The sequence below is a fragment of the Crotalus tigris genome, unplaced genomic scaffold (assembly GCF_016545835.1).
Source record: "Crotalus tigris isolate CLP2741 ecotype Arizona unplaced genomic scaffold, ASM1654583v1 scf7180000021316.82365, whole genome shotgun sequence".
Lineage (NCBI taxonomy): Eukaryota > Metazoa > Chordata > Lepidosauria > Squamata > Viperidae > Crotalus > Crotalus tigris.
This window is the reverse complement of record NW_024098450.1, coordinates 1-71,219: the sequence shown is the minus strand read 5'-3', so window position 1 is coordinate 71,219 and position 71,219 is coordinate 1. Positions and strand designations below refer to the sequence as shown.

Sequence of the window (71,219 nt, the reverse complement as noted above, 5' to 3'; positions counted from 1 at the left end):
TAGTTTAATGAAGAGAAGGACGAGGGGTGACAGGATAGCAGTGTTCCAGTATCTCAGGGGCTGCCACAAAGTAGAGGGAGTCAAGCTATTCTCCAAAGCACCTGAAGGCAGGAGAAGAAGCAATGGATGGAAACTAATCCAGGAGAGAAGCAAACTAGAAATAAGGAGAAATTTCCTGACAGTTAGAACAATTAATCAGTGGAACAACCTGCCTCCAGAAGTTGTGAATGCTCCAACACTGGAGGTTTTTAAGAAGAGATTGGACAAGCATTTGTCTAGGGTTTCCTGCCTGAGCAGGAACACTTAAAAAGTGTTGGAGCATTCAGAACTTCTAGAGGCAAGTTGTTCCATTGGTTAATTGTTCTCAGTGTTATGAAATTCCTCCTTAGTTCTAGGTTGTTCTCTCCTTAATTAGTTTCCATCCACTGGAATGATGGATGATTTGTGTGGGTGAACGAGCCCTCTTGATGTGGAGCCCCCGTGGGACAGCTGCCCCATGTGCTGTGGCTTTTGGGGGGGACAGGTAGGAATGAAAGAGGGGGAAACTGCGCTGGTTTTAACTTTTATTGTTCTTTTAACCTTTATTGTTCTTTTCTATTCCAATTTCTTCATCCAGGAAGCTTTATATAAAATTCACGGGTTGAGGTTTTTAAACTTTGTGTCCAAAGTCCAGAAGTATCTACCTTAAATCATAATGGATATGGCCTACATCAGAAGAAACAAGTGTGCAATCAGACAATTTTATATATGGGAATAAACTAGTGAAATCAGAGGAAAAGGGGAATACAACAAAGAAACAAAATAATATCAGAACAGCCTGGCCTTCGTATAGCCAGTCCGTGTCCTCAGAGGGGGCTTGTTGGGAGATCGTTATGATGGGTGATGTTGTCACCAAAAATGAAATATTGTTGGTTTTTAGATGCAGTTTGTTACCTAGTGACTTCTTGAAGGCATTGACCAGACCGATCTAATGCAATATGTATTATTGCAAGAATGTGTTGGAGACACATTTACCCAAACACATTGATGTTCACTGTCAATACACCCCGTTCCCTTGGACAAGTCAACCCCCAGTACATTTTGTGTACATAATCATTTAAGTATGCTGGTGGATTACGGGTTCTTTTGGAGCGCCCCAAAACTGTTTGGGGCTCCCGATGAACTTGCCATTTAGCCATACCCAGTAGACCCGTGCCGCTAAGTCTGTCCGCACCAGGTAGACGGGTCCGGCTGCATTCGGCCAAACCGAATAAACTTGTACCGCTGTTTCCGCTTGCGTCACTTGCCGGCAAACATAGTTCGCTTTCTGCGTTGATTCTGCATCAACTCGTACAGTCTCTGTGGGTCTGGCCTATTTGGGAATGTCCACTTCCCTATGCAAGTCTGTAGTTCTCTCGTCCTCTGCACGAAGACTCTGCCTTGCCAGCCGCTGCCGCAACTGATCAATGTGGCGTTGGACCACACGACTGTCACACAAGGCCACCTCGTAGGATAGTGGCCCTGACACCTTTGTCACAATAGCAACCACCCAAGGTGCTCCCTTCCCATAGTTTTTTAACCCCAAAACAGGCTCACCCAAACATAAATTCCTTGGAGGCTTCGGTTGTGACGTTTCTGCAGCTGCTCTGTCAGGATGGAGACGGTCCAACTTTGTCATTAGTCGACGACCCCATCTCAGCTCGGCTGGGCTGTGACCTGTAGTGGTACTCGGCGTTTAAAACTGGTGAAAACTGGTCATACGTCCCTTTTTCCAATGCCGTTGTAACTTCAAACGGCCACTAAATGAACTGTTGTAAGTCCAGAAGTACCTGCATAACTGTCCACGGAGATTCCCACTCATCCAGGTCCTCCTTATCTCAAAGGTGCTTTTTCACCAGGCAACTGGACTTTCTTCTTTTTCTGTTTTTCTTTGAAGAATTGTCAGAATCCAATTATATTTCATCTTTAATTATCAAATATAGAAACTCCCAATTCTGCCTTCTCTGGATTCTGCCATAAGAGGGAGAGAAGGGGGAGAACAAAGGGGCTTTATGGCTCTCACTTCCTTCAGTATACTCCTAAGAAGTTGAATGTGTTTATTGCAACATCAAAGAGAGACTTTGAATGTAACTAGCATCAAAGAACCTTACCATGACAAAGAGAGCTATTTACCTTTCATGTAGTTTATCTGAAGTCTCCATACAGACGGAAGAAAGGAGCAAAGGGGTGGAATTGTGATGCCTGAAACTATCACTGGAAGGGGGGTGATTGGGTGGGACTGCTGGGGAACCCCTTAAAACCTTGAATGGGAGAGCTTGGACTCCAAGTACTGTCTAGCACGCCTGCAACCACTTCTTCTTAATAAAGGATTCCTGTTGGAAGAATTATTCCAAGAGTTCTGTCTTCTTAAGATGCAAAGTGGGGTGGGTCCTTACATTAGACAGGACTTGCAAAATTAATCCACCTGGAAGGGAGACCCTTGCCGGGGATTTTGCAAAAATTTACCATGTCAGACAATGGAGCAAGAGAGGGGGAAAACTCCCTGGAAAGAGAGCCGCTGACCCAGTTGGAACCTTGCCAGATGTTGGGATCTGAGAGGTCAGATTCCTCAGAAGAAGAAGTGGTGGAGACACAGGACCACAAGCCTCACTGGTCAATGGGCATTGGAAAGAAAAGTGAGTGGGGAAAGGAATCAAGAAAGGTGACCCTGAGACGGGGGACCAAGCAACCAGAATGGAAGCAGGAGATGGAGAAATCCCTGCACGCAAGTGAAGAGGGAGGAAGCTGGGCACCGTACTCAGACTGGATCCTAGAGAAAGCTATTGACCTGATGAAGAGAACTCTCAGCTCCCTAGGAGAGGAGAATCCTGAGCCCTACGGCCGCCCCAGCTCCTGGAACCGCAAAGGAAGAAACACCGAGGGGAACGTGGAACCTGCAACCCCGGGGACAGCTACTGATCCAGTAGCCCCCACCCCCTACCGGACCACAGATGGCAACCTGGACGGAAGACATTACCACCAACAACGGAGGCACCGATCCATTCCAAGACGTCCACCGTTGGAGGTGAAATTCAAAGGGGAGCCAACACGCTTGGGGTTTTTCCTAACCCAAGTCCTCAGCTACATGGAGGAATACGGGCAGGACATTCCCAGCGACAAAGCCCGCATCCGGATCGTGCAATCTGCCCTAGATGGACCGGCTGCAGATTGGGTGGTGAACTTGCATGACTCCAATGCCCCAGAACTCAGTAACTTCAACTGTTTCATGTCCTCTTTGAGAAGACGATTTGAAGACCCCCTGGCTGATCGCAAAGCCCGTGAAAGGATAAAAACGATGAGGCAAGGCAAACGCCCGGTGGCTGAATATACACAAGAATTCCGGGCCATTGCCAGCAAACTGAATTGGCCAGAAGACATCCTCCTTAGCCATTTCAAAGACGGACTAAACTATGATCTATATGATGCTTGCCTGCCCCGAGGGGACCCACACCGACTTGAGGAATGATACGTCTTGGCAGAGGAAGCAGAGATCGACATATTGAAGAGGCACCGCCGAGGAAAACAATGGAGCCGCCCCCCGCCTGAGCTGACACACGAACCGGTGAAATCATCGGCTACAGCCAAGAAGCAAATGGGGTGTTTCAAGTGCGGAAGAGAAGGGCATCGAGCTGTAGAATGCCGCTCAAAGGCCCCCCAGCACAACCCAGACAGATCCCCAATCAACAAATCCGGAAAGTCTTCAGCTAAGCCAAAAGAAACGGCCATGAGAATGATGGAAATTGCAGAACCCCCCACTTCTGCTCACCAAGGGGAAAGAACTCCAGCCTACACCACAGGGCCGGTGGATGCCTCAGATGACAGCTCGGAGGGCGAACCCCTGGTAAGTGGATGCATCACACCCATCTTCAAAACAGTGACTATATTAATCCCCCCCATGCCCGAAGCTGTGAAGGTGAAAGCCTTAATAGACTCTGGCTGCACCCGCTGCCTCATTAGCCCAACACTAGTGGGGAATCTGGGCATCCCATCCAGGAGACTGGAACAACCAATCTCATTTGGCCAGTTAGATGGATCCATAGCAGGGGGGGTGCCAGCTACCCTAGCCACTCTACCAATACACCTCTCCCTGGGCAAACATGAAGAGGACATAACGTTTGTGGTGACCCCAGGTATGGAATGCCCAATGATTCTAGGGATGGAATGGTTGAAAAAATGGAACCCCTGGGTAAATTGGAGGACGACAGAAATCAAATTCCCGAAGGGGGACCCTATGGACTTAAAACCCCAAGGGAGGCTACCAGAATCAAGAATAGAAAAAGCATCCATAGGAGAGGAAAAAAGATTAACAGAAATACCAGAGGAATATAGAGACCTTGCTGAAGTCTTCAGTGAGGAGAGGGCGAATGAGCTTCCCCCCCACCGACCCACAGACTGTACCATTGAATTCAAGCCTGGGGCAAAACTCCCGAAGCCCAGATTATACTCCATGAGCCCAAAGGAGAAGGAGGAAATGGAAAGATTATAAAAAAAAACCTGGAGAGAGGTTTCATTGAGCCAGCCAAGCCTAAAGTGGCTGCCCCGGTCCTTTTTAGAGAGAAGAAGGATGGCTCTTTACGCTTATGCGTGGATTATAGGGCCCTGAATACAATCAGTGAAAGCAACCTATACCCGCTGCCCCTCATGAAAGACATGCTGTCACACCTATCGAAAGGGAAAATTTTTTCTAAACTAGACCTAAGGGAAGCTTACTATCGCGTGAGAATTAAGGAAGGGGACGAATGGAAGACTGCATTTAACTGCCCCATGGGGTGCTATCAATTCAAAGTCTTGCCATTTGGATTACAAGGGGGCCCTGCAGTCTTTATGCAATTAATCAATGACGTTCTAAGGGAGCACCTGTTTAAGGGGGTCCTTGTTTACTTGGACGACATTCTTATCTTCACTGAAACAAAAGAGGAACACGTCAACCTTGTCAGAGCGGTTTTAAAGAAGCTGCGAGCCGCCCACCTATATGCCAAACTCTCAAAATGCGAATTCCACCAGGAAAGGATAGACTACCTAGGTTATCGCATATCCCCCCAAGGGCATTGAAATGGACCCAGAGAAAGTCAAAGCAGTATTAGATTGGGCACCACCCCGCACAAGAAAGCAACTACAAAGTTTCCTGGGCTTTGCAAACTTTTACCGCCAATTCATCCCCTCATTTGCCCAGATAGCCTTGCCCCTCACTAACTTACTAAAAACGAAGGGAGCATCCTCAGTAAAACCTAGCCAGCCACTAACATGGACAATGGAGTGCCAAGCAGCGTTTGAGAGACTAAAGAGACTTTTTTCTGCCGAACCAGTACTAAGGCACCCAGACATGGACAAGCCCTTCGTAATACAGGCAGATGCAAGTGATGTGGCAGTGGGGGCTGTGCTATTACAAGAAAATGATGATGCAGTATTGCAAGCCTGTGCATATACATCCAAGAAACTCACAGAAAGAGAACAGCGCTGGCCCGTATGGGAGAAGGAGGCTTATGGGATACGTTGGCCATTACTCACATGGCAACAGTTCCTGGAAGGCAACAAAATCCCCTTCCAGGTGTGGACTGATCACAAAAATTTGGAAGCCCTGAAAACGTCCAGGAAACTCAATCCTGAACAAGCCCGCTGGTCCCAGCATTTTTTTTATTGAAAATTTTTTATTTTTTAAACATATAATCATTTATAAAAATACAATAAAATTTTAAAGTAGAAAAAAAAAACCTTACCCTCCCTCCCACCCCCAACCCCCCTCCCTTCACTTCCCAGAGCAGAATACAGGGTTAATAATAAAAAAATATATAATAATTAAGAAAAAAGAAAAAAAGAAAAGAAAAAAAGAGAAAAAAAATCATAATTAACCTTTAACTCCATAACCTATAAAACAATTCTCTATAATATTCAAAATTCATTCATAAAATAAATGAAACTTTTTAATTCCATACTTTTTCTGAATATAATCTATCCACCTTCCCCATACAATAATATATCTTTCTTGTGTATGATCCTTTAAATAAGCAGATTTTTTTGCCATTTCTGCAAAACTAGATACTTTAAATATCCATTCTTCTAAAGTAGGCAAGGAATCTTTCTTCCAATATAAACCTACTAGTAACCTTGCTGCAGTTAATAAATTCAACATCAAAGTAGTTTCTTTTTCATTTAAGTCAACAAAAATACCAAGTAAAAATAGTTGAGGAGTAAACTTTATCTTTTTTCTAAAAATCTTTTGAATGTTCCACCAAATCATAATCCAAAAAGCCTTTAATTTTTTACAATTCCACCAAATATGAAAGTATGTCGCATCATTATTGCCACATCTCCAACATTTGGGCTGTATATTGGAATACATACAAGATAATTTTTTAGGATCTAAGTGCCATCTATAGAACATTTTATAAAAATTTTCTCTCAAATTTTGAGCTTGTGTGAATTTAACATTTCTTATCCAAATTGTCTCCCATAAATCCAATGAGATCGGCTCCTGTATATTCTGAGCCCATTTAATCATACAGTCTTTAACCAATTCTGTTTCCGAATCTAACTCTAATAAAACATTGTATATTCTTTTTATATGAGCCGGACTTTGGTTTTTAATCTGAATAACCAATTGTCTATCTTCTAGTGTTATTCCCTCTTTCTTGTCTACAGTCCATCTATCCATTATTTGTAAATATTGAAACCATGACTGTAGAATATTTTGCTGCCTTAGTACATCTAGGGATTTCAAATGCCAATTCGAACCAGAGCAAATTAACAATTCTTTATACGAGATTTTGTCAAAATTTGTCCCCTTAGAACGCGGTTCTCAACCTATGGGTCGCGACCCCATTTGGGGTCGATCGACCATTTCACGGGGGTCGCCAAACCCCGCTGTCTGCCATTTTTTTTCCCTTTTCTAACTGTTCTACTTCCTTATTTGGCTATATAGAAAGTGCCATTCCTGCCTCCCTCCTCCTTGCGCATGCACAGCTTTTTTCTATTTAAAGTTAGGAAGTTTCGGTTTCAGAGCACGTGGAGGAAAGCAATACAGAGGACAAGCGAGAGAGAACAAGCAGCGGAAAGCAAGAGAGAAAACAACTAAGAACAGTAAGTTTCCTCTCTGGCCTGCCGCTGAGCTTCCTCTGCTTGGCAGAGGAATATATGTACTGTATTTTCCGGCGTATACGGGTACTCTCTAATTATTTCAGTGGAGTTTAAGTTTGTAGTTCGTTTTGTTAAAGTTAAATAAATGAATCAAAAATTCTTGCATACTTATCTCTCTAAGCGTCAAGGATCGCAAAGCAACATGAGCCCCAAATTACTTTTGTGCATCAATTTCTCACTATTTCCCATTGTGTCAAGGCAAGGTTTTTTTTTTTTTTTGCATCGTACCGTAGAAATCCCCTCATTTTCCCTGCTGCCCAGCCGCTTCTCTCTTTGTTCCGGCCTCTCCCCTCGTCGCCTGCTGCGCTCTCCAGACTACTGTTTTGGGCTCGTCTCGCCACCACCCCCTCCCTCACTTCTGAGTGCCACCTCCGCCTCCGGAGCCGACCCTCCCCTCTGCCCGCTGCCCTGGTCAAGTCCCTTCGCGCGCTCCACTCACCACTCGCTTCTGTCCATTCAGGGCTGTTTGCACTCTGCTCCTCGTAGCCACCGATGCCACCTCCTCGCCATGTCCCAGCGCGGCGCTCCTGCTGGCGCACGCTCCACTCCCCGCTCGGCTTTAGGCGCCCTCCATTCACGAGGCGCACGCCAAACGCACCACAAGGATCGAGTCTCTCTCGGGGATGGAGGGCACTTAAAGTCGAGCGTGGAGTGGAGCGTGCGCCAGCAGGAGCGCTGCGCTGGGACATGGCGAGGAGGTGGCGGCGGTGGCCACAAGGAGCAGAGCGCAAACAGTGCTGAATGGAGAGAAGTGTTTCTCTCCATTCAGCGCTGTTTGCGCTCTGCTCCTCGTAGCCGCCGCCGCCTCCTCGCCATGTCCCAGCGCGGCGCTCCTGCTGGCGCACGCTCCACTCCCCGCTCGGCTTTAGGCGCCCTTCATCCCCGAGGCGCACGCCAAAGGCACCACAAGGATCAAGTCTCTCGAGCTCAACCTACCAGCAGGAGCCCCGCGCTGGGACATGGTGAGGCAGCGGCGGCTATGAGGAGCAGAGCGCAAACAGCGCTGAATGGAGAGAAACACTTCTCTCCATTCAGCGCTGTTTGTGCTCTGCTCCTAGCCGCCGATGTCGCCTCCTCGCCATGTCCCAGCGCGGCGCTCCTGCTGGTAGGTCGAGCTCGAGAGACTCGATCCTTGTGGTGCGTTTGGCATGCGCCTCGGGGATGGAGGGCGCCTAAAGCCGGCCACGGAGTGAGGAAAGTGGGGTCGGGATGATCTGGAAGCTGAGGCAGGCAGGAGCCATGGAAGTGCAGTCGGTATCTGAGCCGTCGGTGGCAGCGGCGACGGGGGCAGTGGCCCCCGGCACTAGTGCTCTCCCTTTGGAACCAGCAAAGGATACGGACCGCCAGCTGCGTCTTCGCCTCTGTATCCTCAACCGAGCAGGATTACGTGGGCACCCTGCGCTTCCTGCAGTCGGTAAACATCGGGGCTCCGGAGGGTATGCCTGGACCCTAGAAAGGGGAGGGGGTCACTGGGGTGGGCGAAAGATTGCGTCAAGGAAGAGGAAGGGCAGCTGTGCATCTGCTGCGGCGATGGGACCCGTGGCGGCCACTTGGCGGCCACGCCCACTCGGTAGCCACGCCCACTCGGTGGCCACACCCATTCAGTGGCCACGCCCACTCGGTGGCCACACCCACTCGGTGGCCACACCCCTGGGGTCACCACAACATGGGGAGCTGTATTATGGGGTCACGGCATTAGAAAGGTTGAGAACCACTGCCTTAGAAGTTCCCTCAATTGCATGTCTGGGAATCCCCCAGATAGGTATTTTATAATTTAATCTATAATAATACTTCTTCCAAACACGATGTAAGGCATTCCTCAAAATATGAGATTTAAAAGTCCAATCAACTTTCTTATTAAAAATTAAATATGCATGCCAACCATATATTAAATCCCAACCTTCCAAAAAAAGAATATCCATATTTGTTAAATTAAGCCAATCACTTAACCAAGTTAGGGCGGCTGCATCATAATATAATTTCAAATTAGGTGCTGGTCCCAGCATTTTCACCAGTTCCAATTGAAGCTCAAACATTTACCAGGAAGAAAGAACTTCCTGGCAGATGCACTATCTCGCATGCCCCAATATAACAGTGCACGAACCACAGACTCTAGACCAATAATGGCACAGTCACAACTGGCAGCACCAGTAACCACAAGAACCCAAGCCAAATTAAAACCACAACTGGACAGCCAAACTGGAATTGAATTCAGAAAAAGTTTGGAAACAGATGAATGGTTCCAGAAAAACAAAAATGTGTGCACAATGAGAGACGGGTTGCCTTGGGTAGGGGAAAAGTTATATATACCAACAACTCAAAGAGTCACTTTCATGCACCTTTGCCATGACACAAAATCAGCAGGGCATTTTGGATTTGTAAAAACTTTACATTTAATTAAACGGCAATTTTGGTGGCCATCCATGAAAAAGGACATTGAAAGTTATATAGCCAGTTGTCCAAAATGTGCCACGGCAAAGAGGTTGCAAGGGAAAGTGCCAGGACTATTGCAAACAGTGGCAAGTCCCTCAGCCCCCTGGAGAGAAATAGCCATGGATTTTATAGTGGAATTGCCAGAAAGCAATGGGAATACTGTGGTCTGGACGGTCACGGACTTGTTTTCCAAACAGGTGCACTTTATCCCTTGCCAAAAGATTCCCACTGCAAAAGCCTTAGCAAAACTTTTCATCCAACACATTTACAGATTGCATGGGGCACCCCAACGCATCATCTCTGACAGGGGGGTGCAATTTACGTCTGCATTTTGGAAGGAATTTTTATCCCTCTTAGGAACCACTCAGGGACTGACATCTAGCCACCACCCTCAGGGAAATGGGGGGGCTGAAAAAATGAACTCCGTACTTAAGCAATATTTAAGATGTTTTCTTAGTTTCCAGCAGACCGAGTGGGCGGACTTACTCCCTTTTGCAGAAGTTGCCTACAATAATGCAGTCCACTCCAGCACAGGTTACACTCCTTTTCAAATAGCCACCGGTCAAAGTTTCAACCCCATGCCAGAATTAACCCCAAACGAACCAACGATCCCTTCGCTGAAAGAATGGATGGAAAAACTACAAAACACCTGGCCAATAGTCAGAAAAGCACTAGATGAAGCTAGGCAGGCATACAAAACACAAGCCGATAAAAAAAGGGTTGAGCCTACACCATTCATTATAGGAGAAATGGTGTACTTATCTACAAAATACCTAAAGTCCCTACAGCCCTGTAAAAAACTTGGACCAAAATATATAGGACCTTTTCCAATTAAAAGGATCATAAATCCAGTAACAGTAGAATTAGAATTACCCAAAAACCTCAGGCAAATACACCCAATTTTTCATTGCAGCTTGCTGAAAAGAGAGCATCAGTCACCTCTACGGCCAAAAATCCCCCCACCACCACCTCCACTCATGGTGGAGGGTGAACAACACTTCGAAATAAAGGAAATCCTTGATTCTAGGAGATATCATGGAGCAACTCAGTACCTAGTTGCCTGGAAACACCTCCCTCCCTCACAAAACAAGTGGGTCCATAAACGTCATGTCAGAGCCCCGAAGCTATTGAAGAAGTTTCACACAGAGTATCCTAACAAGCCTGACTAAATTTTATACTTGTGTTTTCTTTCAGGTGGATCTCTCTTATTTTTAAGAGGGGCCGGATGTCAGAATCCAATTATATTTCATCTTTAATTATCAAATATAACAACTCCCAATTCTGCCTTCTCTGGATTCTGCCATAAGAGGGAGAGAAGGGGGAGAACAAAGGGGCTTTATGGCCCTCACTTCCTTCAGTACACTTCAAAGAGCTGAATGCTGAATGTGTGTTTATTGTAACCTCAAAGCGTTAGCACCAAAGGACCTTATCATAACAAAGAAGGGTATTTGCCTTTCATGTAGTTATCTGAAGTCTCCATCCAGACGGAAGAAAGAAGAAAGGGGGTGGAATTGTGATACTTGAAACTATCACTGGAAGGGGGGTTGATTGGATAGGACTACTGGGGAACCCCTTAAAACCTTGAATGGGAGAGCTTGAACCCCAAGTCCTGTCTAGCATGCCTGCAACCATTTCTTCTTAATAAAGGATTCCTGTTGGAAGAATTATTCCAAGAGTTCTGTCTTCTTAAGATGCAAAGTGGGGTGGGTCCTTACACGTTTCGCTTCTCATCCCAGAAGCTTCTTCGGCTCTGACTGAAGGGGAACGGAAGGGTTTCATTGATTCTTGACGTCCAGGAGAGATTTTTGTCTTGTTGTGTAAGACTGAAGATGGTGACCCTGAAGACACAGATAAGCTTCCAGGTAGCTTGAACGACTCGCAGAAAAAATGCAAACGACCAGCTGCCTGCAAGGAAGAGAAGTCCTTTCATTGCCCACCATCCAGTCAGAGCTGAAGAAGCTTCTTGGCTGAGAAGCGAAACGTCTTCAAAGGAAAAAACAAAGAAGCAAAAAAGTCCCGTTGCCTCGTGAAAAAGCATCTTTGGGATAACGACCTGTATATTTCTTTTCTTGGATTAAAGCTGTTAGTTTGGCCATCACCGCAAGCTCCATCAGTTCTCTAATCCATTGGAGCTTTTTCACCTCTGGACTGACAGTCTCTTCTGAAAGGGGGAAAGAATCCGATTGATCTAAATCTATTTTTTTCCACCTCTGCAGAAGTGCAAGAGAGATATGGAGGGCGCTGACTGAAGACCCGTTTTTAAAAAGAAAAATTCTGAGACCCCTGCAGAAAAGGCTCCAGGATGAAGACCCCGTTTCGGAAAAAAATGGCATGTGAAACAGCCAATCGACCATGCCAATTGCGGTAAACCATCAGCCAGCAACTCTGTTTTCCTTTCGTCTAGCCGTGGGGCAGGGCTGGTGGAAGGGGGAAGGGCTGAGCAGAAGGGTCACCTCCACTGGCCTCCCCCTCAGAATTGTTGAGAGGCACAGAGCAGGCTTGCCCTGGTCCGAGGGAGGCAGTGGGCAAAGTGGGGGACGGAAATTGGAACAGAACTTATGATAAGGCACCCAACAAAAGATCCCTCTGAAAGTTGAAGCATCTGTGGGCTTCCTTGCCAGAAGCAGAGCAACTTTGGTATCCATCCATTCAGTTGCTCATTCATCCATCCATCCACCCATCCATCCATCCATTGTTTCATTTATTCATTAATCCACCAATCCATCCATTCATTGGTCCATTCATCCATCCATCCATCCATCCAGTGATTCATTCATCCATCTATTCATTCTTTTATCCATCCATACATTCATTGCTTCATTTGTTCATTAATTCACCATCCATCCATTCATTGGTTCATCCATCCATCCATTGGTTCATTCATCCATCTATTTATCCATCAATTCATCCATCCATCCATCAATTCATTCATCCATCCATACATCCATTGTTTCATTTATTCATTAATCCATCCATCCATCGGTCCATCCATCCATCCATTCATTGGTTCATCTATCCATCCATCCATCCATTGGTCCATTCATTCATTCATTCAGCCATCCACCCACCCTCCCACCTACCCACCCACCCATCCATCCATCCATCCATCCATTCATTGGTTCATTCATTCAGCCAGCCAGCCTTTCATTATTTATCCATCCATCCATCCATCCATCTATTGGTTCATTTATCCATCCATTCCATCCATCCGTCCATTTGTTCATTTATTCAACCATTCATTTATTCATTCATTGAGAAAACCTATATGGTTGCCCAACTCACTCATGGTGATTCTGGGTGACTTACAGAAATAACTAAGAAAAGTTTGATTTAAGAAAATACATGATAGAAACCAGCAAAGCCAAACACCTGAACGTTGTGTCTCGTTTCAAATACTTTTAGTCTGTGTTTTTATTCATGTGTTTATATTGTTTTATTCCGTTGTTCTAAACTGCCCTGTGTCAATTAGCTGAGATGGCTGGTATAGAAATTAATTAAGACAAAGAGAAGAAAATATTGGTAGCTCAGGGTAGATGTGAGGTCCTTGGTGCTCTCTGAGCTTGATGGTTTTCTTGGAGACGTTTCATTACCCTAACTAGGTAACATCAGCAGGGCTAGAAGGGAATGGGGTTTATGGAGTGGAGAAGAAGAGGAAGAGGACGGGTGAAGGGGACTAAGAGGTCCTTGGTGTCTATGAGCTTTCTTGCAGACGTTTCATTACCCAACTGGGTTACATCATCAGTGCTGGAAGAGGGAGGTTCTAAGCTTAACTCTTCTAGCACTGATGATGTTACCTAGCTGGGCCATGAAACATCTGCAACAAAAGAATACGCTCAGACAGCACCAAGAACCCACAAATAAATAAATAAATAACATAAAAGGTGGGGAGTCCAGAGCCCACTTAGGAATGAAAACAAAAAGAGGGACTTCAGATGAGCAATCTCTTTGTCCCCCCTTCTGTCTCACTTGTGCTACTTGTCGTCTCCTTTTTGTTCTGCATCTACACCCCACTGTCCTCTCAAAGTAGAATCTAGTAGAATTTTGCACCGTGTCTCAGACCTGGACATTCCAGGCTCAGTTTTCAGGGACCTGAGATTTTTTTCTCCTGGTTTGCCTACATCAAAGGAATTCCACTTTGGGACTTTGTAATCTAAGTCAGGGTTCCCATGGTTTCTGGGTTGACGGCCCGAAGGGGGAGGGGGGAAAGGGGTGGTTTTCTGGAAGGGCAGGCACATGTGCACGTGAGTGAGCGTGCAAGAGCAGCCTGTGCTGACGGAAGTGGGGCTGAGAGCACCCGTGATGTTCGCGTGAGTGAGGCTCTGAGCGCCTGCAAAGCTTGTGTGAGGCCCCACATGCCCACAATGCTCATGCAAGTGGGGCCCCAAGTGCCTACAACATTCATGTGAGTGGGGCCTGAGAGCCCATGACACTTGCATGAGTGAAGCTGTACACGCGTGCATCAGCCAGCCACTCACACAACCCAGTTCTGAATAGGCCACGGACCAGGAGTGGCCCGTGGCCCGTAGGTTGGGGGCCCCTGATCTAAGTAACCTGGTGGGCCCCCAGTGACTCTCCTTTCCTCCCGTGTCTAGGCCGCCAATGCTCTCGGCTTCCTCTCTCCTTACCTGAGGCAGCAGAAGCCGTGGGAAAAAAGTCCCCCCACCTCCTAAGGTCACTGATCACCCAGATCTACTTCCTGCTCGGAGGGAGCAAGTGGGGACTGGGAGAACCAGGCACCTCCCCTGGGAACTCGGGACAAGTCAGCCCTTGAGGTAAGGAATCTCCTGGGCCCAATCCGGATCCTTCCTCCATCTCTACAAACCTCAGCAGATGCCTACAGGTTTTTCCCCGAGTCGATTTCTGTTGCTAAGTGAGACAGTCTTTAAGTGGACTTTGCCCCATTGTACAACCTTCCTGGCCACAGTTGTTCAGTGAATCGTTGCCTTTGTTAAGTTAGTGACACCGTTGTTAAGGAAATCTTTGCTGGCCAGAAAGGCGCAAAAGGGGATCGCCTGACTCTGAGACGGTCATAAATCCGAGTCAGTTGCAGAGCCTCTGAATTCCGGTCAGGTGACCAGAGGGAGGCTACAATGGCCGTCAGGGTGGAAAATGGCCAGACGTCCCTTTTTTCAGCAGGGCTGGACTGTAACCTGCAACGGTCACAAAAAGGAACGGTTGTAAGTCTCAATAAATGAGTTCAGCCACAGCCATACCCAGATTGGCCATAAATACTGACCCTGCAAGCCATCGTGGCTTGGTCCAACCATGGTTTTACTGCAAACTTTTTGATCAGAGTAGGTGGAAGCCCACATCATCATCATACCGTATGCTGCAATCCTGGCTAGCCATAAGACTCAATGCTGGTCAGTTGGGTGATATTGGGGCCGGTGTGCCCAAGCACACTCAGAGCCTACTTTTACCCCAAGTTCATCTTAGCCTGCGCAAACCACGATCTCTAACCTACAGACTGTTTTGCAGATTTTCTCATTGCCTGCCTTTCACCAGCAAGGCAGTCCCTGTTGTGTAGCGACACACTCTTTGGAAGAATGTGCAGCCTTTCCAACCTCTTTATTTTGTGGCTGCCGCTACCTCTTTTTGGGCCAGGTGTTTGTGGCTTCTGTTGTTGTTGTTTATTTCTCCTGGAGTTAAGAATGCTTCTTTGTGAGGCAATCCAAGGAAACCTGGAATTAAGCAAACCACCTTGACCTCTAATAACCCTTTGTTAATGCTAGGCTGCATTAACAGAGGGAGAGAATCAAGATCGCATGAAGTATTAATACCACTTTACAAGGCCTTGGTAAGGCCGCACTTGGAATACTGCATCCAGTTTTGGTCACCACGATGTAAAAAAGAGCTTGAGACTCTAGAACAGTGGTTCTCAACCTGTGGGTCGGGACCCCATTTGGGGTTGAACGACCATTTCACGGGGGTCACCAAACAACGCAGTCTGCCACTTTACAAGGTTCTCTTCAATAGAGTCTAATTCTATTGGCTTTCAAAAGCCTATAGGAATTGTCCAGGCTGTCTCTGCCCTGCTGAGCCTGCCAAAAGTCCCATTCTGCAAATGGTGCTGCACCAGTTGAGTAGTCCTCGACTTACGATCAGTTGAGTAGTCCTCGACTTACGACCGGTTGGGGGTCGCAGCATTAAAAAGGTTGAGAACCACTGCTCTAGAAAGAGTAAAGAGAGGAGCAACAAAGATAATCAGGGGACTGTAGGCTAAAACATATAAGGAACGGTTGCTGGAATTGGGTATGTCTAGTTTAAGGAAGAGAAGGACAGGAGGGGACAATATCTCAGGGGCTGCCCCAAAGAAGAGGGAGTCAAGCTATTCTCCAAAGTGCCTGAAGGCAGGACAAGAAGCAATGGATGAAAACTCATTCAGGAGAGAAGCAACCTGGAACTAAGGAGAAACTTCCTGACAGTGAGAACAATTAACCAGTGGAACAACCTGCCTCCAGAAGCGGTGAATGCTCCAACACTGGAAGTTTTCAAGAAGAGACTGGACAGCCATTTGTCCGACATGGTATAGGGTTTCCTGCCTGAGCAGGGGGTTGGACTCGATGACCTCCAAGGTCCCTTCCCTTGTTGTTGTTGTTATAACTTTATTACTGGAGGGGGAAAGAAAAAGTGGGGGAGGGGCTGATTTTTGTTGTTGTTTGTTTTGTGTTATGTTTTGTGCTTGTTGCGCAAGCTGCAAAATGAAACCTGACCATATCCTGAACACCAGCGGGAGACGGATTGGTGTGGATGCCAGCCTGGGCTTTGCAGGGCAGGGGGGATCGGCTGGACGGTTGGCCCTGATTCTCCTTCCTGTGTCTGATTCAGCTCGGCTGTGCGAGCTCTGAAAAGCCTGATCCTCTGCACCGGCCATCTGGAGGAGGACAAGGCTGTGGGGAAGAAGGGCTGCTGGAAGATGCTGGTGAGCCCTGACGCCATTTCCCACCTGGTCGGGTAAGGAATTCAAAGTCAAAAGAGCTTGGCTCTACGTGGCTGTGTGGGGAGGAGAGAGGGGGGAGAGGGGAGAGGGAGGCTGAGAGAGAGGGAGAGGGATAGAGACAGAAGGAGAGAGAGAGAAAGAGGGAAAGGGGAGGGTGGGAGGGGGAGAGGGAGGGGGAGAGAGAAAAAAGGGAGAGGGAGGCAAGGGGAGAGGGAGAGAGGGAGAAGAAGGGGAAAGGAAGAAATAGGGAGGGGGAGAAGGAAACAGGGAGGGAGAGGGAGGCAAGGGGGAGAGGAAGAGGGGGAGAGGAGGCAAGGGAAGAGAGGGGGAGAGGAAGAGGGAATAAGGAGAGAGGGGAGATGGGGAGAGGGAGACAGAGGGAGAGAGAAAGAGCGAGAGGGAAGGGGAGAGAAAAAGGGAGAGGGAGGGGGGAGAAAGGGGGGAGAGAGGAAGAGAGAGAAGGGGATCAAAGGGGGGGGGGTCAGACAGCCACTAACTTTTGCAGTGATTTGCATTCGTTTGTCTAAACGTTGCAAGATCCAGACTTCTGTAGCCCATTCCATATCCACAGGCATTTTAAATAACCGCATGCTTGTTTTTATCCACATTATATATCCACCTGGTTATTTTTAACTTGGTTTGGATTTGTGTTTTGAGATTTTCTTTATTTAGGAACTGTTGTTAAACACCCGTGGAGGGTGGGCAGCCATAGAAATTCTCTAAATTGAGTAATTTGTTCAATCACTTTATCGATGATTCAGATAATGATTTCTCTGCCTTGGTGATTCTTCTCACTAACCAGCAGATCTTGTCTGATCTCTCCGTACTTGATCTTTTAGGACCTTGTTCACGTTCTCTACAGCACAACTCAAGCTGATGTTTAGACAGACCAACACATACCTATGTCATTCTGATATAAAGGTGAAGACCATCGGGATGGCTTTCTTCTCAGAGGTGAGCAGATGTTGTGGTGCACCTCAACATTCTGGAGGTCAAGGAAAGTGGCCCAGGGTTCAAGAGAACTTTTATTGTTAGAAACCAGATGTTATGGATGCTCCATCACTGGAGGTTTTGAAGAAGAGACTGGACAGCTATTTGTCTCAGATGGTAGTCCATGCGTTGAATTAGCAGGTCAGTCCCAGAATTTGGAATGTTGTGTTGTGCAGGCTCTGAGGTTTTGCTTGATAAAAAATACAGGAAACCAGAAATTGCCTTTAAGCTTTACGTTTTTATTCAGCTGAACAAAGATGGGCTCCTTTAAAAGAGAGAAGCTGTAAAGACCCACCCCACTTTGCATCTTAAGAAGACAGAACTCTTGGAATAATTCTTCCAACAGGCATCCTTTATTAAGAGAAAATGGTTGCAGGCGTTCTAGACAGGACTTGGGGTCCAAGCTCTCCCATTCAAGGTTTTAAGGGGTTCCCCAGTAGCCCCACCCAATCACCCCCTACTTCCAGCAACAGTCTCAGGCATTACACTCCCACCCCCTGTTTCTTACTGCCGGCTGGATGGAGATTTCAGAGAAAACTACATGAAAGGTAATAGTCCTTTTTGTAATGATTAGGCCTTTTGGTGCTATCCACATTCAGTTCCTTTGAAGTGTACCGAAGGAAGTGAGGGCCATAAAGCCCCTTTGTTCACCCCCTTCCCTTCATCGTATGACAGAATCCCGAGAAGGCAGAAATGGGGTTTTTTATAGTTGATAATTAGAAATGAAATATAATTGGATTCTGACATCCTGCCCCCTCAAATATACGACAGATCCACCTGAAAGAAAACAAAACAGGTATAAAAGTTAGTCAGGTTTGTTAGGATACTCTGTGTGAAACTTCTTTAATAGCTTCGGGGCTCTGACATGACGTTTATGGACCCACTAGTTTTGTGAGGCAGGGAGGTGTTTCCAGTCAACTAGGTACTGAGTCGCTCCATGATATCTCCTAGAGTGTAGGATTTCCTTTATTTCAAAGTGTTGTTTGCCCTCCACCATGATTGGAGGTAGTGGGGGGGGGATTTTTGGCCGTAAAGGTGACTGACACTCTCTTTTCAGCAAGCTGCAATGAAAAATTGGGTGCATTTGCCTGAGATTTTTTGGTAATTCTAATTCTACTGTTACTGGGTTTATGATTGTTTTAATTAGAAAAGGCCCTATATATTTTGGTCCAGGTTTTTTACAGGGTTGTAGGGACTTTAGGTATTTTGTAGTTAAGTACACCATTTCACCTATAATGAATGGTGTAGGCTCAATCCTTTTTTTATCGGCTTGTGCTTTGTATGCCTGCCTAGCTTCATCTAGTGCTTTTCTAAGTATTGGCCAGGTGTTTTGTAGTTTTTCCATCCATTCTTTCAGTGAAGGGATCGTTGGTTCATTTTTGGTTAATTCTGGCATGGGGTTGAAACTTTGACCATTGGCTATTTGAAAAGGAGTGTAACCTGTGCTGGAGTGGACTGCATTATTGTAGGCAACCTCTGCAAAAGGGAGTAAGTCCGCCCACACAGTCTGCTGGAAACTAAGAAAACATCTTAAATATTGCTTAAGTACGGAGTTCATTTTTTCAGCGGCCCCATTTCCTTGTGGGTGGTTGCTAGATGTCAGTCCCTGAGTGGTTCCTAAGTGGGATAAAAATTCCTTCCAAAATGCAGACGTAAATTGCACCCCCCTGTCAGAGATGATGTGTTGGGGTGCCCCATGCAATCTGTAAATGTGCTGGATGAAAAGTTTTGCTAAGGCTTTTGCAGTGGGAATCTTTTGGCAAGGGATAAAGTGCACCTGTTTGGAAAACAAGTCCGTGACTGTCCAGACAACAGTATTCCCATTGATTTCTGGCAATTCCACTATAAAATCCATGGCTATTTCTCTCCAGGGGGCTGAGGGATTTGCCACTGTTTGTAATAGTCCTGGCGATTTCTCTTGCAACATCTTTGCAGTCGCACATTTTGGGCAACTGCCTACATAACTTTCTATGTTCTTTCTTATTGATGGCCACCAAAATTGCCGTTTAATTAAGTGTAAAGTTTTTACAAATCCAAAATGCCCTGCTGATTTTGTGTCATGGCAAAGCTGCATGAATGTGATTCTTTGGGTTGTTGGTATATGTAACCTTTCCCCTACCCAAGGCAACCCGTCTCTCATTGTGCACACATTTTTGTTTTTCTGGAACCATTCATCTGTTTCCAAACTTTTTCTGAATTCAATTCCAGTTTGGCTGTCCAGTTGTGGTTTTAATTTGGCTTGGGCTCTGGGGGTTACTGGTGCTGCCAGTTGTGACTCTGCCATCATCAGTTTAGCGTCTGTTGTTCATGCGTTGTTATATTGGGGCATGCGAGACAAGTTCTTTCTCCCTGGTACATGTTTGAGCTTCAATTGGAACTGGTGAAAATGCTGGGACCAGCGGGCTTGTTTGGGATTGAGTTTTCTTGTAATAGCACAGCCCCCACTGCCACATCACTTGCATCTGCCTGTATTATGAAGGGCTTGTCCATGTCTGGGTGTCTTAGTACTGGTTTGGCAGAAAAAAGTCTCTTTAGTCACTCAAATGCTGCTTGGCACTCCATTGTCCATGTTAGTGGCTGGCTGGGTTTTACTGAGGATGCTCCGTTTGTTTTTAGTAAGTTAGTGAGGGGCAAGGCTATCTAGGCAAATGAGGGGATGAATTGGCGGTAAAAGTTTGCAAAGCCCAGGAAACTTTGTAGTTGCTTTCTTGTGCGGGGTGGTGCCCAATCTAATACTGCTTTGACCTTCTCTGGGTCCATTTCAATGCCCTGGGGGGATATGTGATAACCTAGGTAGTCTATCCTTTCCTGGTGGAATTCGCATTTTGAGAGTTTGGCATATAGGTGGGCGGCACGCAGTTTCTATAAAACCGCTCTGACAAGGTTGACATGTTCCTCTTTTGTTTCGGTGAAGATAAGAATGTCGTCCAAGTAAACCAGGACCCCCTTAAACAGGTGCTCCCTTAGAAGTCATTGATTAATTGCATAAAGACTGCAGGGCCCCCTTGTAATCCAAATGGCAAGACTTTGAATTGATAGCACCCCATGGGGCAGTTAAATGCGGTCTTCCATTTGTCCCCTTCCTTAATTCTCATGCGATAGTAAGCTTCCCTTAGGTCTAGTTTAGAAAAAATTTTCCCTTTCGAGAGGTGTGACAGCATGTCTTTCATGAGGGGCAGAGGGTATAGGTTGCTTTCACTGATTGTATTCAGGGCCCTATAATCCATGCATAAACGTAAAGAGCCATCCTTCTTCTCTCCAAAAAGGACCAGGGCAGCCATTTTAGGCTTGGCTGGCTCAATGAAACCTCTCTCTAGGTTATTTTTTATGAATCTTTCCATTTCCTCCTTCTCCTTTGGGCTCATGGAATATAATCTGGGCTTCAGGAGTTTTGCCCCAGGCTTGAATTCAATGGCACAGTCTGTGGGTTGTTGGAGGGAAGCTCATCCGCCCTCTCCTCACTGAAAACTTCAGCAAGGTCTCTGTATTCCTCTGGTATTTCTGTTAGTCCCTTTTCCTCTCCCATGGATGCTTTTTCTATTCTTGATTCTGGTATCCTCCCTTGGGATTTTAAGTCCATAAAGTCCCCCTTCGGGAATTTGATTTCTGTTGTCCTCCAATTTACCCAGAGGTTCCATTTTCTTAACCATTCCATCCCTAGGATCATTGGGCATTCCATGCCTGGGGTCACCACAAACATTATGCCCGTAGGGCTCAGGATTCTTCTCTCCTAAGGAGCTGAGAGTTCTCTTCATCAGGTCAATAGCTTTCTCTAGGATCCAGTCTGAGTACGGTGCCCAGCTTTCTCCCTCATCACTTGCATGCAGGGATGTTTCTATCTCCTGCTTCCATTCTGGTTGTTTGGCCCCCCATCTCAGGGTCACCACGGCCATAAAGCCCCTTTGTTCACCCCCTTCTCTTTCTTATATGACAGAATCCAGAGAGGGCAGAAATGGGTATTTCTATAATTGATAACTGGAGATGAATTATAATTGGATTCTGACAGGTGACTTTTTGGCTTTGGGCAGGGGGTTGGACTAGAAACCCTCCAAGGGGCCTTCCAGGCCTATGAACCTAGGAATAATAGAGTAGGTAGGGGCCTTGGGGGTCTTCTAGCCCAATCTCCTGCTCAGACACAAAACCTTACACCATTTCAGACAGGTGGTTGTCCAATCTCTTCTGAGAAACCTCCAGTGTTGGAGCATTCAGAACTTCTAGAGGCAGGTCGTTCCACTGGTAAAATTGTTCTCAGTGTTAGGAAATTCCTCCTTAGTTCTGGGTTGCTTCTCTCCTTGATTAGTTTCCATCCATTTGTGCAAATGATTTGTGTTGGTGAACAAGCCCTCTTGATGTGGAGCATCCGTGGCACAGCTGCCCCATATGCTGTGGCTTTTGGGAGGCGCATGTAGGAATAAAAGAGGGGGAAGCTAAGCTGGTTTTCACCTTCATTGTAGTTTGCAGTGGTGGTGACTATCTTTAGCTCAGGTGAAGGAAGCGGGTAAAGATTCGTTCTTGTGGGTTGGTTTCCAAATGTTTCGTTACCAGACTACGTAACAACTTCAGCAGAGTTTCGGGGATGTTAGTGTTCCTCTGTTTATAAGGGCTTTGTGTTGTGATGGGGAGGGTCTTGTGATGAGTCTAGTGATGGATCTTCTTATGAGTCAGTTGTGGGTCATGGGTAAAGATCTTGTGATGAGTCCTGTGATGGTCATCTGCTGGTTGGGGGGAGTTGTGGTGGGTTGCTTGAGGGTCGGTGTCATCGCCGGTTGGCTGCGCAGTCGATTTGAATGCTGCAAAGGTTGTAAGGATGAAAACTGGTCATACGTCCCTTTTTTCAATGCCGTTGTAACTTCAAACGGCCACTAAATGAACTGTTGTAAGTCCAGAACTATCTGCATAAATGTCTGTGGAGATTCCCACTCATCCAGGTCCTCATTATCCCAAAGGTGGTTTTTCACCAGGCAACTGGACTTTCTTCTTTTTCTGTTTTCTTTGAAGACATTTTACTTCTCATCCCAGAAGCTTCTTCAGCTCTGACTGAAGGGGAACGGAAGGGTTTCATTGATTCTTGATGTCCAGGAGAGATTTTTGTCTTGTTGTGTAAGACTGAAGATAGCTTGAACGACTCGCAGAAAAAATGCAAACGACCAGCTGCCTGCAAGGAAGAGAAGTCCTTTCATTCCCCACCATCCAGTCAGAGCTGAAGAAGCTTCTTGGGTGAGAAGCGAAATGTCTTCAAAGGAAAAAACAAAGAAGCAAAAAAGTCCCGTTGCCTCGTGGAAAAGCATCTTTGGCATAACGACCTGTATATTTCTTTTCTTGGATGAAAGCCGTTAGTTTGGCCATCACCGCAAGCTCTATCAGTTCTCTAATCCTTTCTTCCATTGGAGCTTTTTCACCTCTGGACTGACAGTCTCTTCTGAAAGGGGGAAAGAATCTGATTGGTCCAAATCTATTTTTTTCCACCTCTGTAGAAGTGCAAGAGAGATATGGAGGGCACTGACTGAAGATCCCTATTTAAATAGGAAAATAATGAGACCTCTCCTAAAAAGGCTCCAAGGAAGATTCCGGGGACGTCGTTGGCTATAGATCCTGGGATACGAACTCTCCGTTCCCAGCGTCCGATTTTCTCTGATGGCGGGCCCATCAGGGCTGAATGCCACCCTGGAGGGGTGGCCACCGAGAGGTGAATTCTTTGAAGAAACCAAAATAGCCTCTGGAACTGGCAAGAGAAAGGCGGAGAGCTTCGCGTTTGCCACCATTTCCAGCAGATCATCAGAGACAGGAGTCAGCAGTTTCAGGAAGCAAGCAACCTTTCCAGGTGAGACGATATTAGTTTTTGTTGCAAAGTGGACCATTGAGAAAATTGCCTGCCTTTAAAGCAAAACTGGAAGACTAAAGGGAGGAGGAGGGGGGGAGTTTTGCTTCTCCCTCACCCCCCTAAAAAGCGGCGGTTTCAGCATTTTAAGACTTTTGAAAACTTTTTGAACTCAAGCTGAATTGAAGGAGTCAGCCTGTTTTATTATAGAGGGAAAGAAGACCTACTATTATTATAATTGTTTGTATTTGTATTTGGTGGATTACAATTGGCCGTCGGGGGACTTCCGGTGGTGACGTTGAGGTGGTGCAGGGAAAGAGGACAGTCTCCGTCCCCCAACTCTGATTTTTTCAAGTTTGGAGACCCTTCGGGGGCACAGAGAGTCTGGAGGGCTACGTGCGAAAAGGGTGAAGCCTTGGGGAGTAGTGAGGTGAGAGGCAAGCAACCACTACGATGGAGGAAAACCCTTAAATCCAACTTGAAAACTTCTGCTTTCAACTCATGGCAGATCCGAGGTCTTGACTAACCACAGAGGATGCGGAAGCAAGATATTCTTAATGGACTATGTCATAGTGTGAGTTATAAATTCATAAAAATATTCCAAAGTATTAGAAAAGTCTAAAAGATCTACCTGTCTGTTGGCTGTGGTGTTGCAAGGAAGCTCAATAGGAAAGGGAATCCTCAGCACAAGCAGAGACCTGGTGGGGAGACCTGTGATTTAGCATATACCCATCAGAAGATCTGCACTTGTGACCCACACCTGACCTATCACAAGACCCTCACTCGAAACACCCACACCTGGAGCCCTTACAAGAAGAATACCGACATCCTTCAAACTCTGCTGAAGATGTTATCCAGTCTGATAACAAAACATTCAGAAACCAACTCAAAAGCTCGGAGGACGAACCTCCACCCTCAGCCTCCACCTGAGCTACAGATATTCTCTACTATTACGAATGATTGAGATCTCCATAGATTATAAGAAAACAGGAGTCGTCATCTCCTGGAGGTTCTTACTGAACACAATCCAGGGAGTACTCCAGCAGGTGGTCCACCACCTGGTTTACCCGTTTTGAGGCCAGGTGACACACGGACTTCTTTAGTGGCCAGTTCACTGATGTTGGGCAGACGCTGACAAATTTCCATGAGGATCGTGGGTAGCTATGGCAAAACAGAGATCAGAGGGATGGGATCCAGTGTCGGTCTCCAAACCCTGCATTTCTTACTTCCTCCATGTCCATCACACATTCCTCCAGGAAGGAGATGAGTAGTACTCCCGCAGCCTGTGAAATGGTCTTCTCCTCATTTGTGAGAGCCTCGATGTTGTCATCAGGTCTATGATATGCATGGGGGAGAGATGCACACCAAAGGCCTATCAGAGAGAAGAAAAGGAGACCACACATAGATGAATCAGGGTTTTTGACTCCCTTCTCTCTACAAGGGGGGGGGTTCAGATACTTTGTCCCAGAGGCAGGGCTTATTCCATGTCGTCAATCACGTCCACTGATATTAGGGTGTGGTTATAAAGAAGCCAACTTGGCAGCTGCAATTGCCTATTCCTAGCCATTAGAATAGAATAACTGAGTTGGAAGGGGCCTTGGAGGTCATCTAGTCCAACCCTCTGACATGGCTTCCCCATCACAAAACCCATCAGAAGATCTACACCTGTGACCCACACCTGACCCCTCAGAAGACCCACTCCACACATCCACACCTGGAGCCCTTACAAGAAGAATACCAACATCCAATATTTGCAAATAGTGGAGAGGTGGACCTTAGATAAGAAAGTGGGAATCACCTGAGCAGATGAAAATTTGGTAATTCAGGTTAAAGATCAGAAATATGCTCATATTAAAAAGAATTTATAATGAGTTAATAAAATTGGATTCGGAAACAGAGCTAGTAAAAGATTGGATGATTAAATATGCTCAGAATATTCAGGAACCAATTTTATTGGATTTATGGGAGTTAATTTGGATTAGAAATGTTAAATTTAATAGAATTAAATTAAATTAAATTAAATTAAAAAATTAAATTAAATAGAATCAATGATTCTAGGGATGGAATGGTTGAAAAAATGGAACCCCTGGGTAAATTGGAGGACGACAGAAATCAAATTCCCGAAGGGGGACCCTATGGACTTAAAACCCCAAGGGAGGCTACCAGAATCAAGAATAGAAAAAGCATCCATAGGAGAGGAAAAAAGATTAACAGAAATACCAGAGGAATATAAGGACCTTGCTGAAGTCTTCAGTGAGGAGAGGGCGAATGAGCTTCCCCCCCACCGACCCACAGACTGAACCATTGAATTCAAGCCTGGGGCAAAACTCCCGAAGCCCAGATTATACTCCATGAGCCCAAAGGAGAAGGAGGAAATGGAAAGATTTATTAAAAAAAACCTAAAGAGAGGTTTCATTGAGCCAGCCAAGCCTAAAGTGGCTGCCCCGGTCCTTTTTAGAGAGAAGAAGGATGGCTCCTTACGTTTATGCATGGATTATAGGGCCCTGAATACAATCAGTGAAAGCAACCTATATCCTCTGCCCCTCATGAAAGACATGCTGTCACACCTCTCGAAAGGGAAAATTTTTTCTAAACTAGACCTAAGGGAAGCTTACTATCGCATGAGAATTAAGGAAGGGGACGAAATGGAAGACTGCATTTAACTGCCCCATGGGGTGCTATCAATTCAAAGTCTTGCCATTTGGATTACAAGGGGGCCCTGCAGTCTTTATGCAATTAATCAATGACGTTCTAAGGGAGCACCTGTTTAAGGGGGTCCTTGTTTACTTGGACGACATTCTTATCTTTACTGAAACAAAAGAGGAACACGTTAACCTTGTCAGAGCGGTTTTAAAGAAGCTGCAAGCCGCCCACCTATATGCCAAACTCTCAAAATGCGAATTCCACCAGGAAAGGATAGACTACCTAGGCTATCGCACATCCCCACAGGGCATTGAAATGGACCCAGAGAAGGTCAAAGCAGTATTAGATTGGGCGCCACCCCGCACAAGAAAGCAACTACAAAGTTTCCTGGGCTTTGCAAACTTCTACCGCCAATTCATCCCCTCATTTGCCCAGATAGCCTTGCCCCTCACTAACTTACGAAAAACGAAGGGAGCATCCTCAGTAAAACCTAGCCAGCCACTAACATGGACAATGGAGTGCCAAGCAGTGTTTGAGAGACTAAAGAGACTTTTTTCTGCCGAACCAATACTAAGGCACCCAGACATGGACAAGCCTTTCGTAATACAGGTAGATGCAAGTGATGTGGCAGTGGGGGCTGTGCTATTACAAGAAAATGATGATGCAGTATTGCAATCCTGTGCATATACATCCAAGAAACTCACGGAAACAGAACAGCGCTGGCCCGGATGGGAGAAGGAGGCTTATGGGATATATTGGGCATTACTCATGTGGTGACAGTTCCTGGAAGGGAAAAAAATCCCCTTCCAGGTGTGGACTGATCACAAAAATTTAGAAGCCCTGAAAACTTCCAGGAAACTCAATCCCAAACAAGCCCGCTGGTCCCAGCATTTTCACCAGTTTCAATTTAAGCTCAAACATTTACCAGAAAGAAAGAAGTTCCTGGCAGATGCATCTCGCATGCCCCAATATAACAGCGCACGAGCCACAGACTCTAGACCAATAATGGCAGAGTCACAACTGGCAGCACCAGTAACCACAAGAACCCAAGCCAAAATAAAACCACAACTGGACAGCCAAACTGGAATTGAATTCAGAAAAAGTTTGGAAACAGATGAATGGTTCCAGAAAAACAAAAATGTGTGCACAATGAGAGACGGGTTGCCTTGGGTAGGGGAAAAGTTATATATACCAACAACTCAAAGAGTAACTTTCATGCACCTTTGCCATGACACAAAATCAGCAGGGCATTTTGGATTTGTAAAAACTTTACATTTAATTAAATGGCAAGTTTGGTGGCCATCCATGAAAAAGGACATTGAAAGTTATATAGCCAGTTGTCCAAAATGTGCCACGGCAAAGAGGTTGCAAGGGAAATTGTCAGGACTATTGCAAACAGTGGCAAGTCCCTAAGCCCCCTGGAGAGAAATAGCCATGGATTTTATAGTGGAATTGCCAGAAAGCAATGGGAATACTGTGGTCTGGATGGTCACGGACTTGTTTTCCAAACAGGTGCATTTTATCCCTTGCCAAAAGATTCCCACTGCAAAAGCCTTAGCAAAACTTTTCATCCAACACATTTACAGATTGCATGGGGCACCCCAATGCATCATCTCTGACAGGGGGGTGCAATTTACGTCTGCATTTTGGAAGGAATTTTTATCCCTCTTAGGAACCACTCAGGGACTGACATCTAGCCACCACCCTCAAGGAAATGGGGGGGCTGAAAAAATGAACTCAGTACTTAAGCAATATTTAAGATGTTTTCTTAGTTTCCAGCAGACCGAGTGGGCGGACTTACTCCCTTTTGCAGAAGTTGCCTACAATAATGCAGTCCACTCCAGCACAGGTTACACTCCTTTTCAAATAGCCACCGGTCAAAGTTTCAACCCCATGCCAGAATTAACCCCAAACAAACCAACGATCCCTTCGCTGAAAGAATGGATGGAGAAACTACAAAACACCTGGCCAATAGTCAGAAAAGCACTAGATGAAGCTAGGCAGGCATACAAAACACAAGCCGATAAAAAAAGGGTTGAGCCTACACCATTCATTATAGGAGAAATGGTGTACTTATCTACAAAATACCTAAAGTCCCTACAGCCCTGTAAAAAACTTGGACCAAAATATATAGGACCTTTTCCAATTAAAAGAATCATAAATCCAGTAACAGTAGAATTAGAATTACCCAAAAATCTCAGGCAAATACACCCAATTTTTCATTGCAGCTTGCTGAAAAGAGAGCATCAGTCACATCTACGGCCAAAAATCCCCCCCCCCACCACCTCCACTCATGGTGGAGGGTGAACAACACTTCGAAATAAAGGAAATCCTTGATTCTAGGAGATATCATGGAGCAACTCAGTACCTAGTTGCCTGGAAACACCTCCCTCCCTCACAAAACGAGTGGGTCCATAAACGTCATGTCAGAGCCCCGAAGCTATTGAAGAAGTTTCACACAGAGTATCCTAACAAGCCTGACTAAATTTTATACTTGTTGTGTTTTCTTTCAGGTGGATCTCTCTTATTTTTAAGAGGGGCCGGATGTCAGAATCCAATTATATTTCATCTTTAATTATCAAATATAGAAACTCCCAATTCTGCCTTCTCTGGATTCTGCCATAAGAGGGAGAGAAGGGGGAGAACAAAGGGGCTTTATGGTCCTCACTTCCTTCAGTATACTTCTAAGGAGCTGAATGCTGAATGTGTGTTTATTGTAACCTCAAAGCATTAGCACCAAAGAACCTTACCATAACAAAGAAGGGTATTTGCCTTTCATGTAGTTTATTTGAAGTCTCCATCCAGATGGAAGAAAGAAAAAAGGGGGTGGAATTGTGATACCTGAAACTATCACTGGAAGGGGGGTTGATTGGGTGGGACTACTGGGGAACCCCTTAAAACCTTGAATGGGAGGGCTTGGACCCCAAGTCCTGTCTAGCACGCCTGCAACCACTTCTTCTTAATAAAGGATTCCTGTTGGAAGAATTATTCCAAGAGTTCTGTCTTCTTAAGATGCAAAGTGGGGTGGGTCCTTACACGCAGGCTCAAAATTTGAGGGAAATTTTTTATAAAATGTTTTACAGATGGCATCTGGATCCTAAAAAGCTGTCTTGTATGTACCCGAACCTGCATCCTAAATGTTGGAGATGTGGTAGCTTGGATGCAACTTATTTTCATGTTTGGTGGACTTGTAAAAATATTAAAGCCTTTTGGATTATGATTTGGTGGAACATTCAAAAGGTTTTTAAGAGGAAGATTAAGTTTACTCCCCAATTATTTCTTTTGGGTATTTTTGTGGATTTTGATGCTAAAGAAACTATTTTAATGTTGAATTTCATAACAGCAGCAAGATTATTGGTGGGTCAATATTGGAAGAAAGACTCTCTGCCTTCTTTAGAAGAATGGGTATTTAAGGTTTCTAATTTAGCAGAAATAGCTAAAATTTCTGCTTATTTAAAGGATCATTCACAAGAGAGATATATTATTGTATGGAGAAGATGGATAGAATATGTTCAGAAGAAATATGGAACTACAAAATTTCATTTCTTTGATGAGTAATGGATTTGTTTATAAAATTATGATGTTAAAGTTTGAAGAGAGTTAAGGGTTAGTATGACTTTGGTTAATGTATAATTAATAAACTTAAGCAGATTATGTTTAATATTTTTGTATAACCCTGTACTTGGCTCTGGGAAGTCAGGGGGTGGGGAGTGGGGTGAGGGGGGTGGGGGAAGGATGGGTTGGAGGTTAAATAGGTCAGATAAGTAGAAACAGTTTTATTGTATATAATATTGATGTTTTAACTTGGAGAGAGGAATTGCTCGGGCATTTCCCCTGGACCGCATCCGGAGTGAGAAGATAGGAGGAAGGGGAGAAGTAAGTAGGAAGGTTGAGGAGAAGGAGGAGAGTGAGGAAGAAGAGGGAAAGAGGGAAGTGAGAGAAGAGGTTAGAGGGTGGATGCGGTTTGGGGGGAAATGGGTGAGCATTACCAAAAGTTGTCTGTTTTGAGGCCAGGTGACACACAGACTTCAGGGTCCACTGATGTTGGGGAGATAGTGGTAAATTTCCGTGAGGATCGTGGGTAGCTATGGCAAAACAGAGATCAGAGGGATGAGATCCAGTGTCAGTCTCCATTGGAGATGCAGTGGAGTTGATCACTCCTACCCACTGGGGAAAAAAATTGGCCCCCAGAATGTCAAAGTTTGCCTTACATTTTGGAAAAAAAATCTAGTTTATCAAGTCCGTGTGATATGGACAACCGTTTAATTAAGTGTAAAGTTTTTACAAATCCAAAATTCCCTGCTGATTTTGTGTCATGGCAAAGCTGCATGAAAGTGACTCTTTGGGTTGTTGGTATATATAACTTTTCCCCTACCCAAGGCAACCCGTCTCTCATTGTGCACACATTTTTGTTTTTCTGGAACCATTCATCTGTTTCCAAACTTTTTCTGAATTCAATTCCAGTTTGGCTGTCCAGTTGTGGTTTTAATTTAGCTTGGGCTCTGGTGGTTACTACTGCTGTCAGTTGTGACTCTGCCATCATTGGTTTAGCGTCTGTGGCTCGTGCGCTGTTATATTGGGGCATGCGATATGATACATCTGCCAGGAAGTTCTTTCTCCCTGGTAAATGTTTGAGCTTAAGTTGGAACTGGTGAAAATGCTGGGACCAGCGGGCTTGTTTGGGATTGAGTTTCCTGGGCGTTTTCAGGGCTTCCAAATTTATGTGATTAGTCCACACCTGGAAGGGGATTTTTTTCCCTTCCAGGAACTGTCGCCATGTGAGTAATGCCCAACGTATCCCATATGCCTCCTTCTCCCATACGGGCCAGCACTGTTCTGTTTCCGTGAGTTTCTTGGATGTATATGCACAGGGTTGCAATACACCTTCATTGTTTTCTTGTAATAGCACAGCCCCCACTGCCACATCACTTGCATCTGCCTGTATTACGAAGGGCTTGTCCATGTCTGGGTGCCTTAGTACTGGTTCGGCAGAAAAAAGTCTTTTAGTCACTCAAACGCGTTAATTGAAACTGGTGAAAATGCTGGGAATTTGAATTTGCCTGACCTGCCTTTTGCCTCCATTCTTCAGGACTTCGTGCTGGGAGGTGGGGACCTGATAGACCTCTCGGGCAGCTGTTTCCACCACAAGCTCGACACTGGGGCTCTTCTGCCAAATTTGTGCATGCACAAGAAGCAGAACGCGTGGCTGTCCCACAGGTGTGGCCATATGTGATAGGTAAAGAGGGGGAAAGCGACTTCATAGTCACAGACAGGGAGGATGTTGGGAAAGGGGCTGCCCGTCACATTAGCAGTAGGTGCCATACGGCCGGATAGGTCTAATCCCTGGCGGCAGCACCTGAAAGGCTCTGGACACGGCACTAAGGCTGGCACAGGTCCAGACACTGCTTCTTCTCCCCAAAGGCAGAGCAGGTGCCCCACAAAAGGGGATGCCCGTCCGGTACATGCCTCAGCAAGGACAAGTAACAAAAATACTGGGGAAGGGGCCACACATTTCTTTAAAAGACGTCTTACCCAGTTTAGAATGTTAAGGAGGGACTTTGATTTAATCTGCGAGGAAATAAAAATAGACTAACCCAAAGGAGTCGTGTTTATTTTCATTGTTAATGTCTTGTATACTGACTGCAGCGGGCCTCCAGCCTTCTTTGCAGATGTCATAGGAGGAGGCCTTCCTTGCTCTTCCTGCAACACTGACAAAATGCCATATTTTAAAGAGACAAACTTACTGACAGTGATTCAAAACACTAAAACTAAAAATTCTCAAAACATTCGGAGAGTGAGCTGACTTCTTGCGCAGAGTCTGGGTGCCCCAAACGCCCACGTCCCCGCTTTAGCTTCTCTCTCCCCAGACCAGGAAGTCTGGTTTACTCATGGTGGGAGAGAGGACCCCCTAGATCTCTTGGGCAGCTGTTTCTACCACAAGCTTAAGACAGCAAAAATGTAATTTCTATTAAATAATGGCAATTATCACTAAATATATGAATTCATCTAATTCTTGGTTGGCTTCTTCATTGCCACCTTATCTAGATTCCTCAGCCAGGTTTAATACCAATACATTGAAATAAAATTGAGATGGTTCATGTTGTGTGAACCACTGTGTTTTACATTTCTTAAACAATTTAACTAAAATGATCATTTTCTACCTCAGAATGAATAACCTTTATTGCCCTGTGGAGCATCTACAGCAGTTAATTGGGGTTGCACATGTGTATGGAAATACTGACATGGATATAAATATGCACTTATTTGTATATCTATATCCCAGATTCTTTTCCTAAAAAAGAAGTTTAGCCTAACAGCCTCTTTCTCTCTGCTGACATCACAGAGAAATTATTTTATAGAAAACAAAGTTACGTAATTCCTCTCATGACCATGAAATATATCACCGTGAAGAAATTCTTCTTAATGAAGGAAAATTATCAAGCAAATAACTGATTCACAATTCATTTTATTTTTTTATAGTTGTTTGCCCCCCCAAAGTCACTGATTTGACATGTGTGGCTACACAAATTCAGTAATTCAATAATTATTTAATTAAATACTACCATTTTAGTAGTATTCAGCAAATTTATGAAAAAGGAGTATATTCAGTTGATCTGATCTCAGTTCCGATTGATAATTCTTTGATGCCACCTTGCTACCCATCAGGAAAGTGACCGAGGAAATAAATCTGGTTTGATAAACCTGAGGTGTCTTTGTTTATGTGCGTATGACAAGAAGGACCTAAATAATGAGGGTAATGAAGTAGTTCATAGGGGCAGAAGGTATTTACAGAAGCTGAACTTTTCAGTGTCCTTAGTGGCATATTTTATTAATTCTTATGATTTTGATTGTTTTTAAACTCTCTCCTTGCCACAACTGCCAAATTCTCAGGCATTCAAAAGATCTTACGACACATCAAGAAGAGGCAGGGCGTAATTTACATTTCATGAAATTTCCTGCTCTGTTCTTCCTCATTTATAGAAAGTCAAGCAGAATCAAGATCTGAGTTGCAGGGTTCAAAAATAAGATGGGGAGAAGGCGGAAGTCCTGAGAGGAAATAACGATATTAAAGAAGAATTTAAAAGGTGAGAAATATTTAGATAGCAATCCTGACTTTTTTCTTTCAGATTCAAATGTATTGATTGGAGCCCTGAGGCCAGACATAAACAAGATACCTTTTTAGATATCTAAATGTGATTAGGAAAAAACAAAATATAATGGACTATAAAAATAATTAAGGCTGCAGTGACACTTGGCGATGTGAGTAAAAAAACTAAGGGGGCTTATTTTTCTCTCTTCATAATTTTTGGGAAGACAAGAGAAATCTCAAGGCTGCTGTCGGAAAAAGACGAGCTCCGATTGAAGAACAAGGAGTGTTTGGTGAAAAAGGACCAATTGCAGAAAAAGAGTTTGAAGAAAGACAGAGCAGGTAAGAACTTCTAGATAGCAACCCTGAATTTCTCTTCCAGAATAAATAAAAATGACATCCAGGCAACGGTGAGGAAAGGAGAATTATTTATCCCCCCAAGAAAGGGGGTTTGCCTACGGGGGCAGCTGCAGAGAAATGGGGTGCAGAGCGATTCTTTTGCAGGGGGGCTTCTCCTGGGAGTGCAAGTGTGCGTGTGACCCTTGAGGGCTGTGAGTGTGTGTACGTGCCGACCTCAGAGAAGGGGTGGATTAAATCAAGTAATGTGGATTGAGTCTCCTTGTTTGAACTGTAATTATGCTTACATTTTGTTAATTGAGTTTTGCGTGCTTGCTTGTGTGTGTTTACCACTTGAAATAAGTATTTAATTAATTTTTATGTTTGTGTAAGTTTAAAGGAGTTTGGAGGCTGTTAATCAGAACTTTGTGGAGACCCGGGTCAGTTGATTCCCTGTACAATATTTCTAACACAGTTGTAAGATTTATGAATTCTCCCCACAGGTTCTTGGTCTTCCTTCAGGGTCTTCACCAAGGACCCCACCACCATTTTGCCCACCTCCCCTCCTCCTCCTCCTCTCGTTGCTTCCAGCCCAGCAGCCTCTTCCCAGCGGTGAAGGAGAAGGGAACGGTTCAAAGGGTGCTGGGAGGCATCAGGACCAGCAGAATTTCGCCCCCCCCATCCTCCTCCTTGAAATGATTGTTATGTTTCTCCTTTCCAAGTTTGCCGCATCAATTTCTAATCAATATCGCAGATTTTCAAACACCAAGAGTGAGATTGTCCTTGCTGCAAATCATTATTTATGTATCCATTAGATAAATTACAATAAATTGCACCTCTGTATCTTCTCACAAAATAAAATTTTTAGCTAGCAAAACTTTATGAATAAAGTTGGGAGCTTCATTTTTTTATTATATTTCTTCTCCTGGAAATGACAAATAAAAGAAAGAATACCTGCAGAGCTTTCTGTAAATATTATTTCCACATTTTTTGCAGCCATTCCCATTCTCCCCACATTGGAAATGAGACTTTTGGGGGGATTGATAATGTTTCCACAATGGCAGCACAATTCGACTGCTGTGACTAAGAGCCAAACAGGATCCGTCCCCTGGATGGTGTGTGGGGGGGGTGTCTCTATGAAGTTCAATAATACGGATAGTCCTTGACTTACAGCACAACTGAGCCCAAAATTTGCATTGCTAAGCAAATGAGTTTTGCTCCATTTTACGACCTTTTTTTGCTTCAGCTGTTAAGTGAATCACTGTGTGGTTGCAGATTTTGCTTGCCAGAAGGTCGCCAAAGGGGATCACATGATCCCAGGATACTGGAACTGCTAAGCCTCCGAAGTTTGATCAAGTGACAATGGGGATGCTGCAACGATTGTAAGTGTGAAAAATGGCCATAAGTCACTTTTTCCAGTGTTGTGACTTTGAGGGGTCACTAAAGGAATGGCAGTGGGAGGAAAGAAGGAAGGGAGGGAGGAAATTGCAGGAGCAGCTTCCGTCTTCGCCCCTTTCGTGAGCTTTTGTTGTAACTGCCAGAAAGGCTGAGCTCTTCCTTGGGAAGTCTTCAAAGGGATTTGACTGTCTTGGTGCAAGTGCAAAGGGCTGGATGTGATGTGTGGATGGAAAGATTGTAAAAAAAAACCTTAAGAAAAGTGTGTGTGTGTGTGTGTGTGTGTGTGTGTGTGTGTGCAGAAGCCTTGTGTTGAGTCCCCCCTTCTTCCACCTCTTCCTCCCTGTGTCCCTGACTGCATCAAACAGACAAGAGACAGAAACAGTCATGGGAAATCTTATAACATCCAGAGGAAAGGGCTTGGAGACTGGAAAAGGATAAAGCAAAGAGAAAAAGGAAAATAAAAAAACCTCAAAAAATGAAAAATAAATGGCAGAAAAGAAAGAGAAATCTCTCTATTTTCTTGACTTATCAGAACATTCACAGGGACCAGAATAAATGGTGGAGGATGGCATGTCCACAATTCGCACTTACTACAAAAAGAAATTTAAGCTATTTAAAGGCAGAAATGTAAGATCTCCAAACTTCTGTATACTTCAACAGGTTTTTAAAACTGGCATTTTGTTTCATGCAGGCAGAAATTTATACAGAGAAACAAACACACAAGGAAATCCCACTGGTGCTTTAACACTGAGAATGGCTAAAGCACCAGGCTAGGAAGTAGGAGAGCAGTCACTCTCTCTCTCTCTGCCTCAGCCCAAACAACCCCACAAGGTTGTTGTTGTGGGGAAAATAGAAGAAGGAAGATGCGGTGGATATTTTTGTCGCCTTGAGTTATTTGTAAAAGAACAAAAAATCTACAACAAAAACATTTCCCGGCTAATGTTTGCATGGAATCTTGTCACAGCCTTGTAGAGATACAGGAAATTCTATTCCCATCCTGGAGAAAGAGTTCCTTACGATCCCTTCCAATTTCATGTGCTCCTTTTCTTTCGCAGCCTGTGAAGGCACCAGTGAGGGCGCTGGACCCACTCCCAGCCCACTCCCAATCTTTTCTTCGGGAAAGAGTCCTTCCCCAATCAGAGTCTGTCTGAGCGCCATTATCCACTTCCCTCCGTGCCCAGGATCAGCTCAGGCAATTCCTCCATTCAGACAATAGGAAAAAGGGAGTTTGCACAGAACATCCTGCTCAGTCTCAAAAAGGTCCCCCTCCCCACTCCAAAGCAAAATTCCTCCTTGCTTCACTTAGCGAGCTTGCAGCAGGGCCAGGGCAGCAGAAGTGGAAAGGACCACGTACACTCGACAAACTCCCCCAGCCACAACAAGCTCTTAGACACAGACTGAGGCCTTACACACACTCCTAACAGTGCCTTTATGTGGCACTTGAGATCAATCTCATAGCACTCATCCTACAGGGGAGCCCCAGCTAGGGTCCCTGGTCACAGATCGAAGACTGTGAATCCCACTGCTGACACCAGTTTCTGTGGAATGAAACGCAGGACATAAACAGCCAATAATCCAGGCTCAGTGCCATTATTATTTATTTAGTGTCTATTAGAGGAATTTCCCTGTAGAAAATAGTGGGAGGAAATCCCACAGACAAATATTTATACATTTCAGGAAAGGAGGACAAAATAACAATTACCTGTATGCATATTTAATAGATGATGTAAGCATAAATATTCATAATTAACATGGCTCAAGTCACATCCTCAGCCATCTACTTTCCTATCCCCAAGAAACAATTATTGTGTAAATAAAAAGAAACATCTCAGTTGAGTTCCAGAGCAATTTGAATAAAATGTACTGAGAAACAAGTGTGTTAAGGTTGCTCTATATATTCTTTCTACCTTTCTATCCTGCTACCATACTTCCATTCCAAAAAAAATTGTTTCCTCACAATCTTCCAGCCACTCTTTAATTATTTCAAGAAAAAACATTCACCAACTCATATATGGAGAACAGCTTGAACCATTTTCTAGATTTAACCTATTGGAATGTGCCGAGAGATGAAATTCCTCTGCATCACATTTCTACATTTCTTCTGGTCGTAAGCTGCTCCTTTGTGTTCAGGTCTGGCCTCAAAAGGATAATATAGCACTTGGGGATGAAGATGCAGATCAGCAGACCAGCACTGGAGGCCAACATGGAGAAGACCTGCACAGCCACCATGTATTTCCCTTTGGTGTTCAGGTAGGTGGGCACAAAAGTCACACAGACACTGCAGAAGACCAGCATGCTAAAGGTGATCAGCTTGGCTTCACTGAAGGCCCCAGGCAGATTCCTGGCCAGGAAAGCCACCATGAAGCAGATGGCAGCCAGGAAGCCCACGTAGCTGAGGGTGGATGTAGAACATGACCACAGCCCCTTCGTTGCATTGCAGGATGATCTCTCCAGGCTGGAAGTGGGGTCAGAGTCAGGGAAGGGAGAAGAAAGTCCCAGACAGATGGAGCAGATGATAATTTGGAAAGCAGAAGAAGAAAGGATGATGGAGGTGGCCAAGCTCTTCCCCAACCATCTCTTCACTTGGTTTCCTGGTTTTGTGGCATTTAGAGTGTACTGCAAGGACTGCCAGTGTAATTACATGGGGGAAACGGCCAAATGGATCAAAACCAGGGTCCACGAAGGCAGGAGCAGTACTTGCAGAGATGGAGACACATGATCAGCAATGGCCACTCATTTGATTTTATGGGAGTGGAAGCCATCACCCAGGATGCCGCTAAAGGAGGACGTCTGGTCAGGGAGGCTTGGACGCTTGCTCGATCAATCGACACACAGAGCTGCCCCCAGTATATCAGGCACTAAAGACACATGAAAAGCAAGCCAGAATGTGGACCGCACTCACAAGGAGAGGAACTAAAGAAGGCATTTATTGTGTGGAAAGGAGACCGGCTGCACGCCAAATTGCTGAGGGTAAGCAGGAGGGAGAACGACAACCGGAGGAGAGTAATGTGATCCGTGGGGAGGAGAAACAAGACAAATGACCTCCCATCCGGGGCGACCAGTGGAGGAATGGTCCCGCAAATATTCCTGTAGGAACACCAGCTGATCGGATACAGATGAGACGGGGGGGAGAATGCCGCAACACATGTGCACGCCCGCACACAGAGAGCCACCTGCTGGGCGCAGATGACGGAGTGAATCTGGAAGCGATCCGGCAGTCACCCCAGCTGATCAAATGTGGACGAGACAGTGGGACAGGAGCCACTGTGCGCACAAGCGCTTAAGCACAAAGAGAAACCGGAGGGAACGGGGCTGATAGGGATAAGCAGCAGAAGAAAGAACAGCAGTTGGATAAATGGGAAAAACGGGGGAAGCTGCAATTGAAGGTACCTATAATGCCGGACACAGATGTGCGACCCAGAATGATTGCTCAGGGGGGCGGTCGGAAAATACACCAACAGCAACAACATTAGGAAAGATAGGATTGACAAGGATGGGAAGGGTGGAGAAAGAAACAATGGGAAGAAAGGAGGCTGTGAAATTGGAATGCAAACGAGGGGAGGCAGGACAACTGAGGCAATTACGGTCAATTAGGACGGACAGCCCTATCACATGGTCAATGGGCAAGAAACTGAGTTCGCAAGGTTTATAAGAAAACTCCCCGCCCCCTGACACTTACTCTGATGAGGCTGGCAGTGGACCAGCAAAAGCTTAGGTTGTTTTTAGTATTGTAAATAGTTGTTTTTTATTGTTTTAGTTTTTTAACAATAAACAGCTGGTTTATATCCTTCCCAGAGTTCGAGGATTTTCTATCATTGCATATATAATATATGTATATGTGTATGTATATGTATATGTATACAATGAATTTGAACATGAACATAATAGGATTTTTAAAAGGTGACTTGTTTGCTAATATAGTGAAAAGCAGCTCTTGAATTCCATAGAGAAGATATGGTTGGATCTATTGCTCAGCTATGCTCTCCTCACTCACTTTTCCAAATGGAGAATAACACACACAAACCTGTGGGACTTTATAGGCTCCATCAAGAAGGGTCACGAGGTTGTCCTTCCTTCTGCAGCCATAGTTGGAGACATTGGCTTCTCCAGTGGAGAGCAGACCCAGCAAGACACCTGAAGTCCATAAAGTGTTCAGATAGTTATCAGGGATGTTGTAGCCAAATGTGAGATTGTGCAGGAGCTGGGAATTCTTGTTGACCATTTGAATGGCAAAAATTAATTGTAGGGTTTTTGAATGACCTAAAGGAATCCTAGTGTAAAAAAATGCTCATGTTATTATTATCAATTGCAACAACAAATGCTTTTGTAAAAATTTAATGCACTTTGTATCCACGAGTCTACTGAGCCTTAAGTAGACCCTATTGATCGCAAACCGATGAGCAGTTATACAAATACGTAAATAGGCTGGGCTGAGGCAACTAGAACTGTTTCAATCAGCACTTTAAATATAATTCCCTATTCAAGTGATGAACTCAGGACGGAACTAGGAGAGGAAAATAATCTGGAGTGTTCACAGTTTTTTCAGCCCCATCTTTGGATTTGAGTCTCTTCCACAAAATCGACAAAAAAGAGAAGCCATGGAAATACAAGTCATTCGTGACATTAGACAGGTCCTGCAATATAAGAGTAAGTGAAATAAGAAGAAAAAAAGAAGAGCACCAGAATTTCAAAAGAAGGGAATGCCACTCCATCACCCTAAATGACTTCCTAATCAAAACAATTAGAAGGAGCCGTGTTGAAAGGCAACGTTTTATCCCACATTACTTGTTCAGTCACAATTATGCCAATGAGATGGTCTCCTGGCCTGTGCTAGCTCCATGAATGTTTTCCATCCTGGGGCTCCAAACCCAGCGGGCAGCATCAGGACCAGAAGCCAGAGCTCCATCATTCCTAGGGCTGAATCCATCGCCTTCCAGCTTCCAAACAAGATTTAGACGATTTTGAAGTAGTTTCTCAAGAGGGAAATGCCAGAGAGAGACGAATGGAGCTTCACCCGAAAAGGAGAGAAAGGAACATTCAAGAGCACAGACAGACCCCGCCTGTTCCAAAACCTGGGCCACACAGAGCATTTATCTTTTTCTGATGCACATTTATCACTCTGATTTATCACTCGGGAGAAGTAGCAGGAGAGCTCTCAAAGGACGGGATGGTGGTTATTACAGGGAGAAGCAACTTTTCCAATGGGGACCTCAAAGACTGATATTCTGAAAATCACAGAGGGAGGTAACTTGTCCTTTGGGGCTTCTGAACTTCTTGCACGGCTCCATGTGAGGATGGTTAGCTGGAGAAAAGTATGTTAGTGAAATATCACAGATACATCTTTGGGGGCACGTTCTGTAGTGGTTGTGGTCCTTCCTATCAGGACATTTCCAGAAAGGGATGCTGGGTGAAGACAGTTCAGTAACAAGGGGATTGACTTCTTCTGCCCTTCAACATGGCCTCTGGTCTTCAGAGGCTGCTGTGTAAGGTCTCCCAGACCTATGAGGTTTGGTGCCACTCTAGGTTGATGACACATATCAGTGGTGCTCCATGTCTTCTGACACCAAGGAAGCAATCAGCACCCTTGAATCCTGCCAATGTTAAGAGTAGGGCCTCTTTTATATCAGAACTGCATCTATTAAACCCGAATTGGAGCTAATTTTAAAATTCCTTGTGCCTGGAGAGAAATTTTATTTCCCATTTTTTTCTAAAAATATAAAATTTGGGATGAGACTTGCCTAAAAGGATTAGGACTGCTTTATAAAACCTTAGTAAGACCACACCTGGAACACTGCAACCAATTTTTGTCACCGTATCACAAAAAAGATGTTGAGAGCTTGGAAACCAATTAGAGAAGAGCAACTAAGATGATCAAAGGACCGGAGACTAAAACATACAAAAAACAGCTGCAGGACTTGGGTTTGGCTAGTCTAAAGAAAAGAAGAAACAGGGGAGACATGATTGCAGTATTCCAGTATTTGAGGGGCTCCCACAAGGAAGACGACATCAAACTAGTCTCCAAAGCACCAGAGGGCAGGATGAGAAACAATGGTTGGAAACTGACGAAAGAGAGAAGCAACCTGGAATTAAGGAGAAACTTCTAACAGTGAAGACAATCAACCAGTGGAACAGCTTGCCTCCAGAAATCATGGGCACTCCATTACTGGAGATTTTTAAGAAGAGGCTAGACGGTCACTTGTCTGAGATGGTATACCGTTTCAGACAGATGGCTGCCCAGTCTTTCCTTAAAAACTCTAGTAATGAAGCACCTAAAACTTCTGAAGGCAGCTGTTCCACTGGTTAATTATCCTCACTTTTAGGAAGTTTCGCCTTAATTCCAAGTTGCTTGATTAGTTTCCAACTGTTGTCTTGCCTTCTGGTGCTTTGGAGAATAATTTGACCCCCTCTTGTTTGTGGTAGTCCCTCAAATACCAGAATGCTGCTATCATGCTCTTACTAAGGACTTATAAAGGGATACTAAAACTTAACGTGATTTGGATTCCATCCCTCTGTTTACACAACCAAGGATTCTGACACAAGGGTTGCATTAGCACTGCTGGCTGCTGCCACACACGGCTGGTTGATTTACCCACAAGCTGCAGAAAGAGAGAAGCAGCGTCTCTTTTGCTCTCCCCCTTCGTAATTGCCCTGGAGGTGCTGTGAGGTCCTTTCTTCCCCCTTTTCTGTCTCTGGGGTCCCTGCCTGGGGCTCATGAGGAGCATCTGATCTTTTCTGGCCATCACTGGATCAGGTGGGAAAGAAGCCCCAAGGGAAGAAACTCCTGCCTTGGCTGTGATTGGGGCTCAGAGGGGACACAACACCCACATTTGGGCAGGGAACACAGTTTGAGAGAGGAGTGAGAGAATCCGTTGGTGCCAAAGCAGAGGCTCCTTCCCTCAACAGAGACGGAGGCCTCAGACACAACCTGTCCCCCATTTTCTGGGCTGCTCTCTCATCGGCCCCCAGGAAGAACACATGAACCCATAATGACCCCTAAGAAGTTCAGGAGTTGGTACATTCCAACCGCTCTCTGCCTGTCCAGAATCCCTCTATCCAAATGGTTCAGACCGAAGAAACTGCTGGAGAAGCAGAAAAACCTCTCACCTAATAAAAAATAAATCCAGTTACCCCAACTCCATTTCCAGACCTCCATTGAAAGTCTCCCCTTTGCTGGCAGTGAGGGAAACATGGGGGGGGGGAATGCAATGCCTGGGATCTGGGAAAAGAGAAAATAAGTGATCGTGCTGATGGAGCGGACTGATGCTATATTTCCCTGGACTTAACAACTAGAAATCTGCCGAATTGACTCGCCCGGAAGAACTGTGGGATGGGGTTGCTTGGGAACACTTTAAAACACGGAAGGGTGGGAGAGGATCCCCCAGATCCTGTCTAGGATGCCTGCAATCGGTTTCTCTGAATAAAGATCCCTGTTGGAAGAGACTTTCCAGGCGTTCTGTCTTCTCAAGATGGAAAGTGAGCTGGGTCCTTACAGGCCCCTGGGGTCAGGATATCAGCTGCCCATTGTGAGGTCATCAGTAATGCTGTGATGTCACCCCTGAGGGCAGATATATAAAGCCAAGCTTGAGGACAGGAAATCTGAGGCGAGTTGAGGCGAGGCGAGGAGAGGAGGGAGTTGAGTTGTATTGTGTTCTGTTGTGTTGGAGAGGAGAGTGAAGTGGAGGAGGTTGGAGAAGATCGGAGGAGAGCTAAGGAGAGGAGGGTGATATAGAGAGGACAAGATCGGAGGTGGTCAGAGTGGAGTTAAGGAGAGGAGAGGAGAGGAGTCGTACTGTGTTTAAGTCGAAGAGAGGAGAGTGAAGTGGACGAGATTGGAGAAGATCGGAGGAGAGCTAAGGAGAGGAGAGTGGTGTAGAGTGGACAAGATCGGAGGTGGCAGGAGAGGAAAGAAGAGGAGAGGAGAGGAGAGGAGAGGAGAGTGTGGAAATCCATCAAGTGAAGAGAAGAACTTTGCAAAGTTTGGAAGATTAGAAGATCAGGTAAGACTAAACCTTGATTCTGCAGATTATCTTTCCTCCTATTAAAGATAATAGGGGTGGGGGGTGGGGTAGAGTGGGGTGGAGTGGAGTGGAGTGGAACAGAACAGAACAGAACAGAATAGAATAGAATAATAATTCTTTATATGTCCACGTACGATTGGACACCCGAGGAGAGATGGGAGCACCAAGGACCCCTCATTTCAACCCAGAGTTACAGACCTTCTCCTTTATTGGTAGGGTCTGCTTCCAGTTCTAGCCCTCACTCTTCACGGCAGGATGAGTCGCAGGCTGACCAAGTTGCCGTTGCTAAAGAAGAAGGACAGCAAGGAGTCCAACCTTCAGGTCAATCGTGACCAGCAGCAGTGGGACCGCCAGGTAGCCCATTTCTCTGGCTCCCACCCATCCACTTCCCAAGACGCAGCCACTCGGAGAACCACGCAGCTCCTGCCTCTGCTTGTGAAGTCTTCCGCAGCTCCAACGCAGGCCAGGAAGAGGGTTCAGCTTCCAGCGCTGGTGCTCCCCGACCTGGGCCAAAGGACAACCCTGAGGACCACTCCAGGGACTGCTCAGGCGGACGACCAGCAAGGCGAGAAAGAGCCCGTGGCCTTGCCAAGGGTGCCGGAGAGGGAAAGCTCTCAGAGGAGCAGCCTATCCCAGGGGAGAAGGCCTTCCAAGGCCCTCCTGCCTTTATATCCAGGTACACACAGAGCAGGGCTGGGCTATCTATGGAAGCAGCTTTGTCCTATCACATTAGCCCATCCCACTCTTTCCATCAGTCAATCAATCCATCCATCAATCAATCAATCAATCAGAATAGAGCCGGAAGGGACCATTTGGGATCCAGAACATTGATTTAATAGGTCCCAGGACTTGATCCCGCCTCAGAGCTCTTTCAGGGTGTTTACCTACCCCTTGGGTACAGTTCTTTCTCTGTTTATTACAGAACAATCGAGTTGGAAGGCACCTCAGAGGTCTTCTAGTCCAACCCCTGCTCAGGCAGGAGAGTCTATGCCATTTCAGACAGGGGGCTGTCCAGTCTCCTCTTAAAAACCTCCAGTGATGAAGGAAGTTGCTCCACTGATACGTTGTTCTCACTGTTCGCCTTAGTCCAAGTTCGTTTCCCTCCAGGGCTTCTTCTCCTGCCCTCCGTGCTTTGGAAAATAAGGGGACCCCCTCTTCTTTGTGGCAGCCCCTCAAATACTGCATCATGTGACCCTAAGTCCTCCTTTCCTTGGGCCATACCCAGTCCTAAGAAAAGGAGGACTTGGGGGAGCACGATCCAGGAGTTGAGGGGCTGCCACAAAGAAGAGGGGGGTCAACCCAGCCCCTGCAGCCGTTCTTCCTCAGGCAGAGAACTTAGGCTACAGAGCCCCTCAGTCCAAGAAGGTCGGCCGGTGGGGTCTGGGCAGGGGGCCTTCTCTACCCCTGCTGCTCCTCTATCAGGAAACCCTTTGCCCTCTGAGGGGAGGGGAGACCCCGTTCTCTTTGCCTTTCACAAAGCGGTTGAAACCTGGCTGTGTGGCTTTGGGTGGCAGGCACAAAGGGCCACACAATCCCGGGGCTGGCTGGTACCACGAGAGCCCCCCCTCCGCCTTTTTCATTCACCCACCTTGAACGATCGCCAGTATTGATATACCAATATACAGCGTCCCCCCAGGATAGGGTCTCCTGCCTTCAGGATCCCTTCCAGCTCTGTCCTGTTCAAAGACCCTGGGATTTTTATTGCTTTGGAATGTCACAATGTTGTAATCTTACCATTTTTTCTTTAAAAAATGTCATCCTAAATTAATCTTAATATTTTATGGCGAATTTTATATGCTGCTTTATACGCTGATTACACAGCACAGTGTCCAGAGTGCCTCCCCGAGATGGGTGTCTGGGAACATGACCTATAAATAAATTTAGTCAATAGATTTCAGGCAAAAGGCACTTAGAGGTTGTGGTTAAGACACCCGTCCAGAAACAGGGAGGTGGTGAGTTCTAGTTCTGCCTTATACGCATGACAACGGGCTGGGTGACTTTGGGCCAGTCAAGCCAAAGGAAGGGCCAGGGCTGACGGGATAGCAGTGTTCCAATATTTGGGGGGATGCCACAGAGAGGAGGGGGTCAAAGCCCCCGAAGGCCAGACAAGGAACATTGGATGGAAACGGATGAAGGAGAGAGTCGGCCTAGAACTATGGAGGAATTTCCTAACAGGGAGAACAATTAATCGGGGGAACGAGTTCCCTTCTGAAGCGGTGGGTGCTCCATCCCTGGAGGCTTTCAAGGAGAGACTGGACAGCCACTTGTCAGAAATGGCAGGGGGTCTCCTGCCTGAGCAGGGGGTTGGACTAGATGACCTACAAGATCCCTTCCAACTCTGTTATTCTGTAAAGGTTCAGTCACTTCAAAATGAGCATGAAGATTTATGGCAAGCTGAAGCTCCCTACAAGAATCTGACCAGCTGGCCATTAAGGGGAAGGGTCCCTGTGACAACTCGCCACGGCCAACTTGGGTGGCCAACTAGCCGAGGGACAACTCACTGCAGAACAAGAGCTACATTAATATCACAGAAATGGTGGAAGAGAATCGTGAAAGAAAGGATGGCAAAGGAATGAAATGTGGACGATAAAAATTAAAATGATTTTTTATTTATTTTAAACAATGAAATTGAATTGTTACATTTTCCTGTGGCGAGTTGTCCCATTCCACAAAGGTCAGAAAGAAACACATTCAAGTTGGGCTGGATTTAGATCTCCTGCGGACACGAAGGGACTTGTGACTAATTACGCCTTGGACCCCTCCCTCCCTCCCTCCCTCCCTCGGGCTCAGCCTGGTCTTCCCCTGCGCACCCTTTTTTCTCCTCCTTTTGGGAAGGTTTGTCCCATGGAATTGCCCATCGTCAATCCCAGTCTCTCTCTCCTTCTCAGAACTCTCCGACCAATGTTTCCAAACCTTCTGGGAGAGCAAGGAGCCACTGAACGGCAGATCTGTGACAGAGATGTTGGAGCAGATGGATGAAAAGGAAATACTAGATACCATCCTGGAGCATCTTCGTCCCTCCCTGCATGTAAGCAGATTGGTTTGTGTCAGGGGGATTCCAGGGGTCCATCCCGGAGAGGGTGCAGAAGCAAGGGCTGTCTCCGTGGAGATAATCTATCCCAAAGTGGACAAATGGGGTTGTGGAGAATGTGCTGAACTATGGGGCCTTTGGTGCTCTCTGAGCTGGGCTGTTTTCTTGCAGACGTTTCACGACCCAACTGGGTAACCTTATCAGTGCTAGTGGGTGTGAGGCTCGCTCCCTGCTTATTCAGGGCAGGCTACTGGGTATAAACAGAGAGCAAATGCCACTCCCTTCTGCTACTGATGATGTTGCCTATTTGGGTCATGAAACGTCTGCAAGAAAACAACCAAGAGAGCACCAAGGACCCCATAGTCCTCCTCGTTCTCCACCATCTTCCTCCCACCTCTTTTCTCTCTCCTCCCTCCTTCTTCCTCCCCTTCTTCTCCTCCACTCTCTAAACCCTCTCCCTTGGAGCCCTGATGGTGTTCCTAGTTGGATCGTGAAAACTCTGCAAGAAAAAAGCCCATAGTTTTCATTGTCCACCATCTTCCTCCTCCTCCTCCTCCTCCTCCTCCTCCTCCCCATAACCCCTCCCCACCCTTCTAGCACCGATGATGTTACCTTGCTTGGCCCTGAAACATTTGCAAAGCTCAGAGAGCAGCAAGAGCTCCCCAGTTCACAACCCTGAGCTGCAAATATTCTTTTCCGTCTCCTGAACTAACCTCAGTTCCTGCCTGCGCAGCCAGCCAGCCAGCCAGGGGGAGGGAGACTGGAGTTGTACAGGGGGTCCTTAACTTACAATCTCAACTCCGCCCAGATTTTAGGGGGCTGAGCAAGACACTTTGTAAGTGGGCTTTGTTCCCATTTTACGACCTTTGAACCCCTGCCAATGTTCAGTTAGTCACAGGGTTGTTAAGGGAATCGGGCTCCTCCCTTGACTTTGCTGGTCAGGAAGTCGCAAAAGGGGATCACGTGACCTGGGACGTTGCAACCGTCACAAGTACATGCCAGTTGCCCAGCATCCGAATGTTGATGGCATGACCACACAATGGTCATAAGTGCGAAAAACGGTCAGAAGTCATTTCTTTCGGTTGTAAATTATTCCTTATAAATAAATGGCTGTACATCAAGGGCCAGCAACCTCTGGAGACGGGTTGTTTGCCTGTCCTTCCAGTCAGAGGAAGCAAATCTAGGGTCTTCATCCGGACAAGCATTCTCACAATTTGTGGCAGAGATTTTCCAACAGCTCCTCTCCAAAGCTGCCTCAGCTTCAGCTGACACAACGCGGGAGGGTCCTTCTTGTGGCTGTCCCGGCTAGAAAAGTCAAGTAAACTGAGGCAGAAGGGAAAGGGATGCTTTCCTTGGAAACACACAAGGGAACCCGTTCCTTCCTCTGCTCCTTCTCTTTGCCTCCATGCCTTCCTTCTTGCTGCCTCAACAGATCTCTGCAGGCCCCCAACTGCCCAGGAGGAAAACGGATGGACTTCCCTCCCTCCACCAGAAGTCTGCGCTCCGAGAAAGTCATTCCCATCTCTTGCCTCAAGAGAAGGTAAATATGCTGAGCTTTTCCCCTTGGGGGGGGGGGGGCACAATTGTCCTAGACACAACGCCAACACAATGCCAACTCAATTCCTTCCAATGATTTAAAGAATTATTTTCATTTTTGTCGTTCACGTTTCATTTTGTCCCTCCTTTGGCATCGTTCCTTTCATGATTCCGTTCCACCACTTCTTCGAGATTAGACAGACAAATGAATAGTAGCATAACAGAATTGGAAGGGACCTTGGAGGTCATCTATCCAACCCCCATCCTGGACCCATGGCTGCCCAGTCTCTCTTTAAAAACCTCCAGTGATGGAGCACCTGCAACTTCTGGAGGCCAGATTGATTGTTCTCACTGTCAGGAAAATTCTCCTTCGTTCTAGGTTGCTTCTCTCCTTCATTAGTAGCTGACCACACGGTGCCCATTTCTGATCGTAGTTTGTCCCCCTTTTCCTTTTCCTGACCCATTGGTGGACCTCCCTACGATTCCCTGACTCTTTTCCCAACCTTCAGATTTCGCTTTACAAATACTACGGGGTGAAACTACGCAACTCGAGACAGAAAGACCTGGTCAAGGAACAACTGAAAAGTCTTCTAGGTTTTTCATTTCAAGAAGAAACAGACAGAGAAGTGAGTGGAAGTGGGGTTTCTGCAGGGGCTGAGCCCTCCAGCTGTGTGGGGCCCTTGGTGCTCTCCGAGCCGGGTGGCTTTCTTGCAGACCTTTTGTTACCCAACTAGGTCACATCATCCGTGCTAGAAGGGAGTGGGGTTTGTGGGGAGGAGGAGGAGGAGGAGGAGGAGGAGGAGGAGGAGGAGGAGGAGGAGGAGGAGGAGGAGGAGGAGGAGGAGAACTGTCTTTGGTGCTCTCTGAATTTCATTTTTTTTAAAGACGTTTCATTACCCAGCTAAGTAACATCATCCGTGCTAGAAGGGAGAGGGGATTGCTCTCCTTTTGCAGGTGGTTCTCAACTTACGGCCACAACTGGGATTGGTATTTCCATTGCTAAACAAGGCAGTTGTTAAATGAATTGTGCTGGATTTTGTGACCTTTGGGGCTATGTTGTTTAAGTGAATCACCGCAATTGTTAAGGGAATCCTGCAATACCTTTTTTTATATTCGCTTTCTTCAAGGATGCTCTAACTTGGAAAAGTCACAGAACAAATGGTTGTAAGTCGAGGACTGCCTGTATTTAATTCCTGTCCACCCTCCCAAAGCTTGGAAGGAATAAAAAGAAGGATGCAGTTAGTAGGGCAGTTCGTTTAGTGACCATTGAAAGTTAGGACGGCACTGAAAATGTGACTTATGACCATTTCTCCAACTTACGGCCGTCGGAGCATCCTTAGAGTCACCTGACCAAAATTTGGATGTTTGGTTCCTATTTGTGACGGTCGCAGTCTCCCAGGGTCACCTGATCCTCCTTTTGCGACCTTCTGGAGAGCGAAGCCAGTGGAGAAGTCAGAGGCACTTAAGAATTGTGTTACTAACTGAACAACTCCGGTGACTCACTTAACAACTTGGCAAGAAAAGTCGTAAAATGGGGCAGAACTCCCCTAACAAATGTCTTGCTTAGCAACAGAAATGTTGGGCTCACTGGTGGTTGTACGTTGAGGACTACCCGTATATTAACAATAATAAGACGATAACATCAGTGACTCTTCTTGACCGAAAGAGGATGATCCTTTTTCCACTGGCTCATAAATTTATTCCTAGAGAGGCAGGAAGAACAAGGTAGGCAGAGGGTGAAGGACTGGAGCTGGGTCTCCACAGGGAGGCTCCAAGCGTCAAGATGGTGGCCACAATGCGGCAATTGTTCCATCCTGGCATGAAGTTTTTGACCATGGGACTTCAAACTTGGCGACTTTCAGATTTGTGGACTTCAACTCCCAGAATTCCTCAGCCAGCACTCTGGGAGTTATAGTAATAATAATACTAATAAAGTTGGAAGGGACCTTGGAGGTCATCGAGTCCAACCCCCTGCTCAGGCAGGAAACCATTTCGGACAAATGGCTGTCCAGTTGAAGTCCCCAAGTCTTAAAAGTTGCAGGCTGGGGGATTCTGGGAGTTGAAGTCCCCGAGTCTTAAAGTTTGGAGACCTCTATTTCTGACCACCACCCATGGACCACTCTTGTTTGGAGCAAACGACTCCAGAATGTGGCTCAGCTCAAGAGCAAAGAAGAGGTGGCTCTTGCTTAGCCTTCGTCACAGAAGCAGCCTGCAATAAAGACACACGATGACGGGTCAAATGTTGAAATGTCCTAATTCGCAAGCATCGCTTTGCTTAGGGAATCTCTGAAGCCATCGGAGTGGTTGCCTTTTGCCATCTTCCTGAGATCCTGGTGGCCCTGAGGCAGGTTGGCCACTTTGTGCGTGCAAAGAAACCTGCTCTGCAAGAAGCCCCCTTTCAGGTAAGGCCAGAGATGGGCTTGCAAGGTCTGAGACTCAGGACAGAAGAACGCTGGGGGATTCTGGGAAGGAAAGTCCAACGTGTTACCAGCGCTGGGAGGTGGAAATTCTCCATCTCCATCCCCCGGAGGGCTGTTTTATAACGCTAGAGGAGGTTATGAGTTGCCCCAACAAACATCTCCAGTAGACCCAGAGATGCTTTTTCAGAAGGCAACTGGACTTTGTTTTTCCTTCCTTTCACTTCTCATCCAAGAAGCTTCTTCTGTTCTGACTGAGAAGGGGATTGGACCGAGGGATGATGGAGAATAGTTCTTATCGCCTCATCCCTTCCGGTGGTTGATGACCACTTCCTGGATCTCAGTGTGGAGGTGGGAAAGGGGCCCCAATTGGAGGCCAGACATGTGGACTTCCCAAAGACATCCAGTGGGCCATTTGGGATCCAGAACGGTGATCTAATAGGTCTCAGGACTTGATCCAGCCTCAGAGCTCTTTCAGGGTGTTTATAGATACCCCCCCCCCCGGTACAGTTCTTTCTCTGTTTATTATACAACAAAGAACGTAGATAGAACAAGCGAGTTGGAAGGATCCTCAGAGGTCTTCTAGGTCCAACTCCCAGCTCAAGCAGGAGACTGTATATCATTTCAGCCAAATGGCTGTCCAGTCTCTGTTTGAAAGCCTCCAGTGATGGAGCACCCACAACTTCTGGAGGCAAGCTGTTCCACTGGTTAATTGTCCTCACTGTTGGGAAGTTTCTCCTTAATTCCAAGTTGCTTCTCTCCTTGGCTAGTTTCCATCCATTGCTTCTTCTCCTGGTGCTTTGGAGAACAGGTTGACTCCCCCCCCCCCCGTCTTTGTAATCACAGGACCCACACTCTTGTTTTGAGAGACAAATTCGCACAGCCGTGATCCTGTGCTATGGCCACGCAGCCCTGGGAGCCCAGCCAGAGGACCTGATGCCTTTAGCGGAACACATTGTCTCTGAGATTCTCTTCCAGTATTGGACCAGGAACAAGGTAGGCTGGCTTCCACCCTGGGCTTCTCTTTGCCCTTTTCTCAGAAAGGGGGGAGTCATGTCACCGGTCTTCCCGCTGAATTAAGATGGAAAAAGAACCCCCTGTGATTATTGTCCAGAATCGCCTCTCATTATTTCCCCTCTTTATTGCGAGAACAAGGACAATCTGGAGTCCTTAGCTGGGTTGCCTTCTTGCAGACATTTCATGACCCAGCTGCGTAACGTTATCAGTGCATTGTGGGAAAGGAGGAGCAGGAGTAGCAGGAGGAGAAGGAGGAGCAGGAGGAGAAGGAGGACGATAGAGTCCTTGGTGTTCTCGGTTTAATTGTTTTCTTGCAGATATTTCCCTACCCAACTAGGTAACGTTATCAGTGCTAGAAGGGAGTGGGGTTTGCTCTCCTTCTACATACGAGTGGCTTGCCCTGTCAATGCCGGCAGGACTGTTGTTTTTCTTCTTGATATTTCCTTGATCTATTGTTTACCACTGAATAGTTTCTCTGGTGTTAATCACCGCTTATCTGGGTTTGCATTGCTAGTGAGGAAATACAAGGAATGTCTGCAGGAAATCCAGCTAGCTCGCAGAGCACCACCCCTGAGCGACAAAGACCCCCCTGTATTGAATTCTCTGACTGCCCATCTTAGAGGCAGAAGAGAGTAGAACGACAGAGTTGCTTGGAAGAATCCTGATCTCTGGATCAGCAGGAACCCTCCAGCCCCCAGTTAGGCCTCTAATTCAGATTCGCCCCCTATTCCGATTGCAGAGTAGATGTTTAAATGCTAGTTGTTCATTTATCTATTGGAAGGTCAAGCCGCCTTTATTACACTCAAGGCAGCGGACAAGCATAATATTCTTCCCTCCTTCCCCCAACAACCTTGTGAGGTAGATGGACTGGCCCAAAGTCTCTCAGCTGGCTTTCATCCTAAGACGGGACTCGAACTCACAGTCTCCTGGTGATTGGCACAAAGTTACCCATCCAGAACTCGCCATTTTGGGTGACGGCACAAAGTCTCTCAGCTGGCTTTCATCCTAAGATGGAAGAAAAACTCAGAGTCTCCTGGTGACTGGCCAAAATCACTCAGCCATCTTTCATGCCTAAGGCGGAACCAGAACTCAGAACGTCCAGGTGATATTTTGATTGGCAGCCCCTCAGAGTTCAACAGAAGGTGGTTGGCTGCATCGAGGTTTAAATCAATCAGTGCTTCCTTCTGGTTTCCTCTAACCCTCCGCTATCCACCCTGTATAAGGACCTACCCGACTTTACATTTTAAGAAGACAGAACTCTTGGAATATCTCTTCCAACAGGCATCTTTATTAAGAGAAGATGGTTGCAGGCATTCTAGGCAGGATCTGAGGAGTTCTCTCCTATCCTTCAATGTTTTAAGTGTTCCCAAGTAGCCCCCACTCCACAGTTCTTCCGGGCGACAATTCCCCCCTTTTTCCCTTACTGCCAGCAAAAGGGAAACTTCAGAGAGGAGTAGATAAAAGGCGATGGCCATATTGTTATGGTCAGTCCTCTTGGTGAGAATCAACACCCAGTCCTTTTGAAGTTTAAGGAAGGAAGTGAGAGCCATAACCCCCCCTGCTCATCCCCCTCTCCCTTCGTAGTATGGCAGAATCCAGAGAGAGCAGAAATGGGTTTTTTCCATAGTAGATCACTAGAGATGAAATATAATTGGATTCTGCCTTTTCCAGGATGAAGCCTTGACGAAAGCGTTCCTGACGTCCGTGATCAGGATCACCAAGGCTCTTGTCCAGACCAAGAGTCAGGATGTCCATTTACCCCACAAATCTGAACTGGCCCTCAATATAAATGTAAGTGGGGGGACAGGTGCTCCCGGGACAATTTATTTCGGAAAGTGAATTTGGATGGAATTCTATGGAATATACCAGGTTCTCCTCGCCTGCCATTCAGCCCCAAATGGTTGTTGCTAAGTGGGACAATTGTTAAGTGAATTCTGCCCCATTTTACGACCTGCCTTGCCACCGTTGTTAACCGAATCACGGCTGTTAAATTAGTCACATGGTCGTTAAGTGAATCCGGCTTCCTCGTTGACTTGGCATGTCAGAAGGCCACAAAAAAGGGGATGACGTGACCCAGGGACACTGCGACCGTCATCCGTATGAACCAGTGGCCAGGTGACTCCATTTTGACCAGGTGACCATTAGGGAATGCTGCCGTGGTCGTAAGTGTGAAAAACCACCATCAGTCACTTTTTTCCAGTGCCATTGTAACTTCACATGGTCCTTAAATGGGCGGTTGTTAAGTGGAGGACTGTCGTGGTCTATTTGGCCAAGGGTGGCTAGGCACAGAGAGGTTCTCTCAAGTGGGGTGAGACACCGTGCAGACGCCCCCCAGGGCAGGAGCTCTCGGTGTGCATGCGGAAGCACAGAGGGACCCCCAGCCTCCCCGCCATAATGGCAGCAGTAAAAGAAGGGAGCAGGAAAGGGGAGGAGGAGAACGTGCAGCCAGACGATGTGGGGAAAGCGAGAGAAGGCAGGACTGTAAGGACCAGGTGTTCAGCAGAGGGAGGGCACAAGGCAGAAAACGCTGTGTGACTCGTTGCCCCAAAGGTGCTTTTTCAGGAGGCAACTGGATTTCCTTGTTTTTCTTTGAAGACGTTTCGCTTCCCCTCCAAGAAGCTTCTTCAGCTCTGACTGGATGGTGGGGAACGGACGGGTTTAACTGCCCTAAGTGCAGGCTGGTTGCCAGGTGACCCCGAGGAAGACTCGTCTCTCGGAACTTCGGATCTGGGTCATAAGGAGTCCTGGAGAGATCTGTCACAACTTTAAATGGTGGCTAAGTGACCAGTTATAAGTTGAGGACCTCTTGTATCAACCAGAAAAAGCATAGGGGTGGGAATAGAGCCAGTTGCATGGTGGCCATATCTCTGGAGCTTGCTCTGATGTGTTCCTCCTCCTCCTCCTCCTCCTCTCAGGAAGTCATTGAAAATGAGCCCGTGAGTCCCTTGTCCGTCAGAATTCTTCATCAAGCGATCATCGCAATCACCTGCATGACGTACGTACCTGCACCGCCCTCACCTTATCACCAGGGTTTGTAGGAACCGGGAGTTGGACCCAGTTATGGGATTTCCATGCCAAGTCCCCAGGCTCTAGAGCATGCGTCGAATTAGCAGGTCAGTCCCAGAATTTGGAAGGGTGAACAATTTGCAGGCTGGCCATCTGGGCAGTTCAGATCTGGGAAACAGGTGAGCGTGCTGATTTAGATGTGAGGGGTCCTTGGTGCTAACCAAGAATAGAATAGAGATGGAAGGGACCTTGCAGGTCTTCTAGTCCAGCCCCTGATCAAGCAGGAGAACCTATGCCATCTCAGACAAGTGACTGTCTAGCCTCTTTTTAAAACTCTCCAGTGACGGAGCGCCCACGATTTCTGGGGACAAGCTATTCCACTGGTTAATTATCCTCGCTGTCAGGAAGTTTCTCCTTAATTCCAGGTTGCTTCTCTCTTTGATCAGTTTCCAACCATTGTTTCTCGTCCTTCCCTCTGGTGCTTTGGTGAACGTGACCCCCTCTTCCTTGTGACAGCCCCTCAGATACTGGAATACAGCTATCCTGTCTCCCTATTTCTTCTTTTCTTTAGACTAGCCAAACACAAGTCCTGCAGCCGTTTTTCGTATGTTTTACTCTCAGGGCCTTTGATCTTCTTAATTGCTCTTATCTAATTTGCTTCCAAACTCTCAACATCTTTTTTGTGATATGGTGACCAAACGTGGCTGCAATATTCCAGGTGTGGTCTTACTAGGGTTGTATAAAGCGGTACTAATACTTCGCGTGATCTTGATTCTATGCCTCTGTTTATACCACCCAGGATTGTATTAGCTTTTTGGGCTGCTGCTGCACACTGCTGGCTCATGGTTAAGTGATCGTCCACTAGGACTCCAAGGTCCCTCTCACAGTTCCTGTTTTGAAGCCAGGTCTCGCCCAATCCGTACTTGTAGCTTTGATTTTTCCTGCCTAGATGTAAATCTCCACCCTGAAACTCATTTTATTGGATAGGGCCCATTGTTCAAGGTTGACTCAGCCTTCCATCCTTCCGAGGTCGGTAAAATGAGGACCCAGATTGTTGGGGGCAATAGGCTGACTTTGTAAAACCACTTAGAGAGGGCTGTAAAGCACTGTAAAGCGGCATATAAGTCCAAGTGCTATTGCTCTGTCTAGTTTAATGAAAAAAAGGTCTGGGGGTGACACGATAGCAGTCTTCGAATATTTGAGGGGCTGTCACAGAGAGGAGGGGGTCAACTACTCTCCAAAGTACCTAAGATAAAAAATCAATATATGGAAACCTATCAAAGAGAGATCCAGGAGAAATTTCCTGACACTGAGAACAATCCATCAGTGGAACGCTTTGCCTCCAGAGGTTGGGGGTGCTCCATCACTCCAGGTTTTCAAGAAAAGACTGGACAATCATTTGACCAGGATGGTATAAGCACCATCAAAAAGCAAGGGTTGGACTAGAAGACCTCCAAGGTCCCCCCTAGCCTCACGAGTCTACGATCTTCTCACACCCCCTCCTCTTTTCTTGTTTTCATCAGTCGTTTGAAGCCTACATTGAACACTGAGGTGATGTCTAAGTTGGTGAACACAAGCATCCAGAAGGTGTTTTCCCTGCCAGCTATGACAATGACCAAAGTGAATGCAGGTAGCCCAAACCAGTCAACCTATACTCAGGTGAGCAGTCCAGATGAAGCAAAGCAATATGAGATCCATCTGGACCTTTGGTGGGAGGACGAGGTGAAACATGAATCAAGATCTCCTCAAAAGCTCTGAATCCATCCATTGAGCCAAATGGCACCTTGGCCTGTCCCTTCATCCCTGGCCTTGAAAGAAGGCTTCCATTTCTCATTCTACCTTTCTTGATAGGACTAGTATTTTTAACTTCTAAACATCTCCATGGTCTTCCTCACCAGCTTTTCCTCTCTTCCTTCACTACTACTACTACTTTCTTCTTCTTCTTCTTCTTCTTCTTCTTCTTCTTCTTCTTCTTCTTCTTCTTCTTCTTCTTCTTCTTCTTCTTCTTCTTCTTCTTCTTCTTCTTCTTCTTCTTCTTCTTCCTCTTCCTCTTCTTCTTCTTCTTCTTCTTCTTTGTTCTGGTTGAAGTGTCTTCTCAGGACCAACTCCCCATCTTCCCCTTTTGTGCCCAGACGAAAGAAGGGCATACGGTGGTGCAGAACAACCATGATCTGCATGCATTAGCTATCATTCCTAGGTCATCTCAAAGAACCCTCAAGAAAAGGTACAACTTCTCTGACCTGAGTTTGATTCCTGCTCACTTTGGGGACATATCCACGACAGCTTCTTGGCCACAAGATGGAAGGGCAAAATTGTACGATGCAATTCCCAAAATAGAAGCAAAGCCCAGATTGTCTATTTGTGCCTGTTGAGATCCTAAGGAAGCTGCAAGAAAAGACTACATGGACATTGTGGATGTCCAACCTTGGCAACTTGAAGACCCTGGACTTCAACTCCCAGAATTCCCCAGCCAGCATGCCACAGTGGGACACCCCATTGTGGAAGAGCACAACTCCTGATATTGTTGATGCTGATAGATTTCCCTCCCAAATCAACTAGATCAACCATTTAATCAGAATTATTTCTGAGGGAAAAAGATTTACAGGAGGTCCTTGACTTACCACTGCAACCGAGTCAGAATTATGACCATAAGTCATTAGAGTCATAGGTTGAGGCACTAAGTGGCCAGATGGGATTTTTTGGCAGTTTTTGCAGTGGTCATGAAGTGAACGCGGCAGTCATTAAGCGGACGCTGCAGCTATTAAGCGAACAACATGGTCGTTAAGGGAATCCGTTAGGCCCAATGGGTATTTCTTGTTGGAAGCTAGAAGCAAATGCCCAAAACCAGCAATAAAGGTCAAAAAACGTGGGACAAGGCAAACAGCTGTAAAGGCGAGCCAGCACCCAAAATGCAATCATGGAACCTTTGAACTTTAACTTTGAAATTCTTACTTTGAAATTTGGTCTTAATGAGAGATTGTCCTAACTTTAAATGGTCACTAAGCAACTGGTCATAAGTCGAGGAGAACCCATACTACTCCCATGTAGCTTGTTGAAGCAGCCTTTGTTTTCTCCTGCTTTTTCCACCAAGGGAGAACTTTGTAACCTCCCCAAGGGGAGCTGTAGAAATTCAAAAACTCTACCCATAAGTCAGATAAAGAATTCTGTCCAGCACTATATCAGGGCTAGTCTTGATAAAGCTAAGCGAGGTCAGGCACGGTTGGGTCTTGGATGGGCAACTGCAACTAGTCCTCAACTGACAACAGATCATGTAGTGACCGGTTGAAGTTACAACGGCATGGAAAAAAGTGAGGTCGCAGCATCCAAGGGTCACCTGACCCCCTTTTGCGACCTTCCGACAAGCAACGTCAATGGGGAAGCTTGATTCATTTAATGACCGTGTGACTAACTAAACAACTGCAGTGGAAAGAAAGGTCGTAAAATGGGGCAAAGCTCACTTAACCATTGTCTCGCTTAGCAACAGAAATTTTGGGCTTAGTTGTGGTTGTACGTTGAGGACTGCCTGTCTTTGAATATCCTAGAATTGCAAGGAAGACATTCCACCTCTTAGTAAACCTTTTCTGGACGACAACATTACGGAAGTCCTTCTGTTCCTCGCTCTGAGCAGAGAAAGCATTTCCTCTGGCTCTTGAAGAAAAAACGGCCCTGCAAGATTGGCCGCTTCGTTTCCTGCAGAGATGGGGAACGAGGGCCATATTTCGGACTCGTGGCCTTCAATTACCAGAATTCCTGAGCTTAGGAAGTCCACAAGTCATAAAAGTGGCCCTCGTTCCCCACCCCTGGTTGTTCTGCCTCCTGGATGCGCTGCTCCTTCCTGTATGCCACCCCTTCCCTCTGATGTCTTCCTCCTTTTAGGACCTTTACCACCGGACGGTGACCGCCTGCAGCGCCATGCTCACCAGCTTGCTGTCGGAGGCTCCCAATTTGGATTCCCTGCAGGAGATCTTGATGGTGAGGCTTACTCTTGTTCTGGCTGGTTGCAGTGGTCGGCCAGAGGTTCAGACGGGACTTGGCAATGTGGTCCACCCGTAAGAGTCCTTCCCAAGGACCAGGGATAGGCAGACGTTGCCGTTGGTTGGCAAAGTATTGTCACAGCTGCGGAATGGAACAACTCGCCAGGGGACAACTCGACAATTCAGTTTAATTATTTAGAGCAGTTAAAACGTTTTAATTTTTGTCATTCGCATTTCATTTTGTCCCTCTTTTGGCATCCTTTCTTTAATGATGCTATTCCACTATTTCTCCGATATTAGCGTAATCCTTCATCAAAGATACAACGGCACTGAACGGCTGGTCAGAAGGTCGCAAAAGGGGACCGTGAGACCCCGGGACCCTGCAACCGTCATAAATATGAGTCAGTTGCCACGCATCCGAATTTTGATCCTGTGACCACGAGGATGCTGCAATGGTCCTAAGTGTGAAAAACAGCCACGACTCCCTTTTTCAGTGCCATTGTAACTTTGAACGCTAAATCCCAATAGCCCTTATCCTTATATGCCGCTTTACAGTGCTTCTACAGCCCTCTCTAAGCAGTTTATGGAGTCAGCATAATGTCCCCAACAATCTGGGTCCTCATTTTACCGACCTCAGAAGGAAGGAACGCTGAGTTGACCTTGAAACGGTCAGGACTGCGGGCAGAATTAGCCTGCAATACCGCATTCTAACCACTGCGCCAGCAGGGCTCTCAATGAACTGTTGTAAACCGAGGACTGGCTTTATTCCAAAAATCTTCAATTACTGGTCTAGTTTTGAGTCTAGAATAGACCTAAACTGCCAAATGTCTCAACTTCATTTGGCTCCTTCAATTTTCTCCCCAGTGCTGGCAAATTCTGTGGATCTTCAAACTGTTAATCACAAATTCTTTCTTTCTTTCTTTCTTTCTTTCTTTCTTTCTTTCTTTCTTTCTTTCTTTCTTCCTTCCTTCCTTCCTTCCCTCCCTCCCTCCCTCCTTCCTTCCTTCCTTCTTCTCTTTTTTTTTCCCCTGGCAGCACACAAATATCTGGATTGAATCTCCCAAGATTCACGAGAGAGAGAGGGCCATTAAAAGCACCTGGTACCTCCTGAAGTTTGTTTCTGAACAGACAGATTTCGACGTAAGTCACAGTTCTGGATGAGAAGTGAAACGTTTTCAGAGGAAAAATAAGTGTAAGGACCCACCCCACTTTGCATCTTAAGAAGACAGAACTCTTGGAATAATTCTTCCAACAGGAATCCTTTATTAAGAGAAAATGGTTGCAGGCGTTCTAGACAGGACTTGGGGTCCAAGCTCTCCAATTCAAGGTTTTAAGGGTTTCCCCAGTAGCCCCACCCAATCAACCCCCTCTTTCAGCGACAGTCTCAGGCATTACACTTCCACCCCCCTTTTCATTACTGCCCGGCTGGATGGAGACTTCAAAGAAACTACATGAAAGGAAAACGGCCCCATTCTTATGGTTAGTTCTTTTGCAATACACATATTCAGTTCCTTAGAAGTATACTGAAGGAAGTGAGGGCCATAAAGCCCCTTTGTTCTCCCCCTTCTCTCCCTCTTATGGCAGAATCCAGAGAAGGCAGAATTGGGGTTTTCTATATTTGATAACTAAAGGTGAAATATAATTGGATTCTGACATCAAGTAAGAAAGTCCAGTTTTCTTCTGGAAAAAGTGCCTTTGGGATGTGACCAGGATGCTGCCAAGAGTCCTGCTCGAGCAGCGGGTTGAAGGGCAATTAATCCACAGTCCCTTCCAGCTCTGTATTTCTGTGATTTTAAGCTTTCCTTATTCTAAGGGCCTGGTGGTCTCCAGCGCGGCTCGCTTGGCAGACGGAGGGGGGGAACATAGTTCCTGCCAGGCTCTGGGCTGGCCTCACCCCCTAGTGACTTCAGACTCTCATGATGAAGCAGCACATCCCACCTTCGTCGCCACTGTTAAGATTCGGATCTTGAAGGCATTAAGCGAGAGGAGTGTTAAAACAGCAACAAGTTTATTTAACTCTGAACAGAAGCAACTGAAATAGCTGCTGCGCAACTATTTATATGGTTAGCCTCCAGGCAGCAGCCAATAGGCTTAAAGTAACAGTTTCCCGCCCAAAACCTAATTACCAGCCTGGAGACAGCCAGTCTGGCTTAAGTAACAGCAGCCGTTACATTAGACATTAAGCAAGTGGTTCAAAACACTTGTGACCAATACATTACACTAATCTTCTATGATTCTATGAGTCTAAGGTTCTACGATTATAAGGTTCCATGATTATAAGATTGTATAATTGTATAATTCTGTGATCCTGTGATTCTAAGATTCTGATTCTATGATTCTAAGATTCTATGATTATAAGTTTCTATCATTCTGTGATTCTAAGATTCTATAATTCTAAGATTCAGTGATTATAAGCTTCTATGATTATAAGGTTCCATGATTCTAAGATTGTATAATTCTATGATTCTGTGATTCTAAGATGGTACGATTCTATGATTCTAAATTTCTATCATTCTGTCAGAATCCAATTATATTTCATCTCTAGTTATCAATTATAAAAAACCCCATTTCTGCCTTCTATGGATTCTGCCATACGATGAAGGGAAGGGGTGAACAAAGGGGCTTTATGGCCCTCACTTCCTTCGGTACACTTCAAAGCAGCTGATTCCATGTATTGCCAAAAGAGCTAACCATAAGAATGGAGCTGTTGCCTTTCATGTAGTTTTTTTTGAAGTCTCCATCCAGCTGGCAGAAAGGAAAAGGGGGTGGGATTGTGATGCCTGAAACTGTCGCTGGAAGAGGGGGGTGATTGGGTGGGACTACTGGGGAACCCCTTAAAACCTTGAATGGGAGAGCTTGGACCCCAAGTCCTGTCTAGAACGCCTGCAACCATTTTCTCTTAATAAAGGATGCCTGTTGGAAAAATGATTCCAAGAGTTCTGTCTTCTTAAGATGCAAAGTGGGGTGGGTCCTTACACATTCTATGATTCTGTGATACTATGATTGTAAGATTCTATAATTCTAAGATTCAGTGATTCTAAGATTCTATAATTCTAAGATTCTGTGATTCAAAGATTCTATGATTTGAAGATTCTATGATTATAAGGTTCCATGGTTCTAAGATTGTATACTTCTATGATTCTAAGATTCTGTGATTTGAAGATTCTGATTCTATATTAGGCTGAAAGCTTCATGAGCCCCCTTCTCTTCTTTCTCCTCCTTTCTCCTTCCTTTCATTAGACCACAGCTGACTTTTATCTGCTGGGGCAGCTGGTGGCGTTGCTGGGCCTGCACATTGGTGACAGTGTCAAAGAAATTGGCCAGACCTCTGCGGAGGCCACTTACCACCTCCACTGCATCATCCTGAACAAAATGGGTGAGAAATTTTGACTCCCTCGCCAAGGGGCTGCCGTGCTCTAAGGAGACCGCAGATGCACGCTGCCCAGGAGAGCAGTGGGTGGCACAGCCTCTGGCTTGACCAAGACCCTGGGCACTGGGCTTGGCAGAGTTGCCTTGAATGTGCAATTGATATTGGCTTCTCTCAGGGCCAGGGGTCCTTTTAAGGCTGAGTTCTCACGTTACGTGGGACAGTTAGGCTAAGCACCTCCGGTCACCCAGCGCGGGATTGTCAATCTTGGCCCACTGTTTGTGTCTTAGCGTGTTTTGCAAAGCCACATTTTAGTAATTGGATGGCTGGATGTATTGTGGGAAGGGAGAAAATGGGTTAACAAAGTTACTGATTGGGTGGACAGTGTTAAGGGAAAAGCTAAAGGACGAGTGCTTAGCCTTAGAATAAATTCTACGTTAGTTTTATAGTTTCAAGACCATTTCATATGTCTTCTCATGTTTTAATTGGGAGCCCTCCACAATCAGTTGAAAGGCAGGCAGTTGTACAAATGCTTTAAAGAAAGTAAAGGCTCTGATAAATTTGGTTAGTTAAAAGCTTAACCCAGTGATTGTGAACCTTGGCAACGTGTGGATTTCAGCTCCCAGAATGAAATCAATTCAGAGCCTAATGCTAAATTTGCACAACAGGCAAAATGTAGTCAGAGTTAAATCCAGTTAGATTCATTCGTTCGTTCATTCGTTCATTCATGTAATTTGTCTTTTATGTAACTCTATTTATTTTTTCTTTAAGGTCCAGCCTATTGTGTTAACCTAAAAAAGGGACAGACTCATAGAGGAAGGGAGGGAGAGAGGGCGGGGACAGAGGTAGGGAAGGGAGAGAGAGAGGAAGGGGAGGGAGGGAGAGAGAGGGAGAGAGGAGGTAGAGAGAGAGGGAGGGAGGGAGAGGAAGGGGAGGGAGGGAAGGGAGAGGGGAGAGAGAGAGGGAGGAGAGGGAGGGAGAGAGAGGGAGAAGAGGGCGGGGACAGAGGTAGGAAGGGAGAGAGAGAGGAAGGGGAGGGAGGGAGAGAGAGGGAGAGAGGAGGTAGAGAGAGAGGAGGGAGGGAGAGGAAGGGGAGGGAGGGAAGGGAGGGGAGGAGAGAGAGAGGGAGGAGAGGGAGGGAGAGAGAGGGGAGAGAGGGCGGGGACAGAGGTAGGGAAGGGAGAGAGAGAGGAAGGGGAGGGAGGGAGAGAGAGGGAGAGGGGGCAGAGAGAGGGGGAGGGAGGGAGAGGAAGGGGAGGGAGGGAAGGGAGAGGGGAGAGAGAGAGGAAGGGGAGGGAGGGAGAGAGAGGGAGAGAGGGCGGGGACAGAGGTAGGGAAGGGAGAGAGAGAGGAAGGGGAGGGAGGGAGAGAGGGGGGAGAGAGAGAGGGAGGGAGAGAGAGAGAGGAAGGGGAGGGAGGCAGAGAGAGGGAGAGAGAGAGGGAGGGAGAGAGGAAAGGAAGGGAGAGGGGAGAGAGAGGGAGGGGAGGGAGAGAGAGAAAGAGGGAGGGAGGACAGAGAGAGGGAGGGGAGGGAGGGGAGAGAGAGAGAGAGAGAGAGCATGCCTGCTTTAGCATCACCAACCCTAATGCAAAGATGCACCAGGCTGGGGTTCGAGAGTTCCCCTGCCCAGGTTCCTTTTCCTTTTAGCAAGAATTTTTGTCACCCTACACAGCAAGGCTGAGCTCGGACAGCCATTTTTTTCTTTGCAAATGTTTGTTTGGCAAGGTCCTCAGAACAGCAATATGTAACACACACACACACACACACACACACACACACACGCACAGGGCCTGAGGATGGTGCCAGGTAATGACAGTTGGGTGGGGTTCTTAGTGCTCTCTGAGCCTGGCGGTTTTCTTGCAGACCTTTCAAGACCCAACTAGGTAACATCATCAGTGCTTTTCTCTGTGTTTTGCCCTCTCAGCACTGATGGCCATCATCACTTGCTGTGCAGGTTCTGAGGTGTTGCTTGATAAAACAATACAGGAAACCAGAAGTTCCCTTTAAGCTTTACATTTTTATTCAGCTGAACAAAGCCCCGAATGAGAAGAATTCAGTGTATTTATTCCTTCTGATTATATAAGCAATCCACCGGGCAGCGCTGACACACACATAAGATCAAGATTTCGCCCCGTAAGTCTGGCACACTGTAGCTAAGAAGGGAGAAAGCAGAAGTAGCTAAAAATGTTCCCTTTGGGGGGTTTCCCTAAAGACCTCGGACGTTCCCGGGTGGGTTAGGACATGGGCTGTTTTCCTTGCTGCCCTTTCACGACCTGCCTCCATGACTCTGCAAGGGCCCAAAGTCAGCGGGGCCCTCGGCACATATTCACAATTGATACTTCCTATGCTGTCTCCTAATTCGGGTCAACACACTGATGATGTTACCTAGTAGGGTCATGAAACGTCTGCAAGAAAACCACCAAGCTCAGAGAGCAGCAGGAACCCCCCAGTTCAGCCCTGAGCTACACATTTTCTCTTCGGTTGGAACGACTAAACCAGGGAAAAGGATGTTCAGAGGTTCTGAAGGCCAAAATCTGACCTTGTGGTTTTTTTCCCTCCCTACAAAGCTCAAGAGATGGAGAAGAAGCCCAAGAACAGGAAGGGGCATAATGTAACCTGGGCCAAAGAGGATTTCCTCAATTCGGGCCCAGGAATATTTTACAAAGACATCTACAAAATGGCTAAGGTAGGTTTTAGTCCAGCCTTTTGCCTTCTTCTTGACCTTCCTTTCTATCCTCCTCCTTAGGACCTGGAGATGCTCCAAAAAGCCAGTGTAACATGACGGCATGATCCAAAGGCTGGAGTTTGGCTATCCAGTCCATACAATCCATGGGATGAATGTATAAGAATGTATTAGAATCTAGATTATGTGAAGGGTTAATACCACTTTGTAGTGCCTCAATAAGGCCACACTTGGAATATTGCATCCAGTTTTGGTCACCATGATGTAAAAAAGATGTTGAGACTCTTGAAAGAGTGCAGAGAAGAGCAACAAAGATGATTAGAGGGCTGGAGGCTAAAACATAGGAAGAACGATTGCAGAAATTGGGTATGTCTAGTTTAATGAAGACGAGGGGTGACAGGATAGCAGTGTTCCAGTATCAGTTCCAGTATCTCAGGGGCTGCCACAAAGTAGAGGGAGTCAAGCTATTCTCCAAAGCACCTGAAGGCAGGACAAGAAGCAATGGGTGGAAACTAATCCATGAGAGAAGCAACCTAGAAATAAGGAGAAATTTCCTGACAGTTAGAAAAATTAATCAGTGGAACAACCTGCCTCCAGAAGTTGTGAATGCTCCAACACTGGAGGTTTTTAAGAAGAGATTGGACAAGCATTTGTCTGAAATCATGTAGGGTTTCCTGCCTGAGCAAAGGGTTGAACTAGAAGACCTCTAAGGTCCCTTCCAACTCTGCTATTCTATTCTAATGGACGGAAGAGGCAATTGTAGCTGTCATGTTGGCTTCTTTTTACCCACACCGTAATATCAATGAACATCATTGATGACATGGAATAAGCCCTGCCTCTCTGTACAATGTCCTTTCCCCAAATCTGGGTCAAAGTATTTGAACACCACCACCCCTTGTAGAGACAAGAAAGTCAAAAACCCTGATTCATCTCTGTGTGGTCTCCTTTTCTTCTCTCCGATAGGCCTTTGGTGAGCATCTCTCCCCCATAAACATCACAGACCTGATGCTGAAAATAATTGAGGCTCTCACACATGAGGAGAAGACCATTTGCCACTCTGCTGGAGTACTACTCCTCTCCTTCCTGGAGGAATGTTGTATGGACATGGAGGAAGTAAGAAATGGAGGGTTTGGAGCAAAAGGGATATAGGAGATTTTGTAGAAAAGAAGGATGAGAATGGATGTGACCTTGTGCTCTGAGGCCCTCTTGGTGATGACAACACTTTGGCTGGTTTTAAGAAAGTTAGGGCTGGATGGGAGACCACCAGGTGATCTTAAGGCTGTAAAGTTGGGTAAACCTTCCAGAAGAAAGTAAGGGCAAAACAAAATAGCCATATTGTTTTCATGAAAACTTTATTTAGAGAGCCACTTGGATAGAGGGTTTTTTTTGGGCCCACAGTCACAATTCTGTGATGATATTTTGTCCCATTTATAGAGGGCCTCCGCGCATCTATTGTGGCCAGTGCAAATTTGGTTCAGTGTTGTCCATATCACACGGGGCTTGATAAACCAGATGTTTTTTTCCAAAATGTAAGGCAAACTTTAACACTGTGTGGGCCAATTTTTTTCCCCAATGGTGGGAGTGATCAACTCCACTGCATCTCCAGTGGAGACCGACACCGGAGCTCATCCCTCTGATCTCTGTTTTGCTGTAGATACCCAAGATCCTCAGGGAAATTTACCATCGTCTCCCCAACATCAGTGAACCGGCCACGAAAGAAAACACCCTGAAGTCCGTGTGTCACCTGGCATCTAAATGGGTGAAAGAAGTGGTGGACTTTCTCCTGGAACGCTCCCCGGATTGCGATCAGTAAGAACCTCAAGGAGATGAGGACTCCTGTTTTCTTACGGTCTACGGAGATTCTCAATCATTCGTGATAGTGGAGAATAACTGTAGCTGGGGTGGAGGATGAGGGTGGAGGTTCGTCCTCCGAGCTTCTGCTTGGTTTCCGAATGTTTCATTACCAGGCTGGGTTTGTGGGATGTCGGTGTTCTGCTTGTAAGGGCTTCAGGTGTGGGTGTGTCGAGTGAGGGTCTGTGAGTCATCGGTGATGGGGAGGTTACCTCTTTGGCTTTGGGCAGGGGGTGGGACTAGAAGACCTCCAAGGTGCCTTCCAGGCCTATGAACCTAGGAATGACAGAATAACAGAGTTGTTAGGGATCTTGGAGGTCTTCTAGCCCAACCCGCTTCTCAGACAGGAAACCTTACACCATTTCAGACAGGTGGTTGTCCAATCTCTTCTGAAAAACCTCCAGTGTTGGAGCATTCAGAACGTCTAGAGGCAGGTCGTTCCACTGGTAAAATTGTTCTCAGTGTTAGGAAATTCCTCCTTAGTTCTGGGTTGCTTCTCTCCTTGATTAGTTTCCATCCATTTGTGCAAATGATTTGTGTTGGTGAACAAGCCCTCTTGATGTGGACCCCCCGTGGGACAGCTGCCCCATATGCTGTGGCTTTGCGGGGGAGGCATGTAGGAATGAAAGAGGGGGAAGCTGAGCTGGTTTTCACCTTCATTGTGGTTTGCAGTGGTGGTGACTATCTTTAGCTCAGGTGAAGGAAGCGGGTAAAGATTCCTTCTTGTGGGTTGGTTTCCAAATGTTTCGTTACCAGGCTACGTAACAACTTCAGCAGAGTTTAGGGGATGTTAAGTGTTCCTCTGTTTATAAGGGCTTTGTGTTGTGATGGGGAGGGTCTTGTGATGGGTCTAGTGATGGATCTTGTGATGAGTCAGTTGTGGGTCACGGGTGAAGATCTTGTGAGGAGTCCTGTGATGGTCATGTGCTGGTTGGGGGGAGTTGTGGTGGGTTGGTTGAGGGTTGGTGTCATTGCCGGTTGGCTGTGCAGTCGAATGCTGCAAAGGTCGTGAGGATGAAAACTGGTCATACATCCCTTTTTTCAATGCCGTTGTAACTTCAAACGGCCACTAAATGAACTGTTGTAAGTCCAGAAGTACCTGTATAACTGTCCACGGAGATTCCCACTCATCCAGGTGCTCCTTATCCCAAAGTGCTTTTTCACCAGGCAACTGGACTTTCTTGTTTTTTGTTTTTCTTTGAAGATGTTTTGCTTCTCCTCCCAGAAGCTTCTTCGGCTCTGACTGAAGGGGAACGGAAGGGTTTCATTCATTCTAGACGTCCAGGAGAGATTTTTGTCTTGTTGTGTAAGACTGAAGATGGTGACCCTGAAGACACAGATAAGCTTCCAGGTAGCTTGAACGACTCGCAGAAAGAATGCAAACGACCAGCTGCCTGCAAGGAAGAGAAGTCCTTTCATTGCCCACCATCCAGTCAGAGCTGAAGAAGCTTCTTGGCTGAGAAGTGAAACGTCTTCAAAGGAAAAAGCAAAGAAGCAAAAAAGTCCCGTTGCCTCGTGGAAAAGCATCTTTGGGATAACGACCTGTATATTTCTTTTCCTGGATGAAAGCCGTTAGTTTGGCCCTCACCGTAAGCTCCATCAGTTCTCTAATCCATTGGAGCTTTTTCACCTCTGGACTGACAGTCTCTTCTGAAAGGGGGAAAGAATCTGATTGGTCCAAATCTATTTTTTCCACCTTTGCAGAAGTGCAGGAGAGATATGGAGGGCGCTCATTGAAGACCCCGTTTTAAAGCAAAAATTACGAAGAGCCCTGCAGAAAAGGCTACAAGGGAAGCGCTGTCGATGGCTGTAGACCCTGGGATACAAACACTCTGTTCCCAGGGTCCAATTATGTCGCTGGCGGGCCCATCAGGGCTGAATGCCACCCTGGAGGTGAATTCTTTGAAGAAACCAAAATAGCGTCCGGAACCGGCGAGAGAAAGGCGGAGAGCTTCGCGTTTGCCACCATTTCCAGCAGATCATCGGAGACAGGAGTCAGCAGTTTCAGGAAGCAAGCAACCGGTCCAGGTGAGATGATATTAGTTTTTGTTGCAAAGTGGACCATTGAGAAAATTGCCTGCCTTTAAAGCAAAGCTGGAAGCCTAAAGGGAGGAGGAGGGGGGGAATTTTGCTTCTTCCTCACCCCCTGAAAAGCGGCGGTTTCAGCGTTTTAAGACTTTTGAAAACTTTTTGAACTCAAGGTGAATTGAAGGAATCCGCCTGTTTTATTATAGAGGGAAAGAAGACCTACTATTATTATAATTGGGAAAAGCCACCTCAACTGCTTTTTTTTAGTATTTTTTAGAACGTTCCTTTTGTATATTTACTGTTGAAACTTTCTCCTTTTTTTACTTTCTCCCTATGTAGGTGAGGAAAGAAACAGCGTCTTTCCTGTGGTTATGGGGTGGTTATTTTGTAATTTTTTCCTTTGTTCCTTTTTCTACACTAACTTTGTTGATTCAGCTGTGGAGTTTGGCTCAATGCCCAGACTTTTTTCTCTCTCTGGGAGATTACTAAGAGAGACTGCTTTTCTTTTTTGCTGTGTCTGGTTCCCTTTTGGATTTGCTTTATTCTTTTCAAAATAAGGGAAACTGCAGAACAAGATTTGTAAGCTTTTTAACTGGACTATAAATTGGATACTGTTTTTTTTACCCTGCTCCTTTTTTTATTCTTTCTTTTTTGTCAACCTTGCTGTATGGATATAAACATACCTTTTATGTCCTTTTTATTATTATTTTGTTTAGAGACCTTGTATTCCTTTTTATATTTTTTTCCAGCATTTCCGACATCCCTCAAACTCTGCTGAAGATGTTTCCCAGTCTGCTAATGAAACATTTGGAAACCAACTCAAAAGCTCGGAGGACGAACCTCCACCCTCAGCCTCCACCTGAGCTACAGATATTCTCTACTATTACGAATGATTGAGACTCTCCATAGACTATAAGAAAACAGGAATCGTCATCTCCTTGGGGTTCTTACTGATCGCAATCCGGGGATACTCCAGCAGGTGGTCCACCACCTGGTTTACCCGTTTTGAGGCCAGGTGACACGCGGACTTCTTTAGTGGCCGGTTCACTGATGTTGGGCAGACACTGACAAATTTCCGTGAGGATCGTGGGTAGCTACGGCAAAACAGAGATCAGAGGGATGAGATCCAGCGTCGGTCTCCAAACCCTGCATTTCTTACTTCCTCCATGTCCATCACACATTCCTCCAGGAAGGAGATGAGTAGTACTCCCGCAGCCTGTGAAATGGTCTTCTCCTCATGTGTGAGAGCCTCGATGTTGTCATCAGGTCTATGATATGCGTGGGGGAGAGATGCTCACCAAAGGCCTATCAGAGAGAAGAAAAGGAGACCACACAGAGATGAATCAGGGTTTTTGACTCCCTTCTCTCTACAAGGGGGGGGGGGTTCAGATACTTTGTCCCAGAGGCAGGGCTTATTCCATGTTGTCAATCACGTCCACTGATATTAGGGTGTGGTTAAAAAGAAGCCAACTTGGCAGCTGCAATTGCCTATTCCTAGCCATTAGAATAGAATAACAGAGTTGGAAGGGGCCTTGGAGGTCTTCTAGTCCAACCCTCTGACATGGCTTCCCCATCACAAGACCCATCAGAAGATCTACACCTGTGACCCACACCTGACCCCTCAGAAGACCCACTCGACACATCCACACCTGGAGCCCTTACAAGAAGTATACCGACATCCAATATTTGCAAATAGTGGAGAGGTGGACCTTAGATAAGAAAGTGGGAATCACCTGAGCAGATGAAAATTTGGTAATTCAGATTAAAGATCAGAAATATGCTCATATTAAAAGAATGTATAATGAGTTAATAAATTTGGATTCGGAAATAGAGCTACTAAAAGATTGTATGATTAAATGGGCTCAGAATATTCAGGAACCGATTTTATTGGATTTATGGAAGTTAATTTGGATTAAAAATGTTAAATTTACACAGGCTCAAAATTTGAGGGAAATTTTTTATCAAATGTTTTATAGATGGCATCTGGATCCTAAAAAGTTGTCTTGTATGTACCCGAACCTGCATCCTAAATGTGGGAGATGTGGTAGCTTGGATGCAACTTATTTTCATGTTTGGTGGACTTGTAAAAATATTAAAGCCTTTTGGATTATGATTTGGTGGACCATTCAAAAGGTTTTTAAGAGGAAGATTAAGTTTACTCCCCAATAATTTCTTTTGGGTATTTTTGTGGATTTTGATGGGTTGGAGGTTAAATAGGTCAGATAAGTAGAAATAGTTGTTCTTTTGTATATAATATTGATGTTTTAACTTGGAGAGAGGAATTGCTTGGGCATTTCCCCTGGACCGCATCCGGAGTGAGAAGATAGGAGGAAGGGGCGAAGTAAGTAGGAAGGTTGAGGAGAAGGAGGAGAGGGGGAGAGTTAGGAAGAGGAGAGGGAAAGAGGTAAGTGAGAGAAGAGGTTAGAGGGTGGATGCGGTTTGTGGGGAAATGGGTGAGCAATACCAAAAGTTGTCTGTATAAATTTACTTTATTCTTTATCTGAAGTATTCTTTATGAATGTAATGAAAAATTGAAAATAAAGAATCTTTTACAAAAAAAAAAAAAAGAATACCGACATCCCTCAAACTCTGCTGAAGATCTTACCCAGCCTGGTAACGAAACATTCGGAAACCAAGCAGAAGCTCGGAGGACGAACCTCCACCCTCATCCTCCACTATCACGAATGATTGAGAATCTCCATAGATCGTAAGAAAAATGGAGTCCTCATGTCCTTGAGGTTCTTACTGATCGCAGTCCAGGGAGTACTCCAGCAGGTGGTCCACCACCTGGTTTACCTGTTTTGAGGCCAAGTGACACACAGACTTCAGGGTTCACTGATGTTGGGGAGTTGGTGGTAAATTTCCGTGAGGATCGTGGGTAGCTACGGCAAAACAGAGATCAGAGGGATGAGATCCAGTGTCGGTCTCCACTGGAGATGCAGTGGAGTTGATCACACCCACCCATTGGGGAAAAAAATTGGCCCCCAGAATGTCAAAGTTTGCCTTACATTTTGGAAAAAAACTTCTAGTTTATCAAGCCCATCTGATATGGACAACACTGAACTGAATTCGCACTGGCCACGGTAGATGCGCAGAGGCCCTCTATAAATGGGGCAAAATATCATCACAGAATTGTGACTGTGGGCCCAAAAAAACCCTCTATCCAGCTGGCTCTCTAAATAAAGTTTTCATGAAAACAACATGGCTATTTTCTTTTGCCCTTACCTTCTTCTGGAAGGTTTACCCAACTTTATAGCCTTAAGATCACCTGGTGGTCTCCCATCCAGCCCTAACTTTCTTAAAACCAGCCAAAGTGTTGTCATCACAAAGAGGGCCTCAAAGCAGAAGGTCTCATCCATTCTCATCATTCTTTTCTACAAAATCTCCTATATCCCTTATTTATTTATTTATTTATTTATGAGACTTATATACCGCTTTAAGTGCAAGCACTCTCTAAGCGGTGTACACCAGTAAGCAATGTATATATATATTT

At 45.9% G+C, this 71,219-nt stretch overlaps 1 protein-coding gene and 1 long non-coding RNA gene across 3 annotated transcripts; both read left to right on the top strand.

The window, feature by feature from the left end:
* Window positions 1–31,063: 31,063 nt before the first annotated feature.
* On the top strand, window positions 31,064–34,315 carry LOC120320298. Of its 2 annotated transcripts, none has more exons than XR_005559940.1 (4): window positions 31,064–31,193; window positions 32,958–33,061; window positions 33,291–33,405; window positions 33,903–34,315. It is a non-coding gene; the product is annotated as an uncharacterized LOC120320298 (long non-coding RNA). The 2 variants fall into 2 exon arrangements; XR_005559939.1 differs by having other exon boundaries at window positions 31,076–31,212.
* Window positions 34,316–42,991: 8,676 nt separating this feature from the next.
* On the top strand, window positions 42,992–70,531 carry LOC120320297 (maestro heat-like repeat family member 5). Its single transcript, XM_039369897.1, has 17 exons — window positions 42,992–43,491; window positions 45,704–45,843; window positions 47,892–48,008; window positions 49,662–49,784; window positions 50,646–50,795; window positions 52,488–52,607; window positions 53,732–53,811; window positions 55,346–55,481; window positions 57,699–57,794; window positions 58,832–58,936; window positions 61,037–61,172; window positions 63,732–63,850; window positions 64,811–64,912; window positions 65,502–65,656; window positions 66,976–67,049; window positions 67,541–67,726; window positions 70,431–70,531. Exons 1-17 carry the CDS (start codon window positions 43,071–43,073, stop codon window positions 70,529–70,531), a joined length of 2,361 nt encoding a protein of 786 aa, XP_039225831.1. The 5' UTR covers window positions 42,992–43,070.
* Window positions 70,532–71,219: the final 688 nt, after the last annotated feature.

What these genes read in the sequence shown, in the direction of transcription:
- LOC120320297 (XM_039369897.1), top strand. Translation starts at nt 43,071, where the DNA reads ATGAGTCGCAGGCTGACCAAGTTGCCGTTGCTAAAGAAGAAGGACAGC. An exon ending in ATCTTCGTCCCTCCCTGCAT is followed by an intron (nt 45,844 to 47,891) that starts GTAAGCAGATTG and finishes CCCAACCTTCAG; the next exon opens with ATTTCGCTTTACAAATACTA. An exon ending in TGCAAGAAGCCCCCTTTCAG is followed by an intron (nt 49,785 to 50,645) that starts GTAAGGCCAGAG and finishes TTGTAATCACAG; the next exon opens with GACCCACACTCTTGTTTTGA.